This window comes from Chrysemys picta, chromosome 16 (genome assembly GCF_011386835.1).
Source record: "Chrysemys picta bellii isolate R12L10 chromosome 16, ASM1138683v2, whole genome shotgun sequence".
Classification (NCBI taxonomy): domain Eukaryota; kingdom Metazoa; phylum Chordata; order Testudines; family Emydidae; genus Chrysemys; species Chrysemys picta.
In genome coordinates this window covers 605799-673149 of record NC_088806.1, presented here as the reverse complement: position 1 = coordinate 673149, position 67351 = coordinate 605799, and the positions used below count along the sequence as shown (strand labels likewise).

Here is a 67351-nt window from a genome sequence, read left to right as displayed (position 1 = left end):
TTGCAATGTTGTTGTTGCTAACACACACACAACAGCAACATTGCAAACACACACAAACCGTAATAAAAAAATTGCAAATGCACAGAACAGCAAAAACATGGCAAACACACACACAACCAGTAGCACAAACATTGAAAACAAACAGACCACCACCAACAGAACTATCAAAACACACAGAACACCACAAACATTGCAAAAACAACCAGGAGAAAAAACATTTAAAAAACCAAAACAATTACAAAAAGTTTGTGCTGCAGCGGCTGCTTCTTTAAACATTTTGATTTAATAACCACTGGCACAGTACCAAATGACCCTGGCCCCCGGAACTGGATTAAAACCTGGCTCGCTGATCGATCTCAAACCGGACTTGTGAGTGGGGAATCGTCACTGAGCAGCGGGTGTAAAGTGGCGTCCCGCGGGCGTCGGCTCTGGGCCCTGCGCTCTTTTACGTTTTTATCAGTGAGCTGGAAGGAAACATAAAATCACCCCTGGTAAAGTTTGCCGAGGACACAGAAAGTGGGGGAGTGGGAAATAAGGAAGGGGGCAGGGCAGGGCACGGATCTGGATCGCTGGGTAAACCGGCCGCAAGCCAGCAATAGGTGTGTTCGTACGGCTCCATGTCACTGTATAGATTCAGGAACAAAGTGCGCCAGCCGGCCCTATGGGACCGGGGCCTCTCTTCTGGGGAGCAGCGACTCTGAAACCAATTTGGGGGCTGAACATGAGCTCCCAGGGCGAGGCTGTGACCGGGGAAGGGTCCCGCTCTCCGGCCCAGTCTGGCCAGGGCGTCTCTTGGGATCGAGAAGACAAAGGCCCCGGGGCTGCAGGAGACCGTGATGGTGAATTTCGCTGGTAGGTTTAGTTATTCAGGGGCTTACTCCAGATTGAGACCAGATTGAGACGGGGAGGGGTTCCCCTTGGTGGAATTGCAAAACTACTCCAGATATACCCCACAGTGACCGTCTAAATCCAGAGTCGCTCTTCACCGCTGTCAACCCGGCGTGCTCCAGCTTTACCCCAGGGGCGCTGAGTAAATCCGCTAACACTGTTCTACCTGCAGATTTGGACCCGGGTTTGATGCAGGACACGTTCGCTGGGGCAAATCACGTCTTGGGCAAACCACACGTGTTTGCAGCCTGGAACAAAATCTGGCAGAGTCTCTGAACCGACCTGGGCAAAAATGTTAACTCATATGGGCAGAGAGAGAGAAAATGCTTTTTCCCCCCTCCCCCCCCCATAATTAGGCACGGCCAAACTCAATTTTGTTTATAATTTTGACAGTAACAATGTTTATTGCGAAGCATTTTAACAATATGTGAATCTGTTTTCACAGTGGTGCAGAATTATGGGGTTCACACTTTTCCCAATATTTATGGATCAAAGTTTTCACAGTGGGGACAAATTGGGTGGGGGGTTTCAGACACTATCGGATGACAGGAGACGCAGTTCGGAAAGGGAAAGTGCTATGCGCGTTCAATTGTACCACGTGTCAAAATGAACGGAGCGAACGCCCCTCCATCGAGCGGCAGTCGGTTCCCAAGAGGCATTTTTCTGCCTTTGCCGAATCGATGGAATATTGATGGAAATATTTTAGGTTTGGCCAGCCCGGTGAAACCGATGCTGGCCAATAATCTAACTCTTCCCCAGCCCGGTCTCCACTAGGACACGAGGTCAGTAGAAACCCCCACACATACACTCAGAGGGGTGAAAACCCCGAGTGACGCCGTTAAAACCGATCTGACCCTAGTGCAGACAGCGCTCAGTGGACGGGACAGGAGAGTTCTCCTGCCTCTCGGGGAGGTGGTGCAGCTGGGCGACGGGAGAACCGCAGCCATCGCCGTGCGAACGAGGCCTCGGTTGACCCATCATCCCTGAACTGAGCATCCCGGCCCAGGTCTCGCTGTAACCGGCTGTGGGTGAGACCGGCGTTGGGGCGCGCGCAGCAGATGGGGGGCTGGACAGCTGGGAAGGGCTCTGAGTGGAGGTGTCTGGAATGGTCCCGGGGTTGGGGGCCGAACCCCGGCCAGCTGAAAGGGGGAGGGGCTCAGGTGGGTCCCAGCCAGGGGAGATATGGGGCAGGGATCTTAGGGGCAATGTGGGGAGGATGGGTGGATGTGGGGCAGACGGACTTTGCTGCAGGTCCCTGCTCCCAGTGCTAAGCAGTTCTGTTCTGTGCTGTGTTCCTGACGGCTAATGACCCGTCTGTCACACGCTGGCTGGGAGACCCGGCTGCCTGCAGAGTTGGGGGGCAGGGCCCCTCTGGCTTCCCCAGGGGTCCTGTCTGGGTGGCTGAATGCTCCGTGGTCAGACCCGGGACAGCTGTAGCCGGTGCCCTAGCCAGCCAGTCCCAAGGGTAGTCACGCCAGCCCAGAGTCCTGTCTGGCTTCATACCGAGCAGTCCCAGAGCTTCGTGACACCGGGGTCGCCCCACCGGCTGAGATGTCTGTGGGAGATGCAGCATGGCCAGGGGGACCTGGCCAACAGAGGAGAATGGGACCCAAACGGCACCTCCCCGGGGGCACCAGCAGAGACGTGTTCTGGTTTGCGGGGGTGCCTCCAACGGGTGCCGGTTTCGGCGGAGAAGGATGCACGTGGCCGGGGATTTGCTGTGGCCGCAAACCCAGTTTCCCAACAGTTCCTGCCGGGACCGAACCCTCGGAGGGCTCTTGAAACTTTGCCAAGTTCAGTGCCAGATAAGATAAAAGCACCTCTATTGTCCTTGGGGAGCGTTGTGGGCTTGCCAGACGGTGACATTCACCGCCCTCTCCAGATAGCAGGTGTGCAGCCGATTGGCGCAGCCAGCCAGTGCCTGGAGCAATAAGCCGCTATCTGCGTGGGCCGGCTGGACGGGGAAGTCAGGTAACAAAGAAGCTCTTGTAGGCTGTGCAGATAAGCAGCAGGACCTTTCGTGTCACCGGGGACGAGTGATGAGCTGCGTATCTCCTTGCGGAAAGAAGGCGGAGAAGGAATGAGACCGGGGGTCAGATACATCCCCCCTTTTGCCATGGGAAGCTCGGCTGGCTCTGGGCAGAGCCAGGGTGTGTCTATCAAGGCCAGAGAGCGAGATGAGGAGGGTTTTAGCGGGGACCACAGCGTGTCCGTCTAATCCGACGGGCTGGGCAGCGCTGGGGGGACACGTGCCTGCCTCCGGCCCTGTGATCTCTAGCCCGATGTGCGGTGGGGAGCTGTCCCACGCCCCAGAGGCTGGTTTATTGCCCCTCCGTCGCCCTTCGGCCCGTGAAAGCGAAAGGCAGAGCTCAATCTCCTGTTAATCGCTTGCCAAGGTGTGAGGCAAAGGTTCCCGGCGCAGTGGGGTGAGGATGGGCACAGGGACGGGAGAGGGGCAGCGCCACTGGGCATTGCTCCCCTGACGCTCAGGGTAAAGGATGAAGACGCTGCTGGCCCTTGTCCTCCTCCTCTTCCTCAGGCGCTTGGCGTCTTCGCACCGGCCAGGAGGTGAGTGCAGCCAGTGGTGAGACTCCTGTCTCAAGCGCATCTGGTGTTTATTGAGTTTGTTAAGTTCTCCGGAAGTTCCCACGCCGGGGATGCAGCCGTGAGGTCTCCGCAGGACCTCCGGGTCCCCTCGTCATTTACCATCCCAGATCCAGATACCCCTCTGCCCCCTCTAGGGTCCCGGTGAGACGGGGGTCTAGGGCAGAGGCAAGGAGATCTGGGGCAGGGGGGCAGGAGGGGTGAAAAGGTTTCATACAAACAAGAGGGAGTCATTTTTCACCCAACACGTAACTCGCCTGTGGAACTCCCTGCCACAGGATATTGTGATGGCCAAAAGCATAACTGGGGTCTGAAGAGAACTAGATAAGTTCACGGAGGATCGGACCATCGATGGCTGATGGCCAAGAGGGTCAGGGCGACCCGAAACCTCTGGCTACTGGAAGCTGGGAGTTTGTGGTGTGGTCGGAGCCGAATTGGGCCCAGGATACAAGAGAGACAAGATGGGGGAGGTAATTGTTTCTATTGGGGAGAGAGATGAGCTTACACAGAGCTTGGTTCCAGGCCTGGGAAAGGGACTTCCAGCGTCACAGCGAAATGCAAGGTGGGGCCGATTGTGTAGCGTGTATTGTAAGGGACTATTCAAGGGGAAGTGGCCCGTTAACACCACAGCAGTCATAGGACAATACAGGGGGGTTAGTGCTCCCTGGTGTTTGGTGTCTGGCGGAGTGACGAGTTTCAGCTCCCGGCTCGTCTCTGGGTGGCGGGGGGCAGGTTTGCTTTGCGGACCAGGCCGAGAGCTCAGACAGGAGGCGATCGCTTTGGGAGAAGGGTTCGCCCACCGGTGACCGGGCGGTTTTTGTCTTTTATCATTTTCCTGCGTGAGTTCAACCATGGGGGCGCTGGCCAGGTTCCCCCCCGTGCAAATAATGGCTGGTGAGGTATTCAGCACCCTGGAGGCGGTACCCCAGGCGGGCGTGGGACCCCTGGATCTGGAAATGAAGGGGGGGTTGTGCCCCTTGTTCCGGCAGAGGCTGGCGCCCCTTGGAGTTGGTGGGTCCTGGTCTGCAGGGCGCTGGCGCCCGATGATGACTCTGGAGAGGTTTGGGGTTGTTCGAAGGCCAGAAGAGGGGGTTCGGGAAGGATTTCTTCCAGGGCGGGGTCTGGGTTGTAATTGTTTGATGACACCCCCTATGCGTGGTGGGTGACACTAGGGGTGTGCGGTTGGAAGTGGGAGGTTATTTCTCTCAGCGTATGTGGATGGCCAGTTCCGTGCTGCGATCTACTTCTCCGGGTGAGCAGCCCTGTTTGGTGAAGGTGGGATTGAGCGTGTGACGGTGCATATCCTGGACTCGGCGCTTATTCTGCGGCCTCAGAGGGCCTGGCTGCAGATCACCGGTGTCTTAGTGCGTTCAGGGTGGTGGCAGGTCTGGGAAGGAAGGCGGGGTGATCCGGGGGGCTCTGGGGGGGAGACGGTTATCTGTCCGATTCCACTATTAAAGCTGATTGTGTCCAGGAAGCTGACGCTGGCGCGGGCGAGCTTGATGGAGGGGGTTGAAGTTGTGAAATCTCTGAAAGTTTCGGTCATCTGTCCAGACGTGTGTCGTGGGTGGGCGGGGAAGGGGGAGGGAATCTCTCTGTACGGCCCTGTTCTGCGCACTCCCCCGGCATACGGGGGAAAGAGAAGGGGACAGCATGGTTCTGCTGGGAGATTCCAGGAACGGGGAGGGAACCGGCACCAAGGCAGGTGTTTCTGGGTGAGGGGGAAGGTGAATCCTCTGCTGCCAGGATCCAGGACTTAGGGACATTTTCACCATCTAGCCCATGTCAGCCGATTTCACCCGCTTCCCCCTGCATGAGCCCCGTAATTTGCCAACAGTTACAAGTTGCCACAGAGCTTCTGTAGGTCTTTGAGCTGGAGTTCCTGGGAGCAGGGGAAACGGGGCTCCCTCAGCACAGCTTGGAAAGGACAGACTCGGAGGTGGGTCGTTTGCGCCCGTCACTCGAGTTGTCCCCCCGAAATCCTTTGATCTATTCTCCGAGGGCTCAGCGTAGGAGAGACCCGAACCCAGCCGTGCAATGTTCTCCCCGCAGGACCCCCATGGCGGCCGGAGAGGGAAACGCTGCATGAAGGAGGCGACGCGCCAGCCAGGGGCTGGGGTGCTGGGGCGCCCACGGGTGCCGGAGCAGGCGTTTGGGGTGATCTCGCACCTGGCGTGAGGGTAGAGGCCGGGAACCCCCGGCACCCGGCGAAGCATGAGGAGACCGAGCGCAGGACTCCAGTGCCAGGAGAGAGACCCGACACCAGCGACTTCACAGGCTCTCCCGGCAGCCCCGCTGCGGCCAGGCCACTGCCCGTCCCCCAGGGCCCCGGCACCACGGCCAGGCCAGCTCCCCCAGCTAACGCCTCGGCCACACCCGTCCTGGCCGCCAGCCCCAGGGCCTCGGCCGCCATCACCCCCCACACCCCTGCTACACCCGCCACTGTCTCTGCCGTAATCACGGCTACACCCGCCGCTGCTGTAACCACAGTGACACCCATCACCGCCACAAGCACTACCGCCGCCTCAAGTACAACCGCCGTTACCCTCATCCTCAGAACTACACCTATCACCACCTCCACTACCCCCACAACTACACCTTACGCTTCACCCCATACTGACACCACCATAACTACACCTAACACTACACTCTCCACCTCAACCACAGCAACACCTGACACTACACCCACCACCAACACCTCAGCTATCCCTACAACTACACCAACAACTACACCTTACACTCCACCCCTTACTGACATAATCACCACCAACACAACTACACCTAACACTACATTCACCAACAACACCACAACTACATCATCAACAACTAAACCCACCACCTCCACAACTACACCTGAGACTTCACCCCTTACTGCTACTATCACCACTACACCTAACACCACACTCGCTACCAACACCACAAGAACACCTAACACTACACTTGCCACCTCCACCACAACTACACCATCTACAACTACACCCTCCACCTCTGCAACTACACCTGACACTCCACCCCTTACTGATACCATCACCACTACACCTAACACTACACTCACTACCAACACCACAACTACACCTAACACTACACTCGCCACCTCCATCACAACTACACCATCTACAACTCCACCTATCACCTTCACAACTACACCTGAGACTTCAGCCCTTACTGACATAATCACCACCACAACTACCCCTAACACTACATTCACCACCAACACCACAACTACACCTTCAATAACTGAACCCAACACCTCTACAACTACACCTGAGACTTCACCCCTTACTGCTACTATCACCACTACACCTAACACCACACTCGCTACCAACACCACAAGTACACCTAACACTACACTCGCCACCTCCATCACAACTACACCATCTACAGCTCCACCTATCACCTTCACAACTACACCTGAGACTTCACCCCTTACTGACATAATCACCACCACAACTACCCCTAACACTACATTCACCACCAACACCACAACTACACCTTCAACAACTGAACCCAACACCTCTACAACTACACCTGAGACTTCACCCCTTACTGATACTATCACCACTACACCTAACACCACACTTGCTAACAACACCACAAGTACACCTAACACTACACTCACTGCCTCCACCACAACTACACCATCTACAACTACACCCTCCACCTCTGCAACTACACCTGACACTCCACCTCTTCCTGATACCACCACCATCACTACAGCTAGCACGACACTCGCCACCTCCACCACAACTACACCATCTACAACTCCACCTATCACCTTCACAACTACACCTGAGACTTCACCCCTTACTGCTACTATCACCACTACACCTAACACCACAAGTACACCTAACACTACACTCGCCACCTCCATCACAACTACACCATCTACAACTCCACCTATCACCTTCACAACTACACCTGAGACTTCACCCCTTACTGCTACTATCACCACTACACCTAACACCACAAGTACACCTAACACTACACTCGCCACCTCCATCACAACTACACCATCTACAACTCCACCTATCACCTTCACAACTACACCTGAGTCTTCAGCCCTTACTGACATAATCACCACCACAACTACACCTAACACTACATTCACCACCAACACCACAACTACGCCTTCAACAACTGAACCCAACACCTCTACAACTACACCTGAGACTTCACCCCTTACTGATACTATCACCACTACACCTAACACCACACTTGCTAACAACACCACAAGTACACCTAACACTACACTCACTGCCTCCACCACAACTACACCATCTACAACTACACCCTCCACCTCTGCAACTACACCTGACACTCCACCTCTTCCTGATACCACCACCATCACTACAGCTAGCACGACACTCGCCACCTCCACCACAACTATACCCATCACCCCAACTACACCAACCACAGCTACACCTGACACTACACCCATCACCACTACATCAGCTAACCTCACAACTACAACAACACCTACTACCACTGCCACCAACACACTCAATTCCACAACTACCACCACCAGTGCTACACCCACTACCACTATGAGCACAAGCACTGCTGTGTCCTCGCCCAGCCCATCCAGGAGCACCACGACAGCAGGTGGGTGACTGTCTCATAGGGTGAATGTTGTGATGAGCCATATAGCCATGAATGGACATTTTGCTCTTACACATTTATACCGTGTATTTTTATGTTGTGCATTAGGAACAAATTCCCCAGTAGTGTAAATCCTAATTCCTGTCAGAACTCCTGGATTCTCTCCCAGCTCTGGGGGGGGGCGGGGGGCTGGGAGCCAGGACTCCTGGGTTCTCTCCCCGGCTCTGGGAGGGGAGTGGGGGCTGGTGGTTAGAGCAGGGGGGGCTGGGAGCCAGGACTCCTGGGTTCTCTCCCCAGCTCTGGGGGGGGAGCGGGGGCTGGGAGCCAGGACTCCTGGGTTCTCTCCCCGGCTCTGGGAGGGGAGTGGGGGCTTGTGGGTCAGAGCAGGGGGGGCTGGAGCCAGGACTCCTGGGTTCTCTTCCTTGCTTTACCATGGTCTCTTGGTGGTAGGTCACTGATTTCTCTGTTCTCTCCCCCACGTAGCAGCGCTAATGACGGTGACCAACCTCTGTACGGTGCTTTGCTGGCTGGGGCTGGGGCTGCCTGGGAGGGGGCCGGGGGTTGTCCTGTCCCACCTGGTGCTGAGCCGCTGGATGACGGTTTGTCTCTTTCAGCGCCCTGCCAGAACGGTGGCACCCCAAATGGCACCGAGTGCCTCTGTCTGGCTGGCTACTTTGGCCCCCGCTGTGAGTTACTGGACACCAGGTTCTGCCAGAACGGGGGGGTCTGGACCGGGGCAGAATGCAAATGCCCCCCCTTCTTCCAGGGGCCAGAATGCGAATTCGCCGTGGGCACCATCACACTCCAAGTCGGTAGGAAACTCTGCCTCGGTGTCCGGGTTAAACCAGCCCAGCTCCGTGCCCTCTGAGTGCCCTGTGAAGTCCAGACTGGAGCATCCCGGCCAGGCCATGAGCCAGGCCCATCCTCCCTCACCTGGGGGAATAAAGGTTTGGTGCCTGGATCCGAGGGTGACCAGTGTCATGGAGTGTGGAGGAGTCAGGACCCTGCACCCCTCTTCTTGGGATTCCCCGGGACTCTCAGCCAGCCAGGAGAACAGAAGGTTTATTAGATGACAGGAACACAGTCCCAAGCAGAGCTCGTAGCTACAACCAGGACCCCTCAATCAAGTCCTTTTGGGGAGCGCAGGGAGCTTAGACCCCAGCTTGGGGTTCCCTGCGTTGCACCACCCAGCCCAAAACTGAAACCCCCAAATCCCTCCAGCAGCTCCTCTCTTCCCCCTCCCCCCTGCTCCTCCCCCTCTGCTCCTCCTCTCCTTTGTTCAGTCTCCCGGGCAGAAGGTGTCACTTCTCCCAACCCCCTCCTGGCTCAGGTTACAGCTCAGGTAGCTTCCTGCAAGGGAAGTCCCCCGTCCCCAATGTAACCCCCCTGCAACATTCCCAGGTCAAATCTGCTCCACTCCCTGCTCCACTCCCTGCTCCGTCACACCCAGACGTCCAGATATTATCGGGACCATCCCGTTATTAGAAGCTTTGTCTTATACACGCAACTATCCCCTTTTTCCCGATTTTTCACACTTGCGCTCTGGTCACTCCAGGCCTGTCTGTGCTGGATAAACCAGTTTAATTCCTGGTCTGCTAAGGATGGGGACAGCATGGAGGGTGGGTAGGGAGATGGGTAACTGCTTATAATAGTTGGGACACCCCCCATTCAGGGCCCCCATTGGCTCCTTCATAAAACCAAAGTTTTATTTGGCACCGAAAAGGGCTTTTTTTATGGAAACAAAAATAATTCACAGGAACATTTTGATTCCCCCTCCCAAAATTCCCCATTTTCCACTAAGTTGCCGAACGTTGTGTTTGTGTTTCATATTCAGGTGTCTCCCCCGCCCCCCCCCCCACACACACACGCACACACACGTAGGGTGACCAGACAGCAAATGTGAAAAATCGGGATGGGGGTGGGGGTAATAGGAGCCTATATAAGAAAAAGACCCAAAAATCGGGACTGTCCCTATAAAATCAGGACATCTGGTCACCCTACACACACACTCCCAGTGCCAGTGTCGATGGTTGGTTTGATTATTTTTTTTATCACACGGCGGGAAAACATTTTCCAATAGGGCCAGTTTGGGTTTTCCAAAATCAAAACACTTTTGTCTCCAGAAATTCCAATTTTTTAACCAAAAACCTAAACAAATCAGAAATAAAAAACACCCAAGAATGTCAGACAAGAAAGACTTCAGGTGGCTGTGAAATGTTAGTGATATTTCAAGTCACTCCAGGGCCCTGCTGCTCCGTCTAGTCCAGGCTGGAGCCCCCCAGTCACCCACTTACTGCTGTGGGCAGGACCCTGGAGGCTCCAGTTCCACCCCATAGTGCCCAGCCCCAGAGAAATTCCCAGAGCTGAGCGATCAGAAAAGCCTCCCACCGTGACCTAACCATCGCCCGTGACAGAGACGCCAGCCCGACCCACGGGAAGCTGTTCTGAGGGTTCGTTCCCCTGATCCAGAAAAGAATTGGCCCCGGATTTCCAGTCTGAATTTGTCTGGCTTCGACTCCCAGCCCTTGGCTTGGGTTGGACCTGGACTGGCGAGGCTGTTAAATGTTTGTTCCCCCTGTCGGTACTTCCGGACCGGGACCGTGTCACCCGTTCACCTGCGCTGTGTTGAGCTAATTCGATCGAGATCTTTGAGGCTCTTCTCTGACCCCCTCCATGGACCCACGTCCCGCTGTGGGATCCGGCAGCCCAGAGCCAGCATCATAGACTCATAGAATATCAGGGTTGGAAGGGACCTCAGGAGGTATCTAGTCCAACCCCCTGCTCAAAGCAGGACCAATTCCCAACTAAATCATCCCAGGCAGGGCTTTATCAAGCCGGTTCTTAAAAACCTCGAAGGAAGGAGATTCCACCACCTCCCTAGGGAACCCATTCCAGTGCTTCACCACCCTCCTAGTGACATAGTGTTTCCTAATAGATTCATAGATTCTAGGACTGGAAGGGACCTCGAGAGGTCATCGAGTCCAGTCCCCTGCCCGCATGGCAGGACCAAATACTGTCTAGACCATCCCTGATAGACATTTATCTAACCTACTCTTAAATATCTCCAGAGACGGAGATTCCACAACCTCCCTAGGCAATTTATTCCAGTGTTTAACCACCCTGACAGTTAGGAACTTTTTCCTAATGTCCAACCTAGACCGCCTAATAGCCTAATAGCCAACCTAGACCTCTCCCACTGCAACTTGAGACCATTGCTCCTTGTTCTGTCATCTGCCACCACTGAGAACAGCCGAGCTCCATCCTCTTTGGAACCCCCCTTCAGGTAGTTGAAGGCTGCTATCAAATCCCCCCTCATTCTTCTCTTCTAAACAGACTAAACAATCCCAGTTCCCTCAGCCTCTTCTCATAAGTCATGTGCTCCAGCCCCCTAATCATTTTTGTTGCCCTCCACTGGACTCTCTCCAATTTCTCCACATCCCTTCTGTAGTGGGGGGTCCCGGTCCCGCAGGGCACAAAGTGGGTGCCTGGCTCGTGGGGATTCTCACTGGGGTTTCTGGTCTCTCCCCCGCCAAGAGGTGAATGTGACGATGGATGTGAAGCTGCAGGTGATCAACCGCGAGTTCACTGCTGACCTGGCCAACGCCTCCTCCCCGGCCTGGCGAGGGTTCGGGGCCTTGTTCACACAGCAGGTGAGCCCCGGGGGAGAAACCGGGATGAGAGGAAAACCTGGTAGGGGGGTGTCAGGGTGAGAGGCCTCCGGCTGGGGCCAGAGCCACGCGCTGCCTCAGTTTCCTTAGCTGTGTAATGGGGAGGAATGGACCTGAGTCAGGGGGGGGGGGGGGTTCCCAGCGTTGGTTTGCTGGCGAGGGCCGAGCTGGGGGCACTGGCAGCATCCGTGGTGTGGCTGGGAGCCCCACTGGCCCCTGGGTTCCCCCCCCCCCCAGCTTGGTGCACGCGGGCCAGGGCAGCCCCGGCTGGTGACGTGTGTCCCCTTTCCCTTCCAGATCAAGCCGGTTTATAGCCAGATCCCGGGGTTTCAGGACCTGGAGATCCTGGAGCTCACGTGAGTGTCAGAAACCTGGGACCCCCGGCGCCACCCACGGGCCCCAATCACTGGCACCCCCGGGTGGGTAGCAGATGTTCCTGCTAAGATCCCCCACCCCATCCCCCGCCAGCACCGACATGTCGAAAACGGCCGGGGGGGGGGGGGGCGTAGCAGGCTGCTTGCACAGAAAGGGAGGGATCTGTGTGTGTGTGTGTGTGTCTTTGCACGTGTGTGAGCAGGTGTGTCCTTGCATGTGTGTGTGCAAACATGTGTCCTTGTGCGTGTGTGTGCATGTGTGTGTACGTGTGTGTGCCTGTCTATGCAAGTGTGTATGTGTGTGTGTGTGTGTGTCCATGCACATGTGTGTGTGAGCACGTTTGTGTGCACATGTGTGTGCTGCTACCTTGCTACCTCGGAAGCACCACTCCCCAGCCACACGTGGGGCGATGACGGAGGCTGACCCGGGCCAGGGACGGGGGGCACCCCACACAGTGGAGCAGCCCCCGGGTCCCCAGGACCCTCTCCTGGCAGGTCCCCATGGGAGGGGCAGGGGAGGCGGGCGCAGGCTGATGGGCCCCGGGCGTTTGCTTCCCCAGGCCGGGCAGCGTTGTGGTGGCCCACAGGGTGGCCCTGGCCGTCCCTGTCACCGCCCAGCTCAATGCCACGCTGGAGAACCTGCCCCAGCGGCTGGAAGAAGAGATCAGGCTGGCAGCCCGCGACCAGGTCGTCTGCACCAGCAGCTCGCGTGAGTCTCTGCCCCCCGGCGGGGGCGGGGGGAGACACGCAGGGCAGCGAACCCCCCCCCCCCACAGGCCTCGACCCCCTTCCTGTCCTGGGGGGGGCAGGTTTCAGACTGCACCAGCGTGGCAGTGATTGGGGAGGGAGGGTGGATGGAGGGGGTAGGGGTAGAGGGGATGGGGGGTGGATGGGGGGTTGGATGGACAGAGGGACGTATCTGGGGGGGAGGGAGGGAGAGGTGGATGGACAGACAGCAGGACGTATCTGGGGCGGGACGGGCAGAGGGATGGAGAGGGGGAAGGAGGATGGCGGGGGCGGATGGGTGGATGGACGGGCAGCAGGACGTATCTGGGGAGGGGGCAGGGAGGATGGACGGACAGCGGGACGTATCTGGGAAGGGGGGAGGGAGGATGGATGGACAGCGGGACGTATCTGGGGCGGGACGGGCAGAGGGATGGAGAGGGGGAAGGAGGATGGCGGGGGTGGATGGGTGGATGGACGGACAGCGGGACATATCTGGGGCGGGACAGACAGAGGGACACTCTGGCAAAGCCGGGAGGGGGGCGGTTTGCCCCCTCGCTGCCCGGGACATCTCCAGTCGCCAGACACCCAGGGCGTCCCTCTCGGTCTCTCTCCGTCCCCAGGGGCTCTGTGTTTCAATCCCTCCTCCACCGAGGTGACGGGCCGGACAGCGACAGAGTTCAACGGTGCAGGTGAGCCCCTCACCCTGCTCCCTTGTGGGATGTCGCACCCCCAGAACTGCCTCCTCCCCCACCGCTCTCTCACCGGCCCCTCCTCTCCCCTCCCCAGAGTTCTGCAGGCAGACGCTGCCCCCCGGATACAACGCTCACTTCTTCCCCCGCCCGACGCCCGCCGGCTTCACCTGCGCCTCCCTGTGCAGTGGGGGGGTGCCGGGCGCCCTCGGCTGCAATGCAGGACAGTGCCGGGTGTCCCGCGCCGGCGCCCACTGCCGGTAAGTGTCACCCCCGCCCCCGCGGCGAGGGTCCCTCCCGTACAGCGGGGAAATGAGACACACAGCCCGGGTCCCGCCCTGGCCAGGGAGCTCCCCCTTCCCGGCCCTGTCCATAACCCCAACCCGTATCCCCCGCCCCCCGGCCCCGTGCCCTAGCCCCCGTTCCCCTCTCGGAGGGGATCCTCCCCCACCCTTGCTCCGTGCCTAGGCCTGGCCAAGGTCGACAGCAACTGGCGAGGTCTATTTTGAAGCGTTTTCTTTTTCGGTTTGGATCCGTTCCCACGCTCACGGTCGCTGGCAGACAAAGGTCCAGCCCGGTTGGGGTGACCAGACAGCAAGTGTGAAAAATCGGGACAGGGGGTCGGGGGGGGGGGGAATAGGAGCCTATCTAAGAAAAAGCCCCAAATATCGGGACTGTCCCTATAAAATCAGGATGTCTGGTCACCCTAAGCCCGGAGGCTGACGCAAGACAAACACCGGCTAGAAATAAGGCACCAGATTCCCAACTGGGAGGTTTATTAACCACGGGAACAATTTTCCCCGGGGTCCTGCTAGAGTCTCTGTCATGGGCAAGTTTTAACTCCAGACTGGCTGTTTCTAACGCATCTGCCGCGGGGATTATCTGGAGGCAGGTTTCTGGCCTGTGTGATACAGGGGAGCAGACAAGATTAGGGTCACCCGACAGCATGTGTGAAAATTCAGGACAGGTTTTTTCGGGGGGTGGGGTGCATAGTTGCCTATATAAGACAAAGCCCCTAATATCGGGACCTTCGGCCATCCTTAGACGAGAGGATCACAATGGTCCCGTCCGGCCTTGGAATCGAATCCCTGACGTTTCGGGGGATTGGACCACGGCAGGGTGAGACAGCTGCTGTTTTAATGACAATAGGCGCCGAGGGGCAGATCGTGAAGCTTTTTATAACCACCAGAAACCAGCCACTGTCAGCGTCACAGCAGGTCAAAAGCCACAAGGCCCCCGGCCTTAACGCGTCAGCCCTCGGCCAGCGTCCTGCCGGCTTCACCCGTCTGCACCGGGGCCAGGGGAATGGCGCGGGCGTCCCATGAAACGGGCCTTTACCGATTTAAAACTCGAATCGTTCCAAGTCTGCCTATGCCCTGACCCCCGACCTCTAACCCTAACCCCGACCCCTGACCCTTACTCTGATCCTAATCCCTGACCTCTGACCCTAGATCCTAACCTTGATCCCTGACCCTAATCCTTTGCCTATTTAAAACTCGAATCGTTCCAAGTCTGCCTATGCCCTGACCCCCGACCTCTAACCCTAACCCCGACCTGCTACCCTGATCCTAATCCCTGACCTCTAACCCTAACCCCTGACCCTAACCTTGACCCCTGACCCTAACCCTAACCCTTTACCGATTGAAAACTCAAATTGTTCCAAGCCTACCTAACCCCTGACCCTAACCCCTGACAAAAAAACCTGACTGACGCTAAGCCCTGACCCCTAATGCCGACCCTAACCCTGATCCTGACCCCTAACCCGACTCTGACCCCAACCCAAATCTTAAACCCGTCACCCTCACCCCTCTTCTCCCTTGGGCAGGGAAGTCTCTGCCTCGCCCCCAGCCATAACCCCTGACTCTAGTCCCATTGAGGGGGTGGAGCAGACGGGGAAGGGGCTCAGGGCCCGTTCTCACTTGCGGCGTCTGCCCCCCGCACCCAGCTGCCCGGCGAGCGGCCGGTTCTGGTACTTGGGAGCGAGCTGCGAGGTGCAAATTGACCGGGTCGGCGGCACCGTCAGCATCGTCGTCATCGCGGCCTTCGTGCTGCTCAATGGCGCCCTCCTGCTGGTGAGAGACCCCGCCTGGCCCGGGGGGGGGGGGGGCTGGACCCCTGGAGAGGTGGGGGGGACACCCCGGGGAGGTGTGTGTGGGGCCTGCGACTGGCTCCCCTGGGATATTGTGGGAGGGGGGACCCTGTGGCTGCCCCCCCAGTGAGGGGTGGGGGGGGACCCTGTGAATGGCTCCCCTGGAGCGCTGTGGGGCAGGACCCTGTGGCTGCCCCCCCGGGGAGGAGTGGGGAGGACGCTGCAGCTGGCCCCTAGGGAGCTGTGAGGGGGACCCTGCGGCTGTCTCCCCGGGAGGAGTGGGGGGGGACCCCTTAGGCTGGCCCCTGGGTGGTGGTGGGGGACCCTGTGGCTGCCCCCCCGGTGAGGAGTGGGGAGAACCCTGCAGCTGGCCCCTCCCCCATGGAGGTGGGGGGGCACTTTTCTGTTAATGCTCCTTCCTTGCAAGATCTCACAACTCTTCTCTGTGTCCCCCCTTCCCCACTTTTGGCTGCAGACCTACAGGTCAAAGGTCAGGGCGTACCTGTGCTGCCATTGGGGGCGTTGACGTCACCGCCCCCCCACCGCCCCCGGCCTGGCCCCCAGGGGAGCCGACGGGCCCGGCCCCGTGGGGGGAGGGGAGCCCCGTGCAGCTGACCGACGCTGACTGGGTCACCCAGCACCACGGTGAGGGGGGCACATGTCCTATCTGGGATCTGTACAGCACCTGGCGCGACGGGGAACCCTGGGTCTCGGCCGGGGCCGCTAGGATCTGCCAAGATCCCCACCGCACTGCTTTCACGAGTGGACAGGAAGCCGCTGGAACGCCGACCGCCGACCACATGGGCTGACAGCGGGGACTTCTGGGGAGGGGGGTTTTCGTGGGCGCTCGATGCGTCTCAGCCGGATCCCGCCCTCTGGGACCGTCGGCCCCGGGACGCAGACTGAGCATAACACTGGCCGTGCAGGGACCCCCCACCCCCGGCGCTTCGGGGGGGAGCAGACAGAGCCAGGCGATTCGCCGAGGGATCCAGCCCCCGTCGTCCTGCCCCAGCTCCGGGCAGGCAGAGGTTTCGGGGCACCCCGAGCAGGGGGATGTGCCACCAACCCTCTTGGCGAATAGCCAGGCATGGCCCCATCCATCAATGGGGAGGACGGGGTGGGACCAGGGGACAGGCTTAGGTTAGTGACAGGAGCTGAGGTAGGTTTGGGGTTACGGCGGGAGCTGGGGGTAGGTTTGGGGTTACGGCGGGAGCTGGGGGTAGGTTTGGGGTTACGACAGGAACTGGGGTAGGTTTGGGGTTACGGCGGGAGCTGGGGTAGGTTTGGGGTTACGGCGGGAGCTGAGGTAGGTTTGGGGCTAACGGCAGGGGGTGGGGGTAGGTTTGGGGTTACGGCGGGAGCTGGGGGTAGGTTTGGGGCTAACGGCAGGGGGTGGGGGTAGGTTTGGGGTTATGATGGGCTGGGGGTAGGTTTGGGGTTACGACAGGAACTGGGGTAGGTTTGGGGTTATGGCGGGAGCTGAGGTAGGTTTGGGGCTAACGGCAGGGGGTGGGGGTATGTTTGGGGTTACGACGGGAGCTGAGGTAGGTTTGGGGATAGGGCGGGAGCTGGGGGTAGGTTTGGGGTTACGACAGGAACTGAGGTAGGTTTGGGGTTACGACAGGAACTGGGGTAGGTTTGGGGTTAACGGCAGGGGGTGGGGGTAGGTTTGGGGTTACGGCGGGAGCTGAGATAGGTTTGGGGTTTGGGCGGGAGCTGGGGGTAGGTTTGGGGTTACAACAGGAACTGGGGTAGGTTTGGGGTTACGGCGGGAGCTGGGGGTAGGTTTGGGGTTACGACAGGAACTGGGGCAGGTTTGGGGCTAACGGCAGGGGGTGGGGGTAGGTTTGGGGTTACGGCGGGAGCTGGGGGTAGGTTTGGGGTTACGACGGGAACTGGGGTAGGTTTGGGGTTACGGCGGGAGCTGAGGTAGGTTTGGGGCTAACGGCAGGGGGTGGGGGCAGGTTTGGGGTTATGATGGGCTGGGGGTAGGTTTGGGGTTACGGCGGGAGCTGGGGGTAGGTTTGGGGTTACGGCGGGAGCTGGGGGTAGGTTTGGGGCTAACGGCAGGGGGTGGGGGTAGGTTTGGGGTTATGATGGGCTGGGGGTAGGTTTGGGGTTACGGCGGGAGCTGGGGGTAGGTTTGGGGCTAACGGCAGGGGGTGGGGGTAGGTTTGGGGTTACGGCAGGAGCTGGGGGTAGGTTTGGGGCTAACGGCAGGGGGTGGGGGTGTTGCGGAGTGTGGGGGAGTCAGGGCCATGCACCCCTCTTCCCGAGATTCACTGCGACTCTCAACCAGCCAGTAAAGCAGAAGGTTTATTTAAGGACAGGAACACAGTCTCAAGCAGAGTGTGTAGGTCCGACCAGACCCCCTCAATTAGGTCCCTCTGGGAGGTTCAGGGAGCTTAGACCCCAGCTTGGGGTTCCCTGCGTTGCACCACCCAGCCCCAAACTGAAACCAAACCAAAACTCCTCCTGCAGCTCCTCTCTTCCCCCTCCCCCCAGCTCCTCCTCTCCTTTGTTCAGTCTCCCGGGCAGAAGGTGTTAATTCTCCCCACCCCCGTTCCTGGCTCAGGTTACAGCTCAGGTAGCTTCCTTCAAGGGAAGTCCCACATCCCCACTGCAACCCCCCTGCAACATTCCCAGGTCAAATCTGCCCTGCTCCCTGCTCCGTCACATCTCTCCCCCCTTCGAGACTGAACTGAGCGGGGTCACTCTGACCAGTGACCTGGGGAAGTTCAGGGCTCCCTCTCCGGGACAATGTGTCCGCTATCAGGTTGTCACGTCCCTTCACATGGACCACGTCCATGTCCTAATCCTGCAGGAGCAGGCTCCATCTCAGGAGCTTGGCGTTGGCTCCTTTCATCTGGTGCAGCCAGGTCAGGGGAGAGTGGTCGGTGTGCACGGTGAAGTGACGCCCAAAGAGATATGGCTCTAGTTTCTTGAGGGCCCACACCATGGCCAGGCATTCCTTCTCGATGGCCGCGTAGTTCTGCTCCCGGGGTAGCAACTTCTTGCTCAGGTACACGATGGGGTGTCTCTCCCCCTTTTCATCCTCCTGCATTAACACCGCCCCCAGTCCTGTGTCTGAGGCGTCGGTGAACACCATAAAGGGCTTGTCAAAGTCTGGGTTTGCCAGAACTGGGCCACTGACCAGAGCCTCCTTCAGCGCCCGGAGAGCCTCCTGGCACTCCTCGGTCCAGACCACCTTGTCTGGCTTCCCCTTCTTGCACAGCTCAGTGATGGGGGCGGCTATGGCGCTAAAGTGAGGCACGAACCTCCGATAGTACCCTGCCATCCCAATAAAGGCTTGGACCTGCTTTTTGGTTTGAGGAGCGAGCCAGTCTCTGATCACCTCCACTTTGGCTGGTTCCGGCTTTAGGCAGCCGCTTCCCACCCGGTGGCCTAGGTAGGATACCTCAGCCATCCCCACCTTGCACTTCTCCGGTTTTACGGTCAGCCCAGCCTCCTGGAGTCGGTCCAGCACTTGTCTAACCTGGGACATGTGGTCCTCCCAGGTCTGGCTAAAGACACAGATGTCATCGATATACGCCACGGCAAAACTCTCCATCCCCCTCAGTAGCTGATCCACCAGGCGCTGGAAGGTGGCCGGCGCTCCCTTGAGGCCGAAGGGCAGGGTCAGGAACTCATAGAGCCCCAGAGGGGTGACAAAGGCCGATTTCAGCCTGGCATCTGCATCCAGCAGCACTTGCCAATAGCCCTTTGTAAGATCCATGGTGGTAAGGTACCGAGCACCTCCCAGCTTGTCTAGGAGCTCGTCCGGCCTGGGCATGGGGTAGGCATCGGCTACAGTGATGGCATTGAGCTTCCGATAGTCCACACAGAACCGGATCGACCCGTCCTTTTTGGGGACCAGCACCACCGGCGAGGCCCAAGGGCTGGAAGACGGCTGGATCACCCCCAAAGCCAGCATGTCATTGACCTCTCTTTCCAGGTCCTGAGCAGTTTTCCCTGTGACTCGGAAGGGGGAGCATTTTATAGGCGGGTGCGATCCTGTCTGCACCCGGTGGACAGTCAGATTAGTGCGTCCAGGCTGGTTGGAAAACAGCTGTTGGTACAGATGCAGCACCCCTCCGATCTCAGCTCGCTGGGCAGGGGTTAGCCGATCAGAGAGGGGAATTGCTTCCAGGGGGAAGCCAGCTCTTGTCCCAGGGAATAGATCTACTAAAGGGTCATCTCCCTGCCCCTCCCAATGTCCACACACGGCCAACACCACATTCCCCCTGTCATAATATGGCTTCATCATATTCACATGGTACACCCGGTGGTGGTGTGCCCGGTTCGACAACTCCACCACATAGTTTACCTCGTTTAGTTGCTTGACAACCTTGAAGGGCCCTTCCCAGGCGGCCTGGAGTTTGTTTTTCCTCACGGGGATGAGGACCATCACCTGATCCCCCGTGGCGAAGGCGCGGGCCCGTGCTGTGCGGTCATACCAGACTTTCTGCTTCCTCTGGGCTCTGGCCAGATTCTCCCTGGCTAGGCCCATGAGCTCGGCAAGTCGTTCACGGAAGGTCAGGACATACGCCACCACCGACTCTCCATCAGGAGTGGCCTTCCCCTCCCATTCGTCTCTCATCAGGTCCAGGGGCCCCCTTACCCACCTTCCATATAGCAGTTCGAAAGGCGAAAACCCGGTAGACTCCTGGGGTACCTCCCTGTACGCAAACAGCAGGTGAGGTAAGTACTTGTCCCAGTCCTGCGGGTGCTGATTCATAAATGTTTTCAGCATCATTTTTAGCGTCCCATTGAACCTCTCCACCAGCCCGTTGGATTGGGGGTGATATGCTGAGGCCCAGTTGTGCCGGACCCCACATCTCTCCCACAAGCACCGGAGTAGGGCCGACATGAAGTTGGACCCTTGGTCCGTCAAGACTTCCTTGGGGAACCCCACTCGGCTGAAAATGGTCAGCAGCGCATCCGCCACAGTGTCTGCTTCAATGGACGATAAGGGCACTGCCTCGGGGTAGCGGGTGGCGAAATCTACCACCACCAGGATGTATTTCTTCCCAGACCGGGTCGTCTTGCTGAGAGGTCCCACTATGTCCATGGCCACCTTCTGGAAAGGCTCCTCTATGATGGGCAAAGGTCTCAATGCTGCTTTCCCCTTGTCCCGGGGCTTCCCCACCCTCTGGCAGGGGTCACAGGATCGGCAGTACTGCCGGACGTTGGTGAAGACCCCGGGCCAGTAAAAGTTCTGTAGCAGCCTCTGCCTGGTGCGCCGGATCCCCTGGTGCCCTGCGAGAGGGATGTCATGGGCCAGGTACAGTAGCTTGTGGCGAAACTTCTGGGGAACCACCAGCTGCCTCCTGATCCCCCACGACTCCACTTCCCCGGGGGGAGCCCACTCTCGGTACAGGAACCCCTTCTCCCACAGGAACCTCTCCTTGCATCCTCTCCTCATGGTCTGTACCACACTGAGGTCAGCCAGGCCCCTTAGTTTCCGCAGGGAGGGGTCCTTCTGCAACTCGGCCTGGAACTCGGCGGCTGGGGAAGGGATGGGGACCTGCTCCCTCTCGTCGGCTGGGTCGGAAGCCCCAGCCACCCCGCGGCCTGTCCTTGGGTGTTCCCTCCCCACCCGGGAAGGGTTCGGTGCCTCCGGTGGGACATCCTTCCCAAGGTCAGGGCGTAGTGCCCCTCGCCGGCTCTGGCTACGGGTCAAGACTAAGGCGGTCTGGGGGCTGCTTGGCCAGTCCTCTAGGTCCCCCCCATCAACACCTCAGTGGGCAAATGGTGGTGCACTCCCACGTCCTTGGGGCCCTCCTTGGCCCCCCATTTCAGGTGTACCCTCGCTACGGGAACCTTGAATGGGGTCCCGCCCACCCCGGTCAGGGTCAGGAAGGTGTTGGGCACCACCCGATCTGGGGCCACCACCTCGGGCCGGGCCAGTGTCACCTCTGCGCCCGTGTCCCAGTATCCATAAACTTTCTTCCCATCCACCTCCAGGGGAACAAGGCACTCGCTCCGCAGGGACAGCCCCGCGCCAACCCTGTAAACAGAGAACTTTGAATCCGGAGCATCTGGCCCCCCAGAGAAGCTGGCCTGGGGCCCTTCTCTCTCTTCAGCAGTTGATAAGCTGCCAGCCCCTCTTGCGTGAGAAGCCTGCCCCTCGTCCGTCTGGGCCTCTACCAAGTTAACCCGGTGCGGGTTCGGTCTGCTCAGTCTGTCCTTGAGCTTGGGGCACTGGGCCCGAACGTGGCCTCTTCGGCCGCAGTAATAGCAGATCATGTCCCGTGGGTCCCCTCGAGCCGGTCGGTTGTCCCTGACGCTGGGCATTCCCCGTGGGAGGGGATTCCCCATATTCCCCCTTTGGGAGGTCCCAGGGTGACTCTATCTCTGCATCGCGGCGGGCCTGTTCCTTTGGGGCTCCTCCCTGCCACCCCCTGACCGGCTCTTTACAAACTCATCGGCCAGCCGCCCTGCGTGTCGCGGGTTCTCTGGCTTTCTGTCCACCAACCACAGCCTCAGGTCGGATGGGCACCGCTCATACAGTTGCTCCAGTACCAGCAGTTTAATCAGGTCCTCCTTCGTCTGGGCCCCACCAGCCCACTTGCTGGCGTATCTTTCCATGCGGACGGCTAGTTGCAGATATGAGATCTCAGGGGTTTTATCCTGACTCCGGAACCTTTCCCGGTACATCTCAGGAGTCAGCCCAAACTCTCGTAGCAGGGCCTTTTTGAATAGTTCGTAGTCCCCTTTCTCTGCCTCTTCCAGTTGGCGGTACAATGCCACGGCTTTGGGGTCCAGTAAGGGGGTAAGGACCCGGAGTCTGTCCGCGGGATCAACCCGGTGCAGCTCGCAGGCCGTCTCAAAGGCCTCCAGGAAGTCATCCATGTCCTCCCCCTCCTTGCGTGGGGCCAGGATGCACTTATCAAAGCTCCGTGCAGTCCTGGGTCCCCCCTCACTCACCGCAGCCGGGGGTTCGCTGCCCTTCAGTCTCGCCAGTTCCAGTTCATGCTGTCTCTGTCTCTCTTTCTCCTCCCGTTCATGCTGATGCTGTCTCTCTTCACGCTGTCTCTCTTGTTCACGATCCTCCAGCTCTCTCAGTTTTAGCTCTTTCTCCCATTCCAGCCAATTCCGCTCCACAGATGCCGAACGTCGCCGGGAGGATCCTTTGCTGGCCGGCGAGCTTCGCCGGGAGGATCCCCTGCTGGCCGGGGGGGTCACGGCGCCCTCGGTATTTGCTGGGCTCCTCCCCACCCTTCCCCTAGGCATAGGAAGGAGGGGTCTCGGGAAGCCCTCAGCAGCCGGCTGACCACTCCCAGCTGGGACAGACACTGGTGCCTGCGCTGCATTTGCCAGGCTGCTTCCCTGAGACACAGGGATCAGTTCATTTGCGCGATCCTCCGCCTCCAGCCGGGCAATGAGCTGTTCTTTGGTGAGCCTCCCAATGCGCAGCCCCCTCTGCTTGCACAGCTTCACCAGGTCACTCTTAAGCCGCTTGGCATACATCTTCCTGCTGGCCACTCACCGGCCTGCGTGCTCACAGCTCCCCACAGTTCCCAGGGGGCCCCCTAGTGTGCCAGCCCTTCTCGAGGTCACCGCCTCTCTGCCAGGGTCGAGCTGCAGACTCCTCCGCCCCTGGGACCACTCGCTGCGATCCCCCCGGGGGACCCTGTTACCGCAAAAGTCCTTCTCGCTGATCACACACTCCCAGGGGTAATAACCGTCTCTCTCTCACTCTTCAGCATGCCTGGTCCCCGTCAATCCCCCTTCGTTTTACTGCTCCCCAGTCACTTACTGCAGGAAGCGCCGTCCACGGGGTGCAGTAGATCCCGCCGCTGCCACCAGTTGTTGCGGAGTGTGGGGGAGTCAGGGCCCTGCACCCCTCTTCCTGAGATTCACTGCGACTCTCAACCAGCCAGTAAAGCAGAAGGTTTATTTAAGGACAGGAACACAGTCTCAAGCAGAGCGTGTAGGTACGACCAGACCCCCTCAGTTAGGTCCCTCTGGGAGGTTCAGGGAGCTTAGTCCCCAGCTTGGGGTTCCCTGCGTTGCACCACCCAGCCCAAACCGAAACTAAACTCCCAGCCCCTCCTGCTGCTCCTCTCCTTTGTTCAGTCTCCCGGGCAGAAGGTGTTAATTCTCCCCACTCCCGTTCCTGGCTCAGGTTACAGCTCAGGTAGCTCCCTTCAAGGGAAGTCCCCCATCCCCAATGCAACCCCCCTGCAACATTCCCAGGTCAAATCTGCCCTGCTCCCTGCTCCGTCACAGGGGGTAGGTTTGGGGTTGCGACAGGAACTGGGGTAGGTTTGGGGTTACAGCGGGAGCTGGGGGTAGGTTTGGGGTTACGACGGGAACTGGGGTAGGTTTGGGGTTACGGCGGGAGCTGAGGTAGGTTTGGGGCTAACGGCAGGGGGTGGGGGTAGGTTTGGGGTTATGGCGGGAGCTGGGAGTAGGTTTGGGGTTACGGCGGGAGCTGAGGTAGGTTTGGGGTTATGACGGGCTGGGGGTAGGTTTGGGGTTACGACGGGAACTGGGGTAGGTTTAAGGTTACGGCGGGAGCTGAGGTAGGTTTGGGGCTAACGGCAGGGGGTGGGGATAGGTTTGGGGTTACGGCGGGAACTGGGGTAGGTTTGGGGTTACGGCGGGAGCTGAGGTAGGTTTGGGTCTAACGGCAGGGGGTGGGGTTAGGTTTGGGGTTACGGCGGGAGCTGGGGTAGGTTTGGGGTTACGGCGGGAGCTGAGGTAGGTTTGGGGCTAACGGCAGGGGGTGGGGGTAGGTTTGGGGTTAATGGCAGGCGCTGAGGTAGGTTTGGGGTCGATGGAACAGGAGCAGGAGGCCAGAGGCAGGAGGCGGGTGAGGGAACCCACGTTAAATGGGCCGTCAGACCCACGGGGGGGCTCATATGGGACCCCGAGGAAAAGGGGGCAGAGAGACCGGCGGCGAGCGAGCACATCCTGCCAGCAGAGCCCTGGCCCTGGCCCCTCTGAATCCTAACGTCACCTTTGTCTGTCTGTTAGTCTATAAGGTGCCATAGGACTCCTTGCTGCTTTTACAGATCCAGACTAACACGGCTGCCCTTTGATACTTGACAACGTCTCCTGTGTGACCCACGGGTCGGACCCCCCAGGTAGCACCCAGGGCCACAGACTTGCCCCGAGTCCTCCCCAGAGCCGAGCCCAGTTGTGGCTGACGGAGAGTCCGCCTGCCCCCGGGGGGCGGTTCTGGTCACTGTGAGACGTGTCTCGCCCCCTTGGCCGGGGTCACGCTGTCTGGGCTGGACGCCAGAGCCCACTATTAAATATTTGCTCCCGCACCGCGGTGGTATTCGCACCGGCCTCGCATCGCCCCTGCACCAGCTCTGGGTTCAGCTCCGGGCAGCTCCTGCGCTCTGCCCGGGTTTCGAATCCTTCCCGTGGCCGTTCTCCGAGCCGGATCCGCACGCCAAGCCCCCAAGCACGTGGTCCGTGGGCCAGGCCGGCTGCCCGGAGCTCACCCCCAGGAGCAGGTGGGCAGGAGCCCGGAGGTCCTGCCCCGGGGGGTTGGAGGCCCCAGGGGACGGACGAGCGGGACCCCTTGAGGGTCTGGCCGGAGCACGGCACAGACCCGGTGGGGCCACGGTGCTGCCCCGAGAGACGGATGCTGCTGCGCACCTCAGTGTGCAAACACGCGCGCCCTGCGCCGGAGACACGTGCAATGCGGCACGCCAGCGTCCCGGAGAGAAACACCCTCCCCGAACCCTGCACGCCTGGAGGGACGCAGAGAACCGCGGCGCAGACCCCAGCCCCGGGGCACAAAGACACGCGGCCCCAAGGAGCCAGCAACACAAGCACAGAGCCGGGGAGTCTGGCTCGCACGGCGACCCAGTGCCAACGTGGAGACACACGTGCCCCTGGAGACCTCGCACGGCCGCACGGACACAGGCCAACAACTGCACACAGACACACTGACAGTAACACACACACGTCTGCATGCCACACTGACACACTAACCGCACACACACACTGACACTAGCACACATATATGTGCACACACTGACACACTAACACATTGGCACTAACGCACACACCTCTGCGCGCACACATGGACCACACAGACACACTGACACTAACCCATGCACGTCTGCTCACACACACACATACACTGACACTAACCCACGCATGTCTGCTCACACACACACACACACACTAACCACACCGACAAATGAAGCTGTTACACAAACACAGCTGCACACTGTGACGAACTGGGACTGTTCTTACTGTGGTCTGTGAATGCTGTGTGGGGAGTGTTGGCTGGGAAGGTCGCAGGGGAGTGTGGCTAGGACGGTCTGCACTGGGGGACGGGAGTCTGCCCGAGGGCGCATACCTGAGCATGTAAAATGAGAACCCAGGAAGGGGTTAGAGGCCAGGTGACACCTTGGCCCAGGAAACTGAACAAAGGCTGGGGGAGGAGCCGGGGGGGCTACTGAGGGTTCAGTTTGGAGCTGGCTGGGGAAATAGAGGGGAGCCCAGATGGGGCTCTGGCCTCCCTGCCCCCCCAAGATGCCCCTAATTGCGGGGGCGGGGTCCTGTTGTCTGTGCCTGCAAGACCTGTCTTGTGCCGTATTCCTGTTGTCTAAATAAACCTTCTGCTTTACTGGCTGGCTGCGAGTCATGGTGAATCGCAGGAAGCCGGGGGGGCAGGGCCTTGTGTCCCCCCCCACTCCGTGACACACACACATTACAGAAACCCTAGAGCCACGTGCTCACAAACAGACGTGGCGACATAACCCGGTGAGACATACAGAGGTGCAAACAGGCTAACAGCCACCCGGAGCCACGCACCCCCCGCACACAGAAATTCACCACACACCTGCACCCCCATGGGGCCTGTGACACACACGCACAAACCACAGACCCCCCATGCGCACAAACAGCCATGCAGGGCAACACAAATGCACCTGGCCACGGACACACGTGCGTACACGAGGAGACACAAATGCAGCCATGCGAACGCACCCCCAGCCCCTCCCCAGACACAGCTGTGCGTGCTGCACTCTCCCCTCCAGCACCAGGTGGGGGCACAGAACTGGGGGGGGCTGCAATTTTGGGGGTGTGGGGAGGCCACCCCAGGCTCACCCCCCTCAGCCACAGCCCAGAGGTCAGGTGCCCAGAGCTGAAGCAACCCCCCCACCCCGCTCTCAGTTAATCTCAAAGCTCTTCGTGCAGAGAGAGAGCATCTGCTGGGATGAGGCTGGCCGGGGGGGGGTCACCCCCACTGCCCAGATGGGGAAACTGAGGCACGGGGATGGGGGCAAAATGATGGCACGCAGCCCTGTGGGGCTGGGGAGTTTGTGTAGGGGGCTGGCGGGGGGGTGTGTGTCTTGCCACGATGCAGAAGCAGGGACTGGGGGGAGGATGTTGCTTTGAGCTGTGCAAACGGGGTCTCGTGGGGCTGGGAGCTGGGGGAGGGGTTGGGGTGGACTGTACAGGGCCGGGGGGAGGGGGGGGGCTGGGAGCCATGGGGTGGATCTCTGGGGCTGTGTAGGGCACTGTGGGGCGGGAAGCCATGGAGGGAGGGGCTGGAAGCTGGGGGGCCAGTGTTTGGCAGCCCGGGGGTCGCTCTCCCATGCGGGTTGGGGGGGATCTAAGGGAAAGAAACACCAGCCCCAGACAGAGCCCGGCCCCTGGGCCCAGGTTTCACTTTCGTTTCTCTGCCGTGACACCTGCAGCTTGGAGCCGAGAGGCCAGAACACCCCGGGCTAAGGTAACACCCCCCCCCCGGCCCCCCACAGTCCCAGCCGCATCTCCCCCAGGGCTCCCCCCGACACCCCCCACCCCACCCCACTGCAAACAGAGCTGGAGCCTCTGCTGCACCCAACAGCCCCCACTCCCCTCCCAGAGCCGGGGAGAGAACCCAGGAGTCCTGGCTCCCCGCCCCCACTGCTCTGACCCAACAGCCCCCACTCCCCTCCCAGAACCGGGGAGAGAACCCAGGAGTCCTGGCTTCCCGCCCCCCCGCTCTACCCCACCAGCCCCCACTGCTCTCCCAGAGCCGGGGAGAGAACCCAGGAGTCCTGGCTCCCAGCCCCCCCTGCTCTAACCACCAGCCCCCACTCCCCTCCCAGAGCCGGGGAGAGAACCCAGGAGTCCTGGCTCCCCGCCCCCACTGCTCTGACCCAACAGCCCCCACTCCCCTCCCAGAACCGGGGAGAGACCCCAGGAGTCCTGGCTCGCAGCCCCCCCTGCTCTAACCCACCAGTCCCCACTCCCCTCCCAGAGCCAGGGAGAGAACCCAGGAGCCCTGGTTCCGAGTCCCGTAACCTCCCTTTACCCATCCTAGGTGCTTCCAGCAGACTCTCTGCTGGTGTCTGGGCCCCGCGGGTACGACCCCCGCCCCCCTTGCCGTGGCGTCATGGCCTCGGACGCCCCGTCCCTCTCGGACGCGATCGCCACCGATTTCCTGACCTGCCCCATCTGCCTGGAGCGGCTGCGCCGGCCCAAGATCCTGCCCTGCCTGCACACCTACTGCCAGGGCTGCCTGGAGGGGCTGCTGGGTGACGGGCCGGGGCTGCGGTGCCCCGAGTGCCGGGAGGACGTGTCCCTGCCGCAGGGAGTGACCGGCCTCAAGACCAACTTCTTTGTCAATGGGCTGCTGGAGCTGGTGCGGCCGGTGGGTGAGGCGGGGCTGACCTGCGCCCTGTGCCCACTGATTGGGCAGGAGGACAGCCGCCCGGCCGTCTCCCACTGCCTGGACTGCGCCGACAGCCTGTGCCAGGCCTGCGCCGCTGGCCACCGCTGCTCCCGGCTCACCCACGCCCACCGGCTGGTGAGCCTGCAGGGCTACCTCTCCGGGGAGCACGACGAGGAGATCCGGCAGCGCCAGGCCGTGCGGTGCCCCGAGCACCCCGCCGAGGAGCTGCGCTTCCTCTGCCGGCCCTGCGCCGGCCCCATCTGCCGGGAGTGCCGGCTGGGCCCGCACCTGGAGCACCCCTGCGAGACGCTGGAGGAGGCGGCCGAGGCCCGGCGGCCCCTGGTGGCCGAGCTGCTGGCCGGCGTGGAGGAGATGGCGGGGCGGGTGGCCCAGGGGCGGGCGGCGCTGGAGGAGGAGCTGGAGCAGCTGCGGCGGCACGAAGCCGGCCTGCGGGACGTGGTGAAGTGCGCCTGCGCTGACGCGGCCCAGCGCCTGCTGGCCCAGCAGGAGGAGGTGCTGGCCGCCCTGCGGCGCCACATGGAAGGGCGCGAGAAGGCGGCCGGCCTGCTCCGGACCGAGCTGGAGCTGCAGGAGCAGCTGGCCCACGGCACGGCCGACGTCGCCCGCAAGGTGCTGGCCCTGGGCCGGCCGGTGGAGATCGTCTCACTGGAGGCCTTGATCACCCAGCGGCTCGGCCGGCTCCGGGGCTTCCGCTGGGAGCCGCTCGGAGGGCCGCGCCCCCGGCTGGTCGTCCGCGCCGATCTCCAGAACCTGAACAGCCTCTTCCAACTGGACCTGGGCGAGGCTGAGCCGGAGGGCCGAGGGCAGGACATGGCCCAGCATGACGCCCCTTCCCCGGAGCCGCCGGCCCCTTCCTCGGAGCCACCGGCCTCTGCCCTGGAGCCGCCTGCCCCTTCCCCGGAGCCGCCGGCCCCTTCCCCGGAGCCGTCGGCCGCTGCCCCGGAGCTGCCGGCCCCTGCCCCAGATCCACCGTCGTGCCGGCTGCCCCCCACCGCCCGCTTCTCCTGCAGCTTCTCGGTGCGGGTCCCCGGGGACAAGCATCGGCCCCGGATCACAGGGCTTTGCTCCCTGGGCCCCAGGGAGCTGCTCCTAGCCGACGAGGAGAACCGCAGCCTCAAGCGCTTCTCGCTACAGGGGGACTTCCGGGGCGCCGTCCCAGTGCACGGCGGCGCGGCCCCCTGCAGCGTGGCTGCTGTGGGCAGCCGGGTGGCCTACACCGCCGGGTCCCGGCTCTACCTGGCGGAGCGGGACGGCGCCCTGGTCTGGCAGAAGGCCCTGCGCCCCACCCAGGCCAGCCATGCCGTCACACCGGCGGCTGAGGGGGGCGACGCCGTAGCGGTGAGCGTCGCGGGGCACCTGGAGGTCTACGACGCCCGGGGGGAGCTGGTGGAGAAGATTTTCCCGGACGGGCACGACCGTCTAGCCATGGTGTTCGTGGCCGGGCGGCACGGGCGCTACGTGGCCTCAGACTGGCACCGGCGCAGCGTGGTGGCGTTTGACGGGCATGGGCAGCTGCTGGCGGAGCTGGGCGAGGAGCGCCTGGAGCGGTGCCAGCCAGGGGCAGTCTGCGCCGACGACAGGGGCCATTTCTACGTGGCCTTGCGGGAGCTGAACAAGGTGATGGTGTTCGGGCCAGGCGGGGAGGCGCTGGGGCCCTTCCTCACCACCCGGCACGGCATCGAGAGAGCCCGGGTGGCCACCGTCACCGGGGACGGGCACTTCACCGTGGCACTGAGCGACGGCACCGTCCACGTCTTCCGCATCCAGTACCCGGGTCAGTGAGCGGGGGGAGCACGGGGACGGGGGAGCTCAGAAGAGTGTGTGTGTGTGGATGTGTGCATTAGTTTGTGTTGGTGCATGCATTTGTGTGTGTGTGTGTGTCAGTGTGTGCATTTGTGTGTGTATCAGTGCATGCGTTTCTGTGTGTTTGTGTTAGTGCATGCATTAGTGTGTGTGTTTGTGTGTGTCATTGCGTGCATTAGTGTGTGTCAGTGTGTGCATTAGTGTGTGTTAGTGTGTGCATTAGTGTGTTTGTGTGTGTGTGTCAATGCATGCATTAGTGTGTGTGTGTCTCAGTGAGTGCATTTGTGTGTATCAGTGCATGTGTTTGTGTGTGTTAGTGTGTGTTTGTGTGTTAGTTCATGCATTAGTGTGTGTATTTGTGTGTGTCATTGCGAGCATTAGTGTTTGTGTCAGTATGTGCATTCGTGCGTTTGTGTGTGTTAGTGTGTGTGTTAGTGCATGCATTAGTGTGTCTGTGGTTGTGCATGCATTCATGTTTTTGTGTGTACATGCATTAGTGTGTGTTTGTGTGTGTTAGTGCATGCATTCGTGTGTGTGTGTGTGTGTGTTTGTATGCATTAGTGTGTGTGTGACAGTGTGTGTGTCAGTGTTTGTGTTTGTATGCATTAGTGTGTGTGCATTAGTGTGTGTGTTTGTGTGTGTCAGTGCATTAGTGTGTCTGTGTGATCTGTGAGTGGGAGTATTTGAGGAGTGTCTGTGTGTCTGCAATGAGTGTGTTAGTTTCAGTGTGAGCACACACGTCTGTGCCGTGCTTGAGGCTGAGTGTGCGAGGGATTGCCCTGTTGTGCGCATGCCAGGCTGGTTTGTGGCCCCGGGACGGCACAGTGCCCCCTCCTGGCTCAGCCTGGCATTTTTCTGGGCAGGGTCCCAGGAAAGGAGGTGGGGGGGCAGACCCCCATCCTTGCCCCCTCAGCCCAGCCCACTTTCTCCCCACCCCCCGGGTCCCCATGCCATAGACCGTGCCCTGACCCCCCCCCCATGTCATCCAGGGCAGATCCCCCCCACCGAGGTTCCTGCCTCGGGGGCTATCAGGGAAGACCCCCAAACCCCGGGCAACCCCCCCCCCGCGAGGGCTGGGGTCCTGGCACCCGCCCCCTGGTGCCCTGAAGCGGTGGCGTCTCAGTGGGGCTGGGTGTGAGGGGCTTGGCCGGGGCAGGGGGAGTTGCCCCGCTGCGGCTGGGTCTCGGAGGGGGGCACCGATGGCGGGCAGGGGGGCTGTCTGTCTGTCCCACCCGCCCTGTGTCTCGCGGTGTAAAACCAGAACGACTCACCAATAAAGAGATGGATTTTATTCTGGAGCTGGTGACTCTGTGCTGGGGGCGGGTGGGGGGCCAGCAGGGGGCAGGAGATCAGCTGGGGGTGGGATCAGGCCACAAGGGGGGAGGGGCGACAGGCTGTAGGGAGCAGGTTGGGGGCAGGGGGGGGAGGGTCAGTTGCGGGGGCTGGGCTCAGGCCACAAGGGGGCAGAGAGCTTGGGACTTTATGGGGGGCAATTGAGGGGCTGGGCTGCAGGGAGTAGGGCAGGGGTCTTGGGAGGGGGCAGGGGGGCTCAGCAGGGGGCAGGAGGTTCGGGGGGCTCAGGAGGGGAGTTCGGGGGGGTGGGGGGCTCAGGAGGGGGGCAGGGGGAGGAGGGTTCGGGGGGCTCAGGAGGGGGGTTCAGGGGGTGGGGGGCACAAGGGGGCTCAGGAGGGGGATTCGGGGAGGTGGGGAGCTCAGGAGGGGGCAGGGGGAGGAGGTTCGGGGGCCTCAGGATCGGGGTTCAGGGGGTGGGGGGCTCAGGAGGGGGCAGGAGGGGCAAGGGGGCTCAGGAGGGGGATTCGGGGAGGTGGGGAGCTCAGGAGGGGGCAGGGGGAGGAGGTTCGGGGGGAGGAGGGTTCGGGGGACTCAGGAGGGGTTCGGGGGGGTGGGGGGCTCAGGGGGGTCGGGGGGGTTCACGGGGTAGGAGGATCTGGAGAGGGCAGGGGCAGGAGGTTCGGGGGGAGGAGGGTTCGGGGGCCTCAGGATGGGAGTTCGGGGGGGTGGGGGGCTTAGGAGGGGGCAGGAGGAGGAGGGTTCGGGGGACTCAGGAGGGAGGTTCGGCAGGGTGGGGGGCTCAGGAGGGAGCAGGAAGGGGGTTCAGCGGGCAGGAGGTTCAGGGGAACTCAGGAGGGGTCAGGGGGGCTCAGAAGGAGGCGGGGGCAGGAGGTTCTGGGGGACTCAGGAGGGGGGTTCAGGGGGCAGGGGTCAGGAGGTTCAGGGGGAGGAGGGTTCGGGGGGCTCAGGGGGGTTCAGGGGTGGGGGGCTCAGGCGGCAGGAGGAGGCAGGGGCAGGAGGTTCGGGGGAGGGGGGTTCGGGGGACTCAGGAGGGGAGTTCGGGGGGGTGGGAGGCTCTGTGGGGGTCAGGAGGAGGTGGGGGCAGGAGGTTCAGGCGGAGGGGAGTTTTGAGGCGTGGGGGGCTCAGGAGGAGGCGGGGGCAGGAGGTTTGGGGGGAGGAGGGTTCGGGGCTCAGGAGGAGGCGGGGGCAGGAGGTTCAGGGGGAGGGGAGTTTTGGGGCGTGGGGGGCTCAGGAGGGGGATTCGGGGGGGTGGGGGCTCAGGAGGGGGCAGGGGGCAGGAGTTTCAGGGGGAGGAGGTTCGGGGGGCTCAGGAGGTTCAAGGGGGCTCAGGAGGCGGGGGCAGGAGGTTCAGGGGGAGGGGAGTTCGGGGGTGGGGGGCTCAGGAAAGGGGCAGGGGCAGGAGGTTCGGGGGGAGGAGGTTTCGGGGGGCTCAGGAAGGGAGTTCGGGGGGGTGGGCGGCTCAGGCGGCAGGAGGAGGCGGGGGCAGGAGGGGGGTTTGGGGCGTGGGGGGCTCAGGAGGGGGCAGGGGGCAGGAGGTTCAGGGGGAGGAGGTTCGGGGGGCTCAGGAGGTTCAGGGGGGCTCAGGAGGCGGGGCAGGAGGTTCAGGGGGAGGGGAGTTCGGGGGTGGGGGGCTCAGGAGGGGAGTTCGGGGGGGTGGGCGGCTCAGGCGGCAGGAGGTTCAGGGGGAGGGGAGTTTTGGGGCGTGGGGGGCTCAGGAGGGGGCAGGGGGCAGGAGGTTCAGGGGGAGGAGGGTTCGGGGGGCTCAGGAGGGGGCAGGGGCAGGAGTTTCAGGGGGAGGAGGTTCGGGGGGCTCAGGGGGTTCAGGGGGGCTCAGGAGGCAGGGGCAGGAGGTTCTGGGGGAGGGGAGTTCGGGGGTGGGGGGCTCAGGAAAGGGGCAGGGGGCAGGAGGTTCAGGGGCAATAGGTTTAGTGGACTCAGGAGGGGAGTTCGGGGGAGTGGGGGGCTCAGGGGGGGTTCAGGGGGGCTCAGGAGGCGGGGCAGGAGGTTCTGGGGGAGGGGAGTTTGGGGGTGGGGGGCTCAGGAAAGGGGCAGGGGCAGGAGGTTCAGGGGGCAATAGGTTTAGTGGACTCAGGAGGGGAGTTCGGGGGTGGGGGGCTCAGGAAAGGGGCAGGGGGCAGGAGGTTCAGGGGGCAATAGGTTTAGTGGACTCAGGAGGGGAGTTCGGGGGGGTGGGGGGCTCAGGGGGGGTTCAGGGGGGCTCAGGAGGCGGGGCAGGAGGTTCTGGGGGAGGGGAGTTCGGGGGGCTCAGGAGGCGGGGGCAGGAGGTTCAGGGGGAGGGGAGTTTGGGGGGCTCAGGAAGTTCAGGGGGGCTCAGGAGGCGGGGCAGGAGGTTCTGGGGGAGGGGAGTTCGGGGGTGGGGGGCTCAGGAGGGGGCAGGGGGCAGGAGGTTCAGGGGGCAATAAGTTTAGTGGACTCAGGAGGGGAGTTCGGGGGGGTGGGGGGCTCGGGGGGGTTCAGGGGGGCTCAGGAGGCGGGGGCAGGAGGTTCAGGGGGAGGGGAGTTCGGGGGTGGGGGGCTCAGGAAAGGGGCAGGGGGCAGGAGGTTCAGGGGGCAATAGGTTTAGTGGACTCAGGAGGGGAGTTCGGGGGGGTGGGGGCTCAGGGGGGGTTCAGGGGGGCTCAGGAGGCGGGGCAGGAGGTTCTGGGGGAGGGGAGTTCGGGGGGCTCAGGAGGTTCAGGGGGGCTCAGGAGGCGGGGCAGGAGGTTCTGGAGGAGGGGAGTTCGGGGGTGGGGGGCTCAGGAGGGGGCAGGGGGCAGGAGGTTCAGGGGGCAATAGGTTTAGTGGACTCAGGAGGGGAGTTCGGGGGGGTGGGGGGCTCGGGGGGGTTCAGGGGGGCTCAGGAGGCGGGGCAGGAGGTTCTGGGGGAGGGGAGTTCGGGGGGCTCAGGAGGCGGGGGCAGGAGGTTCAGGGGGAGGGGAGTTCGGGGGGCTCAGGAGGTTCAGGGGGGCTCAGGAGGCGGGGCAGGAGGTTCTGGGGGAGGGGAGTTCGGGGGTGGGGGGCTCAGGAGGGGGCAGGGGGCAGGAGGTTCAGGGGGCAATAGGTTTAGTGGACTCAGGAGGGGAGTTCGGGGGAGTGGGGGGCTCAGGAGGTTCAGGGGGGTTCAGGGGCCAGGCGCCCCACCCTGCCCAGCTGAGCCTGGCATTGGCCCGCGCTGGGAACCGTGACTCAGCCCCCGCCTCGCACTCGGCTCCGGAGGACGTGACTCAGCAGCTGGGAGCCGAGTGTGGGCCTGGCCTCTGCCCCTGCGCCTGGGTCACGTTGGGGGCCACGTGCTGGGAGGGGCCAAGGGAAGGGGCTGGGGTGGAGGAGGGATGTGGGGCAGGGAAGGGTGGGGAGATGGGGGGTGGAGGTTTGTGGGGCTCTGTCTCTGTGCCCAGGGCCATCTGGACGTCCGTCTATCTGTGACGGGCCAACCCCGCCCCAGGGCTCGTGCCCCCCCCCTGCCCCGCCTGCCCCACGGCGTGGCCCCTCGGCACAGACCAGCCCACTCCGTGACTCCCTGGGGCAGACCCCCTGCTCGGGGGGGGCGGGGGGAGCAGAGCTTTCAGGAGCATTTTGGCCCCAAAATACTGGGTTTCCGCTGCAAACGTCCCGGTGCCCAAACCCAAACCCCAAAGCATCAGAGTTAGGGGGACAAAACCCCAGCGATTTTAAGGACAATTTCTGACCCCCAGACCCCGCCCCGCTGAAGGATTTGGGTGTGACAACCCCCCCACACACGCTCCCCGATCTCGGCGCCATGTCCCCCAGCTTTTCCCCGCGCCGCGCGGGGCGAGACAGGGCCTCTCTGTCTGACCGCAGAGCAAGGCCCGGTTCCCGTGACTGCGGGAGCTGCAGATTTGGGGAACACACCCGGGACCGGAGACGCCCCCCTTGGAGCCGGAGGGTGCAAACTCCACGGGTGCCGTGGTCCCTCTGTCCCGGCCCCCCAGGACACCTGGGTTCTGGGGGAAAGGCCGCTGGCGGCTCCCAGCGTCTGGCTCTGGCGCGGTGCCCGGCAGGAAGCGTCTCCACCGGGGAGAGGAAACCAGGGTCGGTGTCTGGCCGGGAGATGAGCTAACGGGGGGTGGGGGGCGCTGAGTCGGGAACCGCGCGCCCATGACGTGACCCATCCCTGCGCCGGGAATTCCCACCGGCCCCTCACGGGGAATTTCATTCTGATTCATGCCGCGCCAATGAGGCAAGGGCCTGTCCCCTCTAGGGGGCGCCAGCTCCCATCTGGCCCCACGGCTCGGGACCCCGTGGGACCGGGCGCCTCCCAGACCTGGCCGAGATCCGGGCTCCGTGGGACCGGGCGCCTCCCAGACCCAGGTGAGATCAGGGCCCTGTGGGGCCAGGCACCACCCAGACCCGGCCGAGATCGGGGCTCCGTGGGGCCGGGCACCACCCAGACTCAGGTGAGATCGGGGCCCCGTGGGGCCAGGCGCCGCCCAGACCCGGCCAAGATCAGGGACCTGTGGGGCCGGGCACTGCCCAGACCTAGGTGAGATCGGGACCCCATGGGGCTGGGCACCGCCCAGACCCAGGTGGGATCGGGGCTCCGTGGTGCCAGGCACTGCCCAGACCCAGCCAAGATCAGGGCCCCATGGGGCCGGGCACCGCCCAGACCCAGGTGGGATCGGGGCTCCGTGGTGCCGGGTGGTGCTGCCCAGACCCAGGTGGGATCGGGGCTCCGTGGTGCCGGGTGCTGCCCAGACCCAGGTGGGATCGGGGCTCCGTGGTGCCGGGCGCTGCCCAGACCCAGGTGAGATCGGGGCCCCGTGGGGCCGGGCACCGCCCAGACCCAGGTGGGATCGGGGCTCCGTGGTGCCGGGTGCTGCCCAGACCCAGGTGGGATCGGGGCTCCGTGGTGCCGAGTGCTGCCCAGACCCAGGTGAGATCGGGACTTCGTGGGGCCGGGCACCGCCCAGAACCGTCCGAGATCGGGGCCCCATGGGGCTGGGCACTGCCCAGACCCAGGTGAGATCGGGGCTTCGTGGTGCCGGGCACTGCCCAGACCCAGGTGGGATCGGGGCCCTGTGGGGCCGGGTGCTGCCCAGACCCAGGTGAGATCGGGGCTACGTGGTGCCGGGCACCGCCCAGACCCAGGTGGGATCGGGGCCCCGTCGCGCCAGGCACTGCACAGACCCAGGGGACAGGAACGGGGGTGCAGACTCCCACGCCCGCTGTGAGACCCCCCCCCCCGGGCCTGGGGCGCCCCCAGGCTCCGTCTGGCAGCGGCGGGTGATGTGGCCGTGAGTGGAGGCGAGACCACGGGCGCCCGGAGCCGTCGTGAGTAACAGCTGGCTCATCCGCCTGAGCGTGCAGGGAAAGTGTGGGGGCGAACTAACCCCCTCCCCCCAGCAGCCAGGGGGAGAACCCAGGAGTCCTGGCTCCCACCTCACTGCTCCCCCCCCCCCGAGGCCCTGGCCCGGCCGTATGGGTGTCTGGGCCCCTGCCCCCATCCCCGGGGACTGCGCCAGGCTCGCCCTCTAGATCAATATTGACCTGCCAGCCCTGCCCACGGAGCCTGACTCCCCGGCTGGGTAAACAGCCCCACGGATCCGGCTGGCCCCACGCCCTGGGGCAGGGGGGCAGGAGCCCGGCTGGGGAGTTGTGGGGACATGGGGTGTCTGGGAATGGGGGGTGCTGTCAGGGCAGTCGGGGGGCACGTGTTTGCAGACCGTCCTCCTGGCCCCCCAGGGGTGTCCCGGTTGGCCTTACCCCCCCGACTCCCCAACCTTGCTGCTCCAGCACCACCCCCTTCCCAGCTCCACCCTGACCCTGCTGCCCCCCAGTGACCCCCTTGACCCCACTCACCCCCCCACCCACCACAAGCCCGGCCTGGCTAACCGCTCAGTGGTTTCCCAGAAGCCGGTTCCAGACTTCCCCCCGCCTCCAGGGAACGCCAGGCTAGGGATCCCCGCCCGGGCCAGCTGCTTGGGGGGGGCTGCTATGGGTCAGCGTCTCCGGGCCGCGGGAGCTGTTTTTTCCGGGTCGGTGTCCTCCCCCCAGCGCATGCCCCACATCACCTGTTTCCTCCCCCACAGCTTCCTGGCCACTTCCGCGGTTTCCGAAGGGGAACCCCACGGACCAGGGCTGGCCTGCGGTGTCCTCCAGGGGGTGCCGGCTCTGATCGGCCCCGGGCTGGGGGCCAGGCTGGCTGGGGAGGACAAGGAATGGGTCACTGGCTCCGTGGGTCCCGCTGCAGCCTGGCCCCGATGGAACGGCCTCACCGCCTATTTTTAGCTCCCAAAACATGTTCCCGGGCACATGGACAGTTCTTGATGTTCGAGGGATTCCAATGCACCCCCCGCCCAGCACCGTCAGAGCGGAAATAGCTCTGGGGTTTGGATCCAGCCCAGCCCCAGAGCCGCTCCTGGCACTAACTATGGGACCCCCCTCCCCTCCCAGAGCCAGGAGAGAACCCAGGAGTTCTGGCTCCCAGCCCCCCCTGCTCTAACCCACCAGCCCCCACACCCCTACCAGAGCCGGGGAGAGAACCCAGGAGTCCTGGCTTCCAGACCCTCCTGCTCTAACCCACCAGCCCCCCTCCCCTCCCAGAGCCAGGGAGAGAACCCAGGAGTCCTGGCTCCCAGCTCCCCCTGCTCTAACCCACCAGCCCCCACACCCCTACCAGAGCCGGGGAGAGAACCCAGGAGTCCTGGCTCCCAGACCCCCCTGCTCTAACCCACCAGCCCCCCTCCCCTCCCAGAGCCGGGGAGAGAACCCAGGAGTCCTGGCTCCCAGCCCCCCCTGCTCTAACCCACCAGCCCCCACACCCCTACCAGAGCCGGGGAGAGAACCCAGGAGTCCTGGCTCCCAGACCCTCCTGCTCTAACCCACCAGCCCCCACACCCCTCACAGAGCCAGGGAGAGAACCCAGGAGTCCTGGCTCCCAGCCCCCCCTGCTCTAACCACCAGCCCCCACACCCCTCCCAGAGCCAGGGAGAGAACCCAGGAGTCCTGGCTCCCAGCCCCCCGGAGGCTGAGGACTTTGTGTACGCTGGTGACTGGACGAGGGGGCGACCGGCAGAACATTCCATCCCAGCCACTCACCAGCCAGACCCCCCGGCCAGGGTCTCCCCACAGTGACCAGGGGCTGAGCCGGCATTCCTGACCCACGCGCTCAGAGCCTGGGCCTGTGCTGGGGGCTGGTGGTTAGAGCAGGGGGGTCTGGGAGCCAGGACTCCTGGGTTCTCTCCCCGGCTCTGGTAGGGGTGTGGGGGCTGGTGGGTTAGAGCAGGGGGGGCTGGGAGCCAGGACTCCTGGGTTCTCTCCCCAGCTCTGGGAGGGGAGGGGGGGCTGGTGGGTTAGAGCAGGGGGGACTGGGAGCCAGGACTCCTGGGTTCTCTCCCCAGCTCTAGGAGGGGACTGGGGGCTGGTGGGTTAGAACGCGGGGGGGGCTGGGAGCAAGGACTCCTGGGTTCTCTCCCTCTCCCTCTGGTGGGATCTTACTTAGAGTCGCCCTGACCAGCTCTGCGCTGACCATTTGCCACCCCACCCCCCCTGGATCCATCACAGTTCTGGTTGGGGGGGCAGGAGCAAGGGGCAGGCGTGGGGGGGGGTCTGCCAGACTGAGAGAATGGGGAGCACCAGGTTTGTTATGGGGTGGGGGCAGCTGAGGGGGGCAGCTCCATGCCCCAGGCTGCCCCCGGGCCTTGTCCCCCCAGCTCCTGAGTTAGAGCCGGCCCCTGGAACCCTCAAATTCCCAGTCACCCTGCCCCGGCTCTGACCCCGGGGGCCCCCCATCTCCAGCCTTATTCCAGGGGGTGGGAGTCAGAGGGGCAGGACCCCTCCCTTCCACACTGCCCCCCAGAGAGCCCTGGGGACTGGCTCCCCCGTGGGCCCACTGAGAAATAGGAGGCACAGGGCCCCCTTCTGTCTGCTGCACTGTGGGGGCGAGGGCGGGGCTGTGTACAGATGTGGGGTGGGTCGGAGCTGTGGTTTGGGGGTCTTTGACCCCCGCCTCGCCCCACAGCTGTGACTCAGGCCTGCAAGCCCCGTGCCTGCTGCCCACGCCAGCCCTGGGCCGCTCACAGCTGGTCCCCATCTTGCTGCGGCCGTGGCTGGCTGCCAGGGGGATCTTGAATCCAGCCTGGTCCCCAAGGCCCCAGCTGCCCCCGCAAATGGGGATCCGATTTCGAGTGCAGAGGCCTGCGGTGCCCCCACCCCCACAGCCCCCCCCTGCTGCTGTCAGTGACCCCCAGCCCCACTCCCCTCCTGCAGCCAGGAAGAGAACCCAGGAGTCCTGGCTCCAGCCCCTCTGCTCTGACCCACCAGCCCCCACTCCCCTCCCAGAGCCGGGGAGAGAACCCAGGAGTCCTGGCTCCCAGCCCCCCCTGCTCTAACCACCAGCCCCCACTCCCCTCCCAGAGCCGGGGAGAGAACCCAGGAGTCCTGGCTCCCAGCCCCAATCCCCCAGCTCTAACCCCTAGACCCCACTCCCCGCCCAGCTCGGTGAAACCCAGGTGTCCGGGAGGGGACGGGGGGCTAGGCTGTGAGTTTCTCATCCAGGGAAGTGAAAACCAAGGGCTATTTTTGGAAGTGGGCTGTAGCCAAGGGCAGAAATAGAAGCTGGGAGTCACGCCCCCCCCCCCCCCCGCCCCACAGGGGTCCTGCCCCTCCGACTCCCAGCCCCCTGCCCGGTTCATGTCCCCCACACCACCCCGGCTGCTTCCCCCCCCCCCGCCCTCCGTGTTCCTCCCAGTCTTTGCCAACCTTCCGGCCCCTTTGTGAAATGTGGCCACAGGCGGCCTCCCTGTTACCCCACAGGGTCTGACATCAGCCCTGCGGACGGGGGGGGGGGAATCCTGGGGGTCATCAGGGGGACAGCGGTTTCATCCATGACAGGGGAGTGGGGCAGATCGGTGGGAGGGGGCATGATGCTACCTTGGGGGGAAACCCCCCGAAGCTCACAGCCCCCCCCCCGCTATTCAGGGCGGGGCAGGGTCCCTGCAGGTGCTAAGCTGGAGGGGGAGAGCTGGGAGGTCCATTGGAGCTCAGAGCGACTTCGGACTGGGGCAGGGGGGCCATGCAGGATGAGGTTGTAAGGTGGGGGAAAGGATGTGGGGATGTTCCCATGAGTCCCCCCGCCCCCTTTGTATGGACCCTGTTTCCCCCTGCCCCTGGGCTGGGACACCCAGAGCCCCCCCCCCACACACACACACGGAGACACCCAGCCACACACACACACACAGAGACACCCAGATACACACACACACGCACACGGAGACACCCAGCCACACACAGGCCTGTCTGACACGCCTCTGCACCCAAGTTCACATGCTGAGAACATCCTCTCGTAGAAACAAACGTTCAACAGAAGCGCAGCGAGCGCCCTCTGTACCCTCCGACCGGAGGGGGCCCCGCAAGGAAGGGGGCCCCTAAAAGTGGCTACATAAATACCGCATTCCAGTTTCTGCATTGTAAGGGGCCCCACCCAGACATATGTTCGGAGGGGGCCACGTTCTTTGTTGCTACGGCCTGACGTTCACCCCACACACAGAACCTCCCCAGGCAGACACTGCATCTGCCCCAGCTCACACCCCTCCCACACGCAGCTTTCTGATAGACACCCCTTCCCCCCCCCCCCCCCCCCCCCCCAGACATGGCCTGTCTGACACACCCTGCCAAGACAGGCCTGTCTGACACACACACACACACAGCTCATGCCAAAACAGGCCTGTCTCTCTCACACACACACTGCCGAGATTGGCCTGTCTGACGCACACCCTGCCAAAACAGGCCTGTCTGACACACACACAAACACACACACACCCCATGCCAAAACAGGCCTGTCTGACACACACACAAACACACACACACCCCATGCCAAAACAGGCCTGTCTGACACATGCACACCCTGTTGAGACAGGCCTGTCTGACACACACACAAACACAAACACAAACACACACCATGCCAAAACAGGCCTGTCTGACACGTGCGCACACACACACACACACACACACACACACACCCTGCCGAGACAGGCTTTTTGTTTATTTTGTTCCAGAGCTTCCCCATAGCAACGTCCCCAGCTCTACACACACACACACACACACACAGCCCGCAGCCTAGGACTGGCGGGGGTACCAGGGGCCAGATCTGGCAGCAAGGGGGGGATATGCACGGGGGGTAACAGGAGGGGGCGCTGTGCACTGGGGGCAACAACAGGGACTCAGCCCCCCCTTTACCTTGGAGGTACCGCGCTCCCCTGGTGAGGACAGTGGGGGGGGGTGCCCGGGGCCCACGGTGAGTCCCTCGGGGCACAGGGCCACGTCTGACACCACCGCCCCTGGGGAGGGGAGGGGAGGGGGACAGGACAGGAACCCCAACCCCCCCCCCGCCGCATTGCCTCTTCCCCCCCCCCCCGCCAGGAAGGCAGGCGCTAGGACCCGGGGACTGCAGCCGCGGAGGAGTGTCCCCCCCGCAGAGGGAGGAGGAGGCGGGTGCGGAGGGATGAGTTCATCCCGGTTTCCTGCGCCCTGGGCGCACGGGGAGCGCATATAAGGCGGCGGGACCCGGGTGCTCGGCACAAACCTCCAGGGCCCGGAACGTCTCCAGGTGAGGACAGCGGATGGGGGGAGCGGCCACCCCCCCCGGGGGCCAGGCTCTGGGCTCCCTGGAGCCGGCCCGGGGCGTGCGCCCTTGGAGAGCCCCTGCTTCGGGGATGGGGGCCCCTGGCTGCGGGAGGGAGCTGCCCCACTGCAGCGGGGGGCTTAGGGGGAGCCATGGGCTGTTTGTGGGGGGGCTGGTAGAGGTGCTATTGGGCGCTGCTATTCCACCCCGGCTCTGGGAGGGGAGTGAGGGCTGGTGGTTAGAGCTGGGAGCCAGGACTCCTGGGTTCTCTCCCTGGCTCTGGGAGGGGGGTGAGGGCTGGTGGGTTAGAGCAGGGGCGGGCTGGGAGCCAGGACTCCTGGGTTCTCTCCCCGGCTCTGGGAGGGGCGTGAGGGCTGGTGGTTAGAGCTGGGAGCCAGGACTCCTGGGTTCTCTCCCTGGCTCTGGGAGGGGAGTGGGGGCTGGTGGGTTAGAGCAGGGGTGGGCTGGGAGCCAGGACTCCTGGGTTCTCTCCCTGGCTCTGGGAGGGGAGTGGGGGCTGGTGGGTTAGAGCAGGGGCGGGCTGGGAGCCAGGACTCCTGGGTTCTCTCCCTGGCTCTGGGAGGGGCGTGAGGGCTGGTGGTTAGAGCAGGGGCAGGCTGGGAGCCAGGACTCCTGGGCTCTTTTCTAACCCTTCCTGCCTTCTCCCTCTAGGATGCAGCTCCCACTAGTGGTTCTGGCCGGCATGGCCCTCCTGTGTGTGGCTGACCCTCTGCGCAACCCCACCGGCTCCCGCGTGGCCCAGCTCTCTGCCGACTTTGGGGTGAAGGTTTTCCGGGAGGTGGCCAAGGTGTCCCCGGATCGTAACGTGGCTTTCTCCCCTTTTGGGGTGGCCTCTGTACTGGCCATGCTGCAGATGGCGGCCGCCGGGGAGAGCCGGAGTCAGATCAAGGCAGCCATGGAGTACGGGGTCCATGGTAAGGGGCTGGGGAGGGGGGCGCTCTCCCCAACAGTCAGTGCTGGGCAAAATGCCTCAGCATGGTGCTAGTGGGCCCCTATGTAGCCAGCTGCCCTGCCCCAGAGGTGGCCGCATCTCAGCGCTGGGCAAGGGGTCCCTGGGTAACCCGCTGCTCTGCCCCGTCTCCACACTGGGCAAGGGACCCTTCATAGCATTAACCCTTCGTTGTCCTGACAAGCCATGCCTCCCCTGCAGAGCGGGGCATCCCCCAGGCCCTGCGGTGGCTGCGCAAGGCGCTGACGGCCCCGAAGAATCAGGACAAGGTGGACGTCGCCGATGCGCTCTTCGTGCAGCGTGACCTGGGGCTGGCCCCTGGGTTCATGAAGACGTTCGCCCGCGCCTTCCGCCAGACCGTCAAACAGGTCAACTTCACGGAGGGCGAGCGGGCTCGCTTCATCATCAATGACTGGGTCAAGGACAGCACCCACGGTGAGTGGCTGGGACTCCTGGGTTCTCTCCCCGGCTCTGGGAGGGGAGTGGGGGCTGGTGGTTAGAGCAGGGGGTTGGGAGCCAGGACTCCTGGGTTCTCTCCCCGGCTCTGGGAGGGGAGTGGGGGCTGGTGGTTAGAGCAGGGGGGTTGGGAGCCAGGACTCCTGGGTTCTCTCCCCGGCTCTGGGAGGGGAGTGGGGGCTGGTGGGTCAGAGCAGGGGGGCTGGGAGCCAGGACTCCTGGGTTCTCTCCCCGGCTCTGGGAGGGGAGTGGGGGCTGGTGGGTCAGAGCAGGGGGGCTGGGAGCCAGGACTCCTGGGTTCCATTGCCCTCTGAAACCACCACCCCCCCCATGGTTCCAGGGATGATCAGTGACTTCCTGGGGCCGGGCACCGTGGATGACCTGACCCGCCTGGTGCTGGTGAACGCGGTGTATTTCAAGGGGCTCTGGAAGCTGCCTTTCCCGGAGGCGGCCACGCGCCAGCGCATCTTCCACAAGTCGGACGGGAGCAGTGTGGTGGTGCCCATGATGGAGCAGACGGCCAAGTTCAACTATGGTGAGTGGCGCCCCCTGCTGGGGGCAGGGGAGATGGTGGTTGGTGGCTCTCCAACTCTGTCCCTCCGCTCCCCAAGGAAGGGGGAAGAATCACATTACCCCCCCCCCCCCGACCGGGGGCGGGCCTGCCCTGTTAACCCCGTCTCTCCCTGCTCCACCCAGGCGAGTTCCTCACCCCGGACCGAGTGGACTACGACGTGGTGGAGCTGCCCGTACCACGGGGACACGCTCAGCATGCTCATCGCCGCCCCCTACCGCCGAGAGGTGCCCCTGGCCGCCCTGACCCGGGTCCTCGATGCCCAGCTGGTGGGCAAGTGGAAGACAAACATGACCCCGAGTGCCCCGGCAGCTCGTGCTTCCCAAGTGAGAACCTGCGCCTCTGTGTCCTCAAGTCAGGACTCCTGGGTTCTCTCCCCGGCGCTGGGAGGGGAGCGGGGGCTGGGGGGTTAGGGCTGGGAGCCAGGACTCCTGGGTTCTCTCCCCGGCTCTGGGAGGGGAGGGGAGCGGGGGCTGGGGGGGTTAGAGCTGGGGGGGCTGGGAGCCAGGACTCGTGGGTTCTCTCCCCGGCGCTGGGAGGGGAGCGGGGGCTGGGGGGTTAGAGCTGGGGGGGCTGGGAGCCAGGACTCCTGGGTTCTCTCCCCGGCTCTGGGAGGGGAGCGGGGGCTGGGGGGTTAGAGCTGGGGGGGCTGGGAGCCAGGACTCCTAGGTTCTATTTCTGCAGCAGGGCACTAGATGAAGCCCTGGTGCTGACGTCGTACTTCATGGGGTTTTCTGTGCCCACACCCCTGGGGCAGACAACGGGGGCCGCAGCTGTTTCTCCCCTCCCACTGAGCCCCTTCTTCGTCTCCCCCTCTCCCCCCACAGGTTCTCCCTGGAGAGCGAATCCGACCTGCGCCGGCCCCTGCAGCAGCTGGGCGTGAGGGACGTCTTTAACCCCAGCACCGCGGACTTCACCAGCCTGTCAGGTGAGGGCCTCGCCCCGCGTGGGGATGCCCCCGCTGCCCGCTTTGTCTCCTACCTGCCTGTGCCTTGTCTCTCGGCCGCTGGGCAGGGGAGACCCCCAGGCTCACATCCATCTCTCTCTCTCTCAGCCGAGGAGTCGCTGTAACGTGGCCCAGGCCCTGCAGAAGGTGAAGATCGAGGTGAATGAGAGCGGCACCAAAGCCTCCTCTGCCACAGGTGAGCGGTCGAAGGCTCCTGGGGGTGCACTGGGGGCTGGCCTGGAGCTCCCTGTCCCGTGGCTTTTGCCTGAACTGGCCAGCCAGGGGGTGCAGCAGGGCCCAGCCGGAGAACCCCTCTAGTCTGCCATGACCCGTCCCATGGGGGCTCTGAGCGGTGTGGCCTCAGGTGGGTGGGGCTGACCTCTCGCAGTCCTGTTAGCGGGACAGCCCAGCCGACTCCTGGGGGTGACGTCCGGTTCCTTTCTTCCAGCTGCCATTGTCTACGCACGGATGTCCCCCCTGGAGATCATCATGGACGGCCCTTCCTCTTCGTGGTGCGGCACAACCCCACAGGTGAGGGTCAGCCCGATGTCCCGAACAGCTAGACCTCGCTCCCCTCCCTGAGCCGGGGAGAGAACCCAGGAGTCCTGGCTCCCAGCCCCCCTGCTCCAACCCCCACTCCCCTCCCTGAGCCGGGGAGAGAACCCAGGAGTCCTGGCTCCCAGCCCCCCTGCTCCAACCCCCCACTCCCCTCCCACAGCCGGGGAGAGAACCCAGGAGTCCTGGCTCCCAGCCCCACCCCCCCGCTCTGACCCACCAGCCCCCCCCTCCCCTCCCCGAGCCGGGGAGAGAACCCAGGGTCCTGGCTCCCAGCCCCCCTGCTCCAACCCCCCAACCCCCACTCCCCTCCCACAGCCGGGGAGAGAACCCAGGAGTCCTGGCTCCCAGCCCCCCCGCTCTGACCCACCAGCCCCCCAGTCCCCTCCCAGAGCCGGGGAGAGAACCCAGCCCAGTTGAGGAATCACACTGGGGGCTCAGCCATGGGGCCCATCGACCCTGGCATCCTGCTGCCTGTCCCAGCTGTCAGAGGATGGGCCAGGGGCTCCAGTGCTGTACAGCTTGGGGTGGGCCTGCGCCCTCTGGCTTATGGGGAGGGAAGGAGAGAGCAGTGGGGCAGGCAGGGTTGGGAGGGGGCCAGCTGTGACCATCCTGACTCACCCCCTGTTTCTCTGCCCCCCCAGGTGCCATCCTCTTCATGGGACAGGTGATGGAGCCCTGAGCACGGGGAACCCCCCGTGCTGGGAGCAGACTGGGAAGCGAGGCCATCTCACGGGGTGGGGGGCTCTGCCTCACCCCACCCCCTGCCTGAGGAGGAGGTGCCTGTCCTGTTCAGTTTGACTTTCTGGGTCTCCCACTCTCCCCCCTGGATTGCAGGGCAGCAGGCCCCTTGGGGGGCCCACTCTGCCCAGTAGTGGCACCATGTAGGATGGCAGTCACTGGGCTGTCCCCCACAGCTGGGAGTCCCAGGGGCTGGCATCTACCCCCCCTTTCCCCCCCAGTGATTCCATTTCCCTGGTCCTACCGTGCTGGGACTTGGGACTTGCATGGATTCTAATGAGTTTACACTGGAGGCTGCTACCTCACCCCCTCCTCTGGGGGTGTCAGGAGCCCTGTTCCCGGTCACGGGGCTGGGCATGAATGTATGGGAGAGTAATATATTGTAGAGGAGATAATATATTCCTAGCTTTGTTTGCATTTGAGGGGCCTGTGTGGGGTGGGTGGGCGAGGGGGGCACCCCCAAAAGGGCCGGCCAGAGCGAAGCCACTCTAAGCTTTTGTTCACTGCCCCCAAGAGCTCGGCGTGAGCTACAGCCCCATTGCGGGCGGGTGGGGGGCCCCTCCTCTGGGCCTGCATTACTCCCCCCACCCCGCAGGAAGCTGGGTGAAGCAATCGTCACGTGCGGCCTGCAGAGCTGCGTGTGCAGATAAGGGCCGGCGGTGAGTCACCCTCACCAGCCGCATGCAGCCCCCCAAAAAACTCAGCAGCTGTTTAAAAATAACTGAGGTGTTTGGCCTTGGACAGTCACGTTTTCCCACCCCTCACCACCAGCGGCTTCCTCGGCGGTGTGAAACGAACACGCAGGGTGGGGATTTAAATACCCCTCGCATCCCACTCAGCAGTGCCTTAAAGGGACGTGCCGAGGGGTGACGTCCTTTTCCCTATACCCCCTGTGGGGCCTGGGGTGTGTAGGGACCCCCTCTCCCCTTTGCAGTGAGGCAGGATTTCTGTACTTTGGCAGTGAATTGCATGGGATGTGGGTGTGTATATGGATTTTTTTTTTAATTGAATAGTTTTTATTCCACTTTTCCTATGTAAGAAAAGCAATAAAAATCTCTATGGAAACACGGTGTCTGCTTGGTACGACCCCAGCCTCGCTCACTGCCCGCCCCAGCTCTGTATCCCCAGCCCTGGCACCCTGCGTTCTCTGGATCCACGTGCCCATGCGCTGCCACCCATGCTGTGCTGTGAGCCCCGATCCCAGCCCACTGGCTGTGGGGAAAGGGCCTGGGGTGGGCGGCATGGCCTGTAGCGGGGACTAATAAATGGGCTGTAGGGTCAACCCTGCCCCAGGGAGAGAGCAGCCCTGCCCCCTGGCTTTGGGGGCAGGGCTAGCTGCAAGGGGAACCCCCTCCTCCCAGCCCTGCTCCCGGTTGCACAGGCCCCCTGGCGCAGCAGTGGGGTCCGTACGGATTGCAGGGGCATGCCATCCACCCACTCCTTTCTCTATGGGGCAGACTCTCGGCCTTCTTACCTGCGGGCAGGGTGGCAGCCTCAGACTGGCAGGGGGCGGCTTCCCCCAGGGTGAGGGGCTCAGCGCGGCCTTCAGCACCCCCTTGGCTCTGGCCGGCGCACAGCCGGCAGCCTCTGCCACATGACTCCCTGCTGCCGGGAACTGCTGGGTGGGGTGCGGGGAGGAGATGCCCCAGAGGCAGAGGGGGCATAACCCCGGGTCCAGCTGTGCCCACTCAGCCATGCCCCCATCTCTCCCCCCTGGCTCCCCTTGACTCAGCCATGGCCCCCATGTCCCCCCTCCACTCTACCATACCTCCGTTCCTCTCCCCCCATAGCCCTCCTCATCTCAGCCATGGCCTACATCCCCCCCCCCCCCTCCACTCTGCCATCCTTCTCCCCCATAGCCCCCCTCCACTTCCATCCTGGGCCCCTCCTGCTTCCCACCCCCCCCTACCTTCATGCCCCCAGGGACCTCCACCTTAAACCCCCCCCCCCTGCGATCCCTGCCCCACAACACCCCATTCCCCTCCTCTGGGAACCTCCCCATGTTGCCATGGAAACACACCCAGCCCCTCCTCTGGGCCCCAGCTCACTCCCCCTTGGAAAGGAGAGATCACCCCTGCAACCCCCCCCACACACACACACCATCCTACTCCCCCCCCGTTGCCATGGACACGGCTCCCTCTTGCCTATTGCCACGGTTAGAGGTCCCTGCACCTCCATCTTGCCCCCGTTGCCATGGAAACAGTCCACTCGACCCCATTGCCATGGTTACAAGTCACCCCCCCATCTTGCCCCCGTTGCCATGGAAACAGTCCACTCTTGACCCCATTGCCATGGTTACAGGTCACCCACTCCCGCCCTTCCCCCGTTGCCATGGAAACAGCTCTCCCCCTCCCGCCTCTTTCCAGAAGTGGCTCCTGCCCCTTGTTATGGGTCCCTCGCCCCCCTCCGTTTTGCCCCCGTTGCCATGGTTACAGAATCCCGCACTCCCACCCTGCCCCCGTTGCCATGGAAACGGCTCTCCCTCCCCTCTCCTCCCCCTCCCGGAAGTGGCTCTTGCCCCTCGTTCCCCGGCGCATGCGCAGCGCGGGGAGGCCGGGCCCGGGCTCGGTACCTGGCCAGGTTGAGCGAGGCGGACCGGACGGGACCGGCCCGGCGGGGGGAGGCGGCGCCATGGTGAGCGCGGGGGGCCGGGGCCTATGGGGGGGCTGGACCCGTGGGGGGAAGGGGCTGGAGGAGCCCGTGGGGGGGGGCTGGTCCCGTGGGGGGGAGCCCGTGGGGGGGGGGCTGGTCCCGTGGGGGGAAGGGGCTGGGGGAGCCCGTGGGGGGTCTGGTCCCGTGGGGGGGAAGGGGCTGGGGGAGCCCGTGGGGGGGGGGGTCTGGTCCCGTGGGGGGGAAGGGGCTGGGGGAGCCCGTGGGGGGGGGGGTCTGGTCCCGTGGGGGGAAGGGGCTGGGGAGCCCGTGGGGGGGGTCTGGTCCCGTGGGGGGGAAGGGGCTGGGGGAGCCCGTGGGGGGGGGGCTGGTCCCGTGGGGGGAAGGGGCTGGGGGAGCCCGTGGGGGGTCTGGTCCCGTGGGGGGGAAGGGGCTGGGGGAGCCCGTGGGGGGGGGGGCTGGTCCCGTGGGGGGAAGGGGCTGGGGGAGCCCGTGGGGGGTCTGGTCCCGTGGGGGGGAAGGGGCTGGGGGAGCCCGTGGGGGGGCTGGTCCCGTGGGGGGAAGGGGCTGGGGGAGCCCGTGAGGGCGGGGCTGGTCCCGTGGGGGGAAGGGGCTGGGGGAGCCCGTGGGGGGGGCTGGTCCCGTGGGGGGAAGGGGCTGGGGGAGCCCGTGAGGGCGGGGCTGGTCCCGTGGGGGGAAGGGGCTGGAGGAGCCCGTGGGGGGGGGGGCTGGAGGAGCCCGTGGGGGGGGGGCTGGTTCCGTGGGGGGAAGGGGCTGGGGGAGCCCGTGGGGGGGCTGGTCCCGTGGGGGGAAGGGGCTGGGGGAGCCCGTGAGGGCGGGGCTGGTCCCGTGGGGGGAAGGGGCTGGAGGAGCCCGTGGGGGGGGCTGGTCCCGTGGGGGGGGAAGGGGCTGGGGGAGCCCGTGGGGGGGGGTCTGGTCCCGTGGGGGGGAAGGGGCTGGGGGAGCCCGTGGGGGGGGGTCTGGTCCCGTGGGGGGGAAGGGGCTGGGGGAGCCCGTGAGGGCGGGGCTGGTCCCGTGGGGGGGAAGGGGCTGGAGGAGCCCGTGGGGGGGGGGGCTGGTTCCGTGGGGGGAAGGGGCTGGAGGAGCCCGTGGGGGGGGGGGCTGGTTCCGTGGGGGGAAGGGGCTGGGGGAGCCCGTGGGGGGGCTGGAGCACCTGGTGAGGGGGGAGCCCGTGGGGCATTGTAACATGGGGAGAGGGGCTTGGGGAGAAGTGGGGAGGCTGACCTGAGGGGCAGCCCAGAAGTGGCAGCTCATGGTGGAGGCTGGGCAGGGCTGGGGGGGCACCCCTGGCTGGGACCGCTGGGTACTCAGGGACCCGGGCGGCAGGGAGCAGCGGCCCCGGCGCCCATGTCCGTGAGGGCTGACGAAGGGGGCGGGTTGCCAGTGGGGCTGGGTTTGTGTAGAATCAGCAACGTTCCCGCAGTCGGGGCCCGGGATGCATCTGCTCCACACGCTGTCTCCTGAACAGCCACGCCGCCGAACGACCCCCACCCAGCCCCAACCCGTGATCTTAATTCACTTGCCACATGCTTTGTATCCCGGCCGGGAAATGGCTTCGAACACTGTTGTTGCCCCTAGTGTAGACAGGACCTGCGCGCCGGAGGCCGGGCTGGTGGGTGTGGCTGAACCCCTGAGATACAGTGACATACGGGGGGTGGGGCTGTGTCTGACGTTGATGCGGCTTTGCAACCGCGAGGAGCCGGCTCGTTGCCGCCTCTAGTGTAGACAGGACCTGCGCGCCACGTGTCAGGCGCTGTGCGTTTTGCATGGGAGGTGACGGCACGATGCTGTATAGAAGCGCGGTGGTCACAGGGTAGGGTGGAGGACTGGTGTCAAACACCGGAGCTGTCCCGGGTGGAGCTGGGGCCTGCGTGGCCAGTATGGGGATCGTGTGTGTGGTGTGTGTGTGGCGGGGGGAGCAGCTGAACTGCTGTGATCGGATTATGCTGTTGCAACCCTTAGTGTAGACAGGACCTGCGCTCCAGGAGCATTGCTTGCACCGCGCAGCCGGCCGGCCAGCCGCAGGGTCCGAGCGGCTCCTCCTCGGAGCCCGTTTGAAAGGAGTGGGGCTGCCTGGGGTCGCCGGGCCTGCCCCAGCGAACAGGCCGGGCGGGTTTGCGTCAGCGCAGCATGACTAAGTGAGGTGGCCGGGACGGGTCGGGGCTGGTCGGGCTCAGACGATGACGTCTTCATCCGGCTCCCTGGCCCGGAACAGGTTGTTTCCGGCTCGCCAGGCCGCGGGTGCTGGATCCTTGGCCCGCCCGGGCCTCCTCGTTAACACTGCAAGGGCCGGGGCCCTGCCAGGGCTCATGTGGGGCCTGGTGGGGCAGGCCTCGTGCGGGGCACTGCTCCAGGGACACCCCTCCGCCAGGGGTTTGGGTCTGCCCGCGGCACCAGCCAGCTGGTGCGTGCCAGGGTCCAAGCGGCCTTCGGGGGGCGCCAGGAGTCCGTTAACAGCTGGTCTAGCTGTGAGGGTCCCAGCCCTTTGCTGCATGTGAACCTGAGGGGATGGGGGGAAGCAGCCAGCCAGCCTAGGGCCCTTGCTGCCTGCCTGCCACCTGCTGCGCTCAGTGTCACCAGGTGGGGAAACTGAGGCACGGAGCCAGGGACTGGCCCCGAGTCAGCCAGGGATGGAACCCAGGCGTCCTGGGGCCCTGCTCTGACCCGCGCTCTCCCCATGGCAGATGCGGTTCATGCTGCTCTTCAGCCGTCAGGGGAAGCTGCGGCTGCAGAAGTGGTACCTGGCCACCTCGGACAAGGAGAAGAAGAAGATGGTGCGGGAGCTCATGCAGGTGGTGCTCGCCCGCAAGCCCAAGATGTGCAGCTTCCTCGAGTGGCGGGACCTCAAGGTGGTCTACAAAAGGTGATCCCACCCCCTGTTGCCGCCCACCGTCCAGGCCGGCCCGGCCCCCTCCCTTCCACTCACCTGGCGGCCCCGCCCCTCTGCCCGCAGCCCAGGTGGGCTGGGAGCGGCAGCGGCTCCACCCCATGGCCAGGTGCCTGCCGTGAGTCAGCGCCTGCAGCTGTCTCTCCGCCCCCCCCCGCCAGGGCGAGGTCCAGGGGAGCGGTCATAGCCCCATCCGGCAGCCAGGCAGCGACCAGAGGCCCTAATGGGGCGGGGAACTTTGAGGGACCCCCCGCTTCCCCCCTTTTGAAAATCTAGCCACTGAAGGCTGTGCCCAGGTACTCCCCCCACACACACCCACTTCTGCCCCCCCACAAATCACCCCGCAGAGTCCTTGGCTGGTGCGTGCCAGGGCCCAAGCGGCCATCAGGGGGCGCCAGGAGCCTTTTAACAGCTGGTCTAGCTGTGAGGGTCCCAGCCCCGGGGGGCAGCCTGAGCAGAGAGCTCCCCCCTCAAATGCACAACTCCCCATAATCCCCCCACACACAGCTCCTCCCCCCCCACCGTCACCACCCTAGGGGAGAAGGGAATTTTCCTGATGCCAGCGCTCCCTAGAGGGGACAGGACCCTGCCCCATTCCCCACGCCCCCGAACCAGCCAGTCCCTGCCCTGGGTCCGGGTGGGAGCCAGCGCCCCCTAGAGGGGACAGGCCCCTGCCCCATTCTCCACGCCCCCGAACCAGCCAGTCCCTGCCCTGGGGCCGGGTGGGAGGCGGCGCCCCCTAGAGGGGACAGGCCCCTGCCCCATTCCCTGCCCCCCTGAGCCAGCCAGTCCCTGCCCTGGGTCCGGGTGGGAGGCGGCGCCCCCTAGAGGGGACAGGCCCCTGCCCCATTCCCTGCCCCCCTGAGCCAGCCAGTCCCTGCCCTGGGGCCGGGTGGGAGCCGGCGCCCCCTAGAGGGGACAGGCCCCTGCCCCATTCCCCGCCCCCCTGAGCCAGCCAGTGCCCGCCCTGGGGCCGGGTGGGAGCCGGCGCCCCAGCCTTACCCCGTCTCCAGGCCACTCGGTAGCCCGTAGCCTGCAGTCTGTCATTGTTGAGGCTGGGAGCCAGAGCCCAGCCGCCCCGTCACAGGGCATTGTTGGCACCTGGCACCTCCCACACTGGCGGCCCGAGCAGAGGCACCAGAGGGCTGAACGGGCCACGGGGAACCTGGGGTGGGGGGGGGCAGTTTCCCCTTGCGCCGCCCTGGTCTGGGCCCTGGAGGAGCAGGGCACGTAGTGGGAGGGAACAGGGAGGGTCGGGGGTCTCTGACTCTGCCCGTCCTGTGGGGCCCTGGCACTGGAACTGAGCCTGCCCAGGGGTCTAACGGGCTCGGCTCAGCCCGGACCAGGGGGAGGTTTGGGTAGTGGGGGTGGGGCATGGGGATGTGCCACAACCCTCCCTGTGTACACTCCCAGGCCTGTGCTGGCTGGGATCTCCCCCCCACCCTGCCCCGCTGAGCCCTCTGCCATGCGCCCGCAGATACGCCAGCCTGTACTTCTGCTGCGCCATTGAAGGCCAGGACAACGAGCTGATCACGCTGGAGCTGATCCACCGATACGTGGAGCTGCTGGACAAATACTTCGGCAGTGTGAGTGCTGCCCCCCCCCCCCCACATACACACACACACATGCACCCTACGGGTCTGGGGTCCCGGGGGTATGGGGCAGGCAGTGACCCTAGGGTGGGTGTGGTGCCCTGGAGACGGGCAGCGGGACTTGCTGACCCTAGGCAAGGGGCCTGGGTGACCCCGGAACCCTCTGATCCGTGTGGCTGGCTCGGGCCCAGGGCCCTGTGGGTGGGTGGGTCAAATCCCAGCTAATCCCCCGCGCATTAACTCTGCCTCGTTAATCCCCCCGGGCAGGCGCCTGCCCGCTGAGCCGCGGGGGATAGAAACGCTAATTGGGCTAATCCGGCTAATTCCCTGTCACGGAGCCACAGGCCAGGGCCCCACTCTGCCTCCAGGGCCGGTCCCGGGGCCCCAACACCTCCTAGACTGAGCCTCCGTGCGCCAGCCTCCTGCCCAGCCGCCGTTCCCGAACAGGGGTGTCTCGCGCCGCAGTGCACCCACCCAGCTGACCTGGCCCCCATTTCCCGGCTCACGCTCTCGGTCAGGCCGGCAGCAAGCGGCTAGCACGTCCCGCGCCCCGTGCCGCTCCGTCCTGTGGTCTCCAGCCGGGGTGGTGCCCAGCTTCCCTGCGGAGAGGCAGGGAATACTTTGCCCTCTGGGGCATGGGGCGCTAGGCGTTAATGTCCGGGCCCACTGAGTTGATCCTTTTAATGACCCGTTCGGCCCACCCGGTGGGAGCAGAGGCCACGTGGACACTGCCACTGGTGTGAGTGAAACCCGTGTCGCTCCGGGGTGGGGCTATTCCACCACACGCCCCCCCCAGAGCGACGTATGTTAGCCCGACCTGTGTGTTGTGCTGTGCTGAGGTGAGAGCGTCTCTCCCGTCGGCCCAGAGCGTCTTCACCACATGCGCTGCAGGGGTAGACGTTCCCTTCATCCTCGTTACCCCACTGGGGAGCCGTGTGGAGTATAGGGGAAACTGAGGCACACAGCGGCAACATAAAATACATTACAAAAAATTCCCACTTGGTCATATTTTCACCCCCCTCCCAGCTGTATGCGTCCCTCCCTCTGAGAGGGGAACAGAGCCCCATAGCACAGGGCGGAGGGCTAGTGGAGTGAAGGGGCTGGGAGACAGGACTCCTGGGTTCTCTCCCCAGCTCTGGGAGGGGAGTGGGGGCTGGTGGATTAGAGCAATGGGGGCTGGGAGCCAGGACTCCTGGGTTCTCTCCCCGGCTCCGGACAGCCCTGATACTCCTCTCTCTCTCCCTCCCTCCCGCCCCAGGTGTGCGAGCTTGATATCATCTTCAACTTCGAGAAGGCCTATTTCATTCTGGACGAGTTCCTCATGGGCGGGGAGATCCAAGACACCTCCAAGAAGAGCGTGCTGAAAGCCATCGAGCAGGCTGACCTGCTGCAGGAGGTAGGGAGGGCCGGGGGGGTTGGGCCGCTCAGTGTGTGTGGGGTAACCTGCCAATGCCCCCCCCCCCTCCCCTCCCGGGTGGAGCAGAGCCAGGCTGGGTTCATGTCGTGCTGCCACGGGGCTGGGTGTGGCCTGCTCCTGCGTGCATCCAAAGACAGGACCACCCCCCAGCTGGGCATGAACCCCTGGGGTGCCACCTCGCTCCCAGGGCTGGGGATCAGAGCCCAGCAGCCCTCAATGTTGTCCCCTGTGCACTGCTCCCACCACCACATCCCTTCACACCCCCCGCACACACCAGCGGCTGGGGCGAGGGGGCTGGGATCCTGTCTCCAGCCCCGGCTGTGTCGCAGCATGGGGGGATGCGGGGGAGCGGGCCCCCCGCCCTCACTGCAGGTGCTGTCTCATTGCCTAGGCTGTGGTGCAGGGGGATGAGTCACCGGGCTCTGCGGCTCTCTCCTGTGCTCAGCGTGGGCGACCGGGCTGCCGGCAGAAAGCAGCCACTTCTCGCTCGCAAACTCCAGCCAGCGCCCCGCCCAGCGTCGGAGGGGTTAACGCCCGGCCTGGGTCCCTCGCCCGTCCCTGAGGGGCGCTGTGGGGCTGGCATGGCAGGGTTAGTGCCAGGCCGGGGTGGTAACTCAATCCAGCCCATCTCCGGCACCCTGGGGGTTAATGCGGGGGGTGGCGGGAGACATGCCCAGGGTCCCAGCCATCCTGGGGGGCACTAGACTGCACGGGGGGGGCAGTGCTAGGCAGGCCTAGCTCAGGGGCAGAGACTTGGCCTGGGCTGGGGGGACAGACCGGCGAGGCTGAGACCAGCCCGGTTATAGGGAGGAGGGGGAAAGTGAGTGCTCAGAGCGCCCCACTCTCCCTGCAACAAGGGTCCCTCTGTCCCTGAATCCCAGCCCTCCTGCCACGGGGCTCTAACCCGCTCCCCATGTGGGGGGAGGACAGAGGGACTCTGTCTCCCCCCTGCTGACGTCCCCTCCCTCCCCCCTTATCTCTGTGCTGCAGGAGGATGAGTCACCCCGCAGCGTGCTGGAGGAGATGGGGCTGGCGTAGCGAGCCGTTCGCCGGGCCTCCCCCGCTCGCCATCCGTCCCCAGCCGCGTCGGACACCGCGGGCGCCACGTCCCCGGCGTCCTCGTCCCGTGGAGCAGCAGCCGGACGTGGGACCAATTCGCCCTGGAGCCGACGGGGGGGTGAGCCCCATGAACTGTGTGTAAATATATAGATATACACCCCTCGGGGAGCCCACGGGACCCTGCCAGAGCCCCCCACCCCCGGCGTTCTCCTTCCTGCCGATGGCCACTAAGAGCGGGGAGCATGGGGAGAGGGGCCGGCTGGGCGGGGGGACTGTGCAGAGAGATCCCCCTGCACAGTGATCCTGCTGCCGGCCGGAGCGATCGCCACACCACAGCTGGGTACCGCCGGGCAGGGGGCTACAGCCAATCCCAGGGTCCCATTTCCCCCGGCATCTCCGTGGGCGGGGCACTCAGGGCGTGGGGAGCGCGTGTGCCCCCCCCTTGGGGAACCGGGGTCCCCCCTTTGGAATAAAGTGTGTGTGGAGAACTCGGCCGTGTGGAGTGAGTTAATGTGCGGGGGGGGAAGGGAGAGGGGTACTGGCTAACCCCGATGGGTGCGTCCACACCCGCCTCCCTCCCCCGGTCTGCTGTGCGCAATGAGTTTTATATGGCTCCGCAGCCGGAGTCGGTCTCGGGGGTCTGTCCCCACCGCGTGCCTACCCCAACCAACGCCCCAGCTGCTGGGGCCGCCTGCACCCGCTCCCTGGGATGCCAGCACAGCAGCTGGGTGGGCAGGCTGGCACTGAGACCTAGGACAGTTCTCCCGTTCCCGGGGTTGCTGCCTGGAGCTCAGGTCAGGCCCGAATTCTGCCAGTCCGGATCATTCTCCCCGCAGTGAAATCGTTGCTGTTTAACTCGGCTCCTCTCCCAGCAGCGGCGCGCAGCGCTCTCCGGCATCCCCGGCGTCAGCCCCAACTCTCCTGCTGTGCGAACGCAGCCCCCGAGAGCCAGCCCGGCCGCGGCGGAGCTCGAGGTGAAAGATCCGGGCCTGGGTCTGGAACTCAGGGCCCCTGCTCTGACATAGTCCCTCTGCATGGCCTTAAGAACAGCCAGACTGGGTCAGCCCAACCGTCCATCTAGCCCAGTGTCCTGTCTGCCGACAGTGGCCAATGCCAGGTGCCCCAGAGGGAATGAACAGAACAGGGAATCGTCAAGTGACCCATCCCCTGTCGCCCATTCCCAGCTTCTGGCAAACAGAGGCTAGGGACACCATCCCTGTCCATCCTGGCTAATAGCCATTGATGGACCTATCTTCCGTGAACTTCTCTAGTTCTTCTTTGAACCATGTTATAGTCTTGGCCTTCGCAACATCCTCTGGCGAGGAGTTGCACAGGTTAACAGTGCGTTGTGTGAAGAAATACTTCCTTCTGTTTGTTTTAAACCCGCTGCCTATTCATTTCATTGGGTGACCCCTAGTTCTTGTGTTATGAGAAGGAGTAAATAACACTTCCTTATTTACTTTCTCCACACCCGTCATGATTTTATAGACCTCAATCATAACTCCCCTTAGCCGTCTCTTTTCCAAGCTGCACAGTCCCAGTCTGTTTAACTTCTCCTCATACGGAAGCCGTTCCAGACCCCTCATCATTTTTGTTGCCCTTTTCTGTATCTTTTCCAAGTCCAATAGATCTTTTTTGAGATGGGGCGACCACATCTGCACGCAGTATTCAAGATGTGGGGGTACCATGGATTTATAGAGAGGCAACATGATATTTTCTGTCTGATTCTCTATCCCTTTCTTAATGATTCCCAACATTCTGTTCACTTTTCCGGCTGCCGCTGCACATTGAGTGGATGTTTTCACCTTGGATGAGTCACTGCATCTCTCCAGCCTCGGTTTCCCTATGTGTGAATAGGGAGACTTTGTCTATTTACATGGTCAACGTTGTGGGGCATTCACTTTGTCTGTGCAGTGCCAGGCGCAAGGAGGGAGAACCCCGATTTTGGTTGGGGGGATCTGTGCGGTGCCCAGAACAAGGGGGGGACCCCGATTTCGGTCGAGGGGATCTGTGCGGTGCCCAGAACAAGGGAGAACCCCGATTTTGGTCAGGGAATCTATGCGGTGCCCAGAACAAGGGGGGACCCCGATTTTGGTTGGGGGGATCTGTGCGGTGCCCAGAACAAGGGGGGACCCCGATTTTGGTTGGGGGGATCTGTGCGGTGCCCAGAACAAGGGGGGACCCTGATTTTGGTCGGGGGGATCTGTGCAGTGCCAGGCGCAAGGAGAGAGAACCCCGATTTTGGTTGGGGGGGATCTGTGCGGTGCCCAGAACAAAGGGGGACCCTGATTTTGGTTGGGGGGATCTGTGCAGTGCCCAGAACAAGGGGGGACCCCAATTTCGGTCAGAGTGAGTCTGACAAGTGTCTGGCACAACAGGGGCCCCGATCTCGGTCGGGAAGGGTCTTAGCGGCAGCTGGCACAAGGCGCGTTTCTGGGTGACGAGCCAAGTTAATGCCTCTAGCCACTACCATGATACATGTAATAGCTTACTAGGTATCCATACGGCCATCCGTCCTGTAGACCCCAGACCAGGGAATCTCAGCCAGACACACCTGCGTCGTGCCTGCAACAGGCTGGTTAGGCCAGTTGCTTTGAGGGCCTGTGGGGTCCCCGCACTCGGCTGAGGTCTGTGAGCCCTCGGCAGTAACGCCAATCCCAGGCAGTGGAGACAAGGCTAAGGGCAGTGTGGGTGGGTTGGTGGGGGGCTCATGCACAGTGGGGTGAAGATGGTACCACTCCCTAGGTAGATGGTAAGGTGGCAGTCTCTCGAGCACAGGGTGCTGGCGGCTGCACTGTGGGGGAGACTGGCCTGGAGGGGCAATCGGCTCCGCACCAGTAAGATAAAAGGAAGGTGAGCCCATTGGTTTCACCCAGTACGTGGGTGCGGTGGGATCCAGGCTGGATGGGCTCATTGGTCTGACCTGAGGTTCATAGAATATCAGGGCTGGGGGGGGGGTGACGAAGTGGGACTGTTCTTAATGTTTCCTCTGAATACTGTGTGGGTGCCTCAGTTTCCCCTATGCAGTTCTTAAGTCTCTAGGTGGTGGGGAAAGGCCAGTGTGCATAAATCACTGACACTCTGTCTCCCTGGCAACAAATGGCCGGGCCCCTTCCCCCCCTGCAAGGAAATAGCTAAAGGTGAACAAAGAGATCAGGTGACCTCCCAGAGAAGGAGTGGGTTGGAGAGTTGGAGCTACCTGGGGACTAGGAGTGAGGGCAGACGTGGGTGTCTGGCTCTCTGAACCCCAGAATGGACCCGGCGGAGGGGTCCCATTTGCTGGACCTACAAGCTCTGTTTTAGACCGTGTTCCTGTCATCTAATAAACCTCTGGGTTACTGGCTGGCTGAGAGTCACGTCTGACTGCGAAGTGGGGGGTGCAGAACCCTTTGGCTTCCCCAGGACCCTGCCTGGGGGGACTTGCTGTGGGAAGCGCACAGAGGGGCATATGCTGAATGCTCCCAGGAGGTGAAGCCGTGTGAGCTTCATGCCCTGAAAACGGTCTGCTCCGAGGGAGAGGAGGCTCCCCAAAGTCCTGACTGGCTTTGTGGGGAGCAGTTCCAGAGTATCGCCCGGGGACTCCATGACAGAACGGACCTCAGGAGGGATCTAGTCCAACCCCCTGCTCAAAGCAGGACGAATCCCCAGACAGATTTTTACCCCAGGTCCCTAAATGGCCCCCTCAAGGATTGAACTCCCAACCCTGGGTTTAGCAGGCCAATGCTCAAACCACTGAACTATCCCTCCCCCCCTCCCCTCAAAAAATGAGACCAAGGCACCACTGGGAGCTGAACCTAGGATCTCCTGTTTACCAGACAGGTGCTTTAGCCAGCCAGGTTATGGGTGGATGCAGTGGGATCTGGGCTAGATACGCCCATTGGTCTGACTCGAGGTGGTGGGTGGGTGCGTGCAGTGGGATCCGGGCTAGATACGCCCTTGCTATGATTTGAAGGGTGGGTGGGGGCGGTGGGATCCAGGCTAGACGCGCCCTTCGTATGATCTGAAGGGTTGGTGGGGGCAGTGGGATCTGGGCTGGATACGCCCATTGGTCTGACCTGAGGGGTGGGTGGGGGTGGTGGGATCTGGGCTAGATGCGCCCTTGGTTTGATATGATGCGGGGTTGCCAGCCTGGGTGGCCCCATTGGCCTGAGGGGAGGCAGGTTCTGAGCCAGACAGGCCCACTGGCGTAAGATCTCCGTAGCGTCTCCTCGGGGACCCCAGTGCCAGCTGTAAATAATGAGAGTAACTCGTAATAAAATAGTTGCTTTTATTTCTTAGCAAAACTAGTAATTCCACATGCTATTTACAACAGGCCAAACGTGTTTTATTAAGTACAACACAGAGGTCAGGACATCGAAACAAACGGCACAGGACTGGGAACCGGACGCCACAAAGCCAAGAATCTCACACACTCGGAAACTGGATGCGGGTGAAAATAAACCCCCTTAGTACAACGCCCATCCCCGACCCGCGCACTCCCCCACTGTCAACGTTAGCCTCTTCGTGGGTTAGAACTGATCGGTTGCTTGACTGGAAATGCTGGTAGTGTTCGGATGGTGGTGAATTCACAGCAAGACACAGCACGCGGCATGCCTGGCCGGGGGGGGGGGCATGTTTTTGGGGTGCGTAACACTGGCAAAGTCACAATATTTAACCTCGAGCTTCGGTGTCGGTTGATGGAAGAAACAACCCGGTGGAAAGATAGCTTGATAAGGCAGTTTGGTATGGAATATCTCACTCTGTTCTCCCCTCATTCCTTCTCCTGAGGACGGACGCCGTGCAAAGCTTAATTCTGGGACAACCGGAAGGATCAGTGTGGGATTGCAGAAGAGAGAACGTGTGTTGGTGACGTAGATCTGGGCATGTAAATGTGCTACTGTGGAGCTCTTTTAATGTTGAAGGGTTCTGGCATTTTAACAACGGGGAGAACCTCACCTGGGCTCAGTTGACAGCCCCTATTTGCCGCCCTTCTCCCGAAGTCAGAGTCTGTCCCCCTCTTTCGAAAAGAGACTAGCTCAACCACCAGCTACGGGCTGGATGGCTGTGCTCCGCCTGAGTTATGTAAGAGCTCAGACGGGATGGGCAGGATGGCTTTGTAGCGCCTGTAAATGTTAGGAGCGGCACCCCTGAAGTCAAGTCGCCAGTTCCTTAAAGTTAACGGAGCGGTGCCGATTTTACCCCCCCCCCGCGGGGCTGTGTTTTCCCCGAGTCGATACCCCCCCCCCCCCCCCCCCCGCCGCCGCCTCGGGACTTGCTCTGGCTTTCTCCTCCCACGCAGAATGGCCAGAAGTTCATGTTGAAACAAACCCTCTCATTTTTTCACATCCAAATATCGCGCTTCCCTTCCCTGCGTTTGTGTTTTGAAGTGTGTACAGAAGGGAGGAGAGGGGGAAGTTGCTGAGATGAGAAGGAAAAACACACTGAAGCCGAGACGGTAATTTTGGAGCCAATTGGGGCTTTGCTCTGTTTTCAGTGACCCGGTCTAGATTTTTTTTCGGCCTCCCTCGCTGGCTGCTGTTTAGCATCGTAAGAGGGGAGGGGAGCGAGTGGCCTCCGCTGGCCCTTCCGGCTGGGGTTCGGGGACATGTCCACACTAGAAGGGGCTGGGGCCACTGGCTGTGGAGAATTGACGCGCCTGAGAGCTGACGACACGCGGGGGTCTTGTCCCTGGGGGCTCGGAGAAGAGAGGCGGGATCAGGATCGGGTTCTCCATGGGCTGGCACCTCCTGTCATCTGCACAGAGCGTCTCCTCGAAAGGAGGGGGGAGGAATGTTCCCCGATGGCCGGATGGGGCTGCATCTTCCACAACCCCCCGGTTCCTTCAAGCGCGGCGGGCTTGGTGGGACCCAGGGATCCTAAAGTCAGGGGGGGGCATCGCGGGCACGGGGAGGGACGGGGTTTGTTCTCCTGACTCATGCACAACCTGAAATGCTTGGGACACTCAGAATGATCACGCTTCTCCATGGGGAGATGGGGGGGGGGGGTGATTCACTGGAACGCCTGGGCATGGTCCATCAGCACCTGCTCGATGTAGTTCTCCATCTCGTCGTCTTGGGCCCGGCCGGCGGCGGCGGCCTCGTCCCTGGGTGCCAGAGAGCCCGGCAGGTGGCGGCTGTGGGGGTAGGATGGCGGCGGCGGCAGCTGGAACGCCCTGGGCTGGATGTAGTTGGAGAAGTCGTTCTGCTTGGCCAGGTATCTCTTGGGGGCCAGGTAGTCGTCCCCGTGCAGCACCTCATTCCAGTCCCGCTCGTCCGGCTTGGGGCGGCGCCAGGGGGCGGCAGGATAGTAGGGCCGGGCCGGGGTGTAGGGGAGTGGCTTGGGTGGATGCTTGGGCGCCACCGGCGCCGCCGCCGCTGCCTTCTTCTTCTTCTCCACATCATTGATGATGTCGATGACGTCCTCGGCTGGCAGGTGCAGCTTAGTGGAGAGCTCGATCAGCTGGTCGATGGTATTGGGGTCGATGACGTCGTCGTCGTCCTCCTCCTCGTCGGAGCGCTTGTCCTCCGCCACGTTGCCTTCCTCGTCCTCGAAGAGCAAGGGGCTGCCCTTGGCCCTGCCGCCCCGGAACCTGCCCTCCTCTTCCTCCTCCTCCTCCTCCTCGTGGGCGTCGGCCCCCTGCTCGCCCTCGTCCTCCCGGCCCTTCAGCAGGTACTGCAGCAGCAGGTCGGAGGCCATGTCGGCCAGCCGCTCCTCCTCGGCGGCCGCCTTGCGGGCCTCCTCGGCCTGTCGCCGGCTCTCGGCCAGCTCCTCGTAGCGCCGCTGCAGGAGCTGGTGCTCCAGCTGCTGCTGCTGCCTCAGTTTCCTAGCGCCGGCCCAGGGCTCGGCTGGTGGGGCCCGGCGCTTGGTGCCGGCCCGCAGCCGCTCATACTCCTCCAGCTCCTTCAGCACCACGTTGTGGCCGGCGTCCCCCTGGGCGCGTTCCCGCTTGGCCGCAGGGCCGAGTGGCTGCAGCTCGCGCAGCAGGGCCTGCAGGCTCTCCAGCTCCTGGGAGCTGCTGTCTCTGCCTTCCTCCTCCTCCTCTTCCTCCAGCTGCTGCTCCCGGGCCCGGCCCGCCCCCAGGCTGGTGCTCCGGCTCTGGCTCTGTACCCGCTCCTCATCCGGGGCCCGGCGCTTGTCCGGAGAGTTGTGGCCCCCGTTGCCCAGGGCTTGGAGCAGCACGGCGGCCAAGGCCTTGGGGTCCACGTCTCGGAAGAGCTCGTCGTCGTCTTCCTCCTCCTGGGCGTCCCCGCCTTCCCGGCTGGGTGCGGGCAGGGCTCTCGTCCGGACCTCCTTGGCGGGGGGCGCAGGGCTGGGCTGGCGGGACTCCTCGGGGTGGGCCTCCTCCCCCGGGGGCAGGGGGGCGGCATGCAGGCAGCACTGCGTCAGGAGGCTGATGGAGAAGAGCAGGGCAGCTCCGCGGAGAGGGGCGTGTGAGCCCAGCATGGTGCTTCTGTAGGGGAGACAGAGAAGGGGACAGCCAGAGTCAGTCCCCCGCTGGCCCAGAGCCATGCCCCCCAGCCCCAGCTGGAGGGGGGACAGGACTCCCGACACCCCAAAGGGAGAGCCCCAGGGATTCACCCCGGCTGGAGGAGCACCCAGCGATCTCCCCCCGCCCAGCCCGCCCACTGGCCCTGTTTTCCCTGCAGAGAAAAGGGCGTGTCCTTTCCCCAGATCGCACCGGTGCCGTGTCTTCCCTGCTCACGTAACCCGGGTTGGGAACCCCCGCCCCCCACCACCCGGTTCGTTGACAGTGGAGACGCACTCCCCCCTGGAGCCTCTTGCACGGGGGCACGCCCACAGTCACGCCCCGTCGTTCCTGTTCCACGCTCACCGACTTTGGCAGATGCAGTCGCCAGGACATGTTCGTGGACACGCACAAGACCCTGGCAGTTGCACGCCCAACGCTGTCACCGGGAGCTGGCGCACGTGCACGCACACATGCAATAGCCCACACTCACACAATTACACGCCCAGCACCTCTCACGGGGGGGGGCACGTGCGCACACACGCAATAGCTCACGCTCACACAATTACACGCCCAGCACCTCTCACGGGGGGGGGGGGCACGTGCGCACACACGCAATAGCTCACGCTCACACAATTACACGCCCAGCACCTCTCACCGGGGGGGGGCACGTGCGCACACACGCAATAGCTCACGCTCACACAATTACACGCCCAGCACCTCTCACGGGGGGCACGTGCACACACACTCAATAGCTCACACAATTACACGCCCAGCACCTCTCACGGGGGGGGGGGCATGTGCACACACAATAGCCCACGTTCACACAATTACACACCCAGCACCTCTCATGGGGGGGCACGTGCACACACACTCAATAGCCCACGCTCACACAATTACACCCAGCACCTGTCACGGGGGGGCACGTGCACACACACACAATAGCCCACGCTCACACAATTACACCCAGCACCTGTCACGGGGGGGCACGTGCACACACACTCAATAGCCCACGCTCACACAATTACACCCAGCACCTCTCACGGGGGGCACGTGCACACACACTCAATAGCTCACACAATTACACGCCCAGCACCTCTCATGTGGGGGGGGTGCGCACAAACGCAATAGCTCACACAATTACACGCCCAGCACCTCTCACGGGGGGGGGGGCATGTGCACACACAATAGCCCACGTTCACACAATTACACACCCAGCACCTCTCATGGGGGGGCACGTGCACACACACTCAATAGCCCACGCTCACACAATTACACCCAGCACCTGTCACGGGGGGGCACGTGCACACACACACAATAGCCCACGCTCACACAATTACACCCAGCACCTGTCACGGGGGGGCACGTGCACACACACTCAATAGCCCACGCTCACACAATTACACCCAGCACCTCTCACGGGGGGCACGTGCACACACACTCAATAGCTCACACAATTACACGCCCAGCACCTCTCATGTGGGGGGGGTGCGCACAAACGCAATAGCTCACACAATTACACGCCCAGCACCTCTCACGGGGGGGAGCATGTGCACACACAATAGCCCACGCTTACACAATTACACGCCCAGCACATCTCACGGGAGGGCACATGCACACACACGCAGTAGCCCACGCTCACACAATTACACGCCCAGCACCTCTCACGAGGGGGCACTCGCACACATGCAGTCGCCCACGCTCACACAATTACACGCCTATATTTTCACCTCCATCCCTCCACTCAGCCTGCAGGATTTCCCGTCCCTGCTCCCTCCCTGCCCCCCACGCCCGCTAATGTGTATTGCAACCAGCGGCTGCCAGCCTGCGGCTCGCCCCGCCCTAGCAGGGATGGGGAAGGACGGGGGGCGGGTCTGCGGAGGGGAAATAGGGAAAGGGGGCTAGGGGTGGGGCTGCAGACGGGACGTGGGGTAGGGGGTGTGGAGGGGGGGCTAGAGGCGAGGGTGCAGTGGGGTGGGGGGGCAGAGGGGAGAAGGGCTGGGGAAGGGGGCTAAGGGCGGGTGTGCAGAGGGGAGATAGGGGAGGCGGTATGGGGGTGTGGAGGGGGGGCTAGAGGCGAGGGTGCAGTGGGGTGGGGGGGCAGAGGGGAGAAGGGCTGGGGAAGGGGGCTAAGGGCGGGTGTGCAGAGGGGAGATAGGGGAGGCGGTATGGGGGTGTGGAGGGGGGCTAGAGGCGAGGATGCAGTGGGGTTGGGGGCAGAGGGGAGAAGGGCTAGGGGAAGGGGGCTAAGGGCGGGTGTGCAGAAGGGAGATAGGGGAGGCGGTATGGGGGTGTGGAGGGGGCTAGAGGCGAGGATGCAGTGGGGAGGGGAATTGGGAGTGCACAGAAGAGGTGGGAGGGGGTTGGGGGTGCAGAGGGGAGGTGGGTGCAGGGGAAAGGGGATATCGGGGGTGGTGGAAGACTTGAGGGGGAGCGGCTGCCTCTGCTCTCTCCCCACGGGAAGGGGGAACCCCCGGTCTCTCTGTCCTCCCTGCCTCCTGCCCGCTTCCCTTCCCCCCACCCTCCCGCCCCCGCTTGCGGGTTTGCTGGGAGAACCGCTTCCCGGCACGAGGGCATCCCCGCCCTGGCTACCTACAACCGCATCTCCTCCACCGCATTCCCCCAGCGGGTACCCCCCCTCAATTCCCCCAGCGGGGTACCCCTTTCCAGCGCCCCTCTATATCAGAGCCCCCCCCAATTCCCGCAGCGGGTACCCCTTCCCAGCACCCCTCTATCAGAGCCCCCCCAATTCCTCCAGCGGGTACGCCTTCCCAGCGCCCCTCTATATCAGAGCCCCCCCAATTTCCCCAGCAGGTACATCTTCCCAGCGCCCCTCTATATCAGAGCCCCCCCAATTCCCCCAGCGGGTACGCCTTCCCAGAGCCCCTGTAACAGGGACCCCCCAATTCCCCCAGTTGATACCCCTTCCCAGCGCCCTGTAACAGGGACCCCCTATTCCCCCAGCGGGTACCCCTTCCCAGCGCTCCTCTATATCAGAGCCCCCCCAATTCCCCCAGCGGGTATGCCTTCCCAGCGCCCTGTAACAGGGACCCCCAATTCTCCCAGCGGGTACCCCTTACCAGCACCCCTCTATATCAGGGACCCCCAATTCTCCCAGTGGGGTACCCCCTCCCAGCGCCCTGTAACAGGGACACCCCCACGCATTCCTCCAGCGGGGTCCCCCTTCCCAGCGCCCCTTCCCGGGGATCCGCCCCACACATGCAGCAAAGGGGGATCCCTATTGACCCCCCCCTATAGGTGGGACCCTCCCCACGCCCGAGTGGTGGTGGTGGCGGGGCTGTTTACCGGCCGTGCGGCGGGGTGGTGTCCGTCCCCCTCCCCAGAGCTGGCCGCGATCTGCCTTCAGCACCCTGGACAGGCGCCGCGCGCCGCCTTTATAGACAGGCGCGAGCCCACGTGGGGAGGGAGGGGGCGCCATTGACGTCAATGTTCCATTCATAAAATCCGACTGGGATTGGAGGAAGGGGGAGGGGGAGTCTCACGCATGCGCGGAGCTACGGAGGGTTCGCTGCTTCGGAATGAATGAATGAAAGGCAGCGGGGAGGGGTCAATGGGGGAGCGATGAACGAAAGGATGAATGGGGAGGGGGGAGGCAATGAGCCATGGAGATAATGTATCTCCCCCCCAGGGGAGAGCGGGGGGGGGGATGGTTAGTGGGACCCCCCCCGCATGAATTCTAGGGCCGCCTTCGTGCCAGGGGTGCGGCGCAGCTGCTGCAGTGTGTGTGTGTGTGTGTACGTATTGTGTTGTGTTTGATTTTGTGTTGTGTGTAGGAATCTGTTTGTGCTGGGTGGGATTGTGTGTGTATGCTGTGTGTGTGTGTAGGAATCTGTTTGTGCTGGATGGGATTGTGTGTGTATGCTGTGTGTGTGTGTAGGAATCTGTTTGTGCTGGGTGGGATTGTGTGTGTATGCGGGGTGTGTGTGTGTGTGTAGGAATCTGTTGGTGCTGGATGGGATTGTGTGTGTATGCTGTGTGTGTGTGTAGGAATCTGTTGGTGCTGGATGGGATTGTGTGTGTGGGTGGGGTGCATATGTCTTTGTGTGTACGTGTAAAAATATGTGTT

At 63.3% G+C, this 67351-nt stretch overlaps 5 protein-coding genes across 5 annotated transcripts; 4 read left to right on the top strand and 1 right to left on the bottom strand.

Moving 5' to 3' along the window:
* Nucleotides 1-2140: 2140 nt before the first annotated feature.
* Nucleotides 2141-16845, top strand: LOC101933413 (mucin-2). The gene is made up of 10 exons (XM_065569065.1): nucleotides 2141-3456; nucleotides 5545-8094; nucleotides 8706-8903; nucleotides 11626-11741; nucleotides 12057-12115; nucleotides 12694-12842; nucleotides 13480-13548; nucleotides 13646-13808; nucleotides 15494-15620; nucleotides 16113-16845. Exons 1-10 carry the CDS (start codon nucleotides 3387-3389, stop codon nucleotides 16161-16163), a joined length of 3552 nt encoding a protein of 1183 aa, XP_065425137.1. The 5' UTR covers nucleotides 2141-3386; the 3' UTR covers nucleotides 16164-16845.
* A 10356-nt stretch (nucleotides 16846-27201) lies between these two features.
* On the top strand, nucleotides 27202-31496 carry TRIM56 (tripartite motif containing 56). The gene is made up of 2 exons (XM_005314453.4): nucleotides 27202-27347; nucleotides 27924-31496. Exons 1-2 carry the CDS (start codon nucleotides 27210-27212, stop codon nucleotides 30075-30077), a joined length of 2292 nt encoding a protein of 763 aa, XP_005314510.2. The 5' UTR covers nucleotides 27202-27209; the 3' UTR covers nucleotides 30078-31496.
* A 10330-nt stretch (nucleotides 31497-41826) lies between these two features.
* SERPINE1 (serpin family E member 1) lies at nucleotides 41827-47299 on the top strand. Its single transcript, XM_065569066.1, is given in 12 exon segments — nucleotides 41827-41980; nucleotides 42668-42930; nucleotides 43167-43400; nucleotides 43762-43956; nucleotides 44118-44164; nucleotides 44166-44288; nucleotides 44290-44318; nucleotides 44820-44920; nucleotides 45012-45134; nucleotides 45387-45431; nucleotides 45434-45469; nucleotides 46138-47299. Coding segments are annotated over 11 exon segments (1233 nt in total). The 5' UTR covers nucleotides 41827-41980; nucleotide 42668; the 3' UTR covers nucleotides 46176-47299.
* Nucleotides 47300-48711: 1412 nt separating this feature from the next.
* On the top strand, nucleotides 48712-56308 carry AP1S1 (adaptor related protein complex 1 subunit sigma 1). The gene is made up of 5 exons (XM_065569237.1): nucleotides 48712-48868; nucleotides 51550-51728; nucleotides 53230-53338; nucleotides 54603-54740; nucleotides 55752-56308. The coding sequence occupies exons 1-5, from the start codon at nucleotides 48770-48772 to the stop codon at nucleotides 55797-55799; spliced, it is 573 nt and encodes a 190-aa protein (XP_065425309.1). The 5' UTR covers nucleotides 48712-48769; the 3' UTR covers nucleotides 55800-56308.
* A 3765-nt stretch (nucleotides 56309-60073) lies between these two features.
* Nucleotides 60074-66652, bottom strand: VGF (VGF nerve growth factor inducible). The gene is made up of 2 exons (XM_005314450.3): nucleotides 66571-66652; nucleotides 60074-63249 (listed from the first exon to the last, which is right to left on the bottom strand). The coding sequence occupies exon 2, from the start codon at nucleotides 63240-63242 to the stop codon at nucleotides 61809-61811; it is 1434 nt and encodes a 477-aa protein (XP_005314507.2). The 5' UTR covers nucleotides 63243-63249; nucleotides 66571-66652; the 3' UTR covers nucleotides 60074-61808.
* Between the last annotated feature and the right edge of the window lie 699 nt (nucleotides 66653-67351).

Excerpts from the sequence above, each read along its gene's own strand:
- LOC101933413 (XM_065569065.1), top strand. The coding sequence starts at position 3,387 with ATGAAGACGCTGCTGGCCCTTGTCCTCCTCCTCTTCCTCAGGCGCTTG. Across the intron at positions 3,457-5,544 it reads GTCTTCGCACCGGCCAGGAG|GACCCCCATGGCGGCCGGAG; the intron begins GTGAGTGCAGCC and ends TTCTCCCCGCAG. Across the intron at positions 8,904-11,625 it reads CACCATCACACTCCAAGTCG|AGGTGAATGTGACGATGGAT; the intron begins GTAGGAAACTCT and ends TCCCCCGCCAAG.
- TRIM56 (XM_005314453.4), top strand. The coding sequence starts at position 27,210 with ATGCGGGTTGGGGGGGATCTAAGGGAAAGAAACACCAGCCCCAGACAG. Across the intron at positions 27,348-27,923 it reads CCAGAACACCCCGGGCTAAG|GTGCTTCCAGCAGACTCTCT; the intron begins GTAACACCCCCC and ends TACCCATCCTAG.
- AP1S1 (XM_065569237.1), top strand. The coding sequence starts at position 48,770 with ATGCGCAGCGCGGGGAGGCCGGGCCCGGGCTCGGTACCTGGCCAGGTT. Across the intron at positions 53,339-54,602 it reads TGGACAAATACTTCGGCAGT|GTGTGCGAGCTTGATATCAT; the intron begins GTGAGTGCTGCC and ends CTCCCGCCCCAG. Across the intron at positions 54,741-55,751 it reads AGGCTGACCTGCTGCAGGAG|GAGGATGAGTCACCCCGCAG; the intron begins GTAGGGAGGGCC and ends TCTGTGCTGCAG.
- VGF (XM_005314450.3), bottom strand. The coding sequence starts at position 63,242 with ATGCTGGGCTCACACGCCCCTCTCCGCGGAGCTGCCCTGCTCTTCTCC.